Source organism: Triturus cristatus, chromosome 12, assembly GCF_964204655.1.
Source record: "Triturus cristatus chromosome 12, aTriCri1.1, whole genome shotgun sequence".
Lineage (NCBI taxonomy): Eukaryota > Metazoa > Chordata > Amphibia > Caudata > Salamandridae > Triturus > Triturus cristatus.
Window position 1 is genome coordinate 852,353,354 of NC_140595.1, and position 72,089 is coordinate 852,425,442.

A 72,089-nucleotide genomic window follows, 5' to 3' on the forward strand; every position below is an offset into this window, starting at 1 on the left:
GTTGTATGGGTTGTAGGACCACCCTTAAGGGTTAATAAACTTTGTCTTTGTATTTTGCAGCTTCCGTGCCAACTTCCTTCTAACTTTTGTTACAGGAGAGCGAACCCTTGTATTTCTGCGGGCCTAGCTGGGGCCTGTGTTCTTCAATCGAGTAAGCACATGGTGAAGATTTTGTGTTTGTCTTTTGGTCCAGTAGAGGGAAACACAGCTTCAATCTTGTCAATTTTTTTGCCGTCCAAAATGGAATTTCCTCATGATTAGTGGGCGGTTTGCCCATAACTGAATGAACAATTCCAGGAGCTATAGTGTGACAGTGGACTCCGCAGGGAATACACAACATAAGGAGTTTGCGAAGGATCAGAATTATATGCTGTGTGATAATCTTCTCTCACCCTTGCTGTTTTTTCCATATGGAATCCATTCAAGTATCTTTGCAAGCGGATGGGAAAAAGTCAAAACAAGCAGAATATAGTGTCTTAAAAATCGATTCTGTGTGCTATGCTTCATTTTTGTAAAAAAAAAAGTGTTTGAAACAGAAATCATGTTTAGTCATTTTATTTACCAGCAGCTACATAAGATGTAGTTCCTCTGCATCATCTGACCAGGATCTCTTTTACCAAAGTTTCACATGAGCAGGTTTTCTAGGAAATAATGAACACAGAGCAACGCTGCCTCATATGAAGTCATAACACCCCCTGTCATTTCATAACAAAATCCGGCAACAACAAATAGGGAAGAAAGGGGCAGAGGAGGGTGAAAACAAAGAGACACCAACAGGTACATAGGAAACAAATGAGTCACAAAAATGCATTCTTAAAATCATTGAATAAGGGTTGAGGCAAGGCGAGCACAAACAAAACTCAACTCTCATCACACTGTATTCAAGGCTCTCTTGATGGTCACACTGTGGACATGGGTGTTAAGATTGACCTCCTTATTTGAATTTGACGATTACATCATGGTCTGAAAGTCGCAGTGCGTTTTGGGCCACAAGGGGAAGACACTTCCCAAATTGGCGCATTAAGAGGAATAAGACAGGGCTGCATCTCAGCCCCTTTCTTTTTCCTACTCTATATAAATGGAACAAGCAGCCACTTACCAAGAGTAGGAAAGGATCTCCCCAAAAGAGGAACCCAACCATCACCGATCCTCCCTTAGGCACATGATGCTGTATTGACTCGCTGCACAAATATGCCAAGTCCCACGTAATGACCGGTGGGCCCATCACCGCCAACTCAAGGCCCTTCACAATGGGGGGTGTATCCTTAGAGAAGGCAGCATTTTAAAATGATCGAGGGTTAACGTTTAGCCCATCCCTCTCATGGAAATCCCTCCTCCTGGTGAAAACACAACAATTTGGCAGTGACATTGTAGCTATCTTTTATTTTGCCCAAAAACTAAAACATAAACTGATAGCCAAGATAATAACTCTTTACAAAACAAAATGTATCTCTGCAGCCATGTATGGCACAGGAATTTGGGGAAGCTACAATGTAGAGGAACTACAACCTTTGGAGAATGGTTTTACGCGCAGATCGTTAGTTACTCCCAAAAACACTGCACATTTCATGTGCCACGAGGAGTTGGGATCACCCTACACTGAGGATCCGATTGGCAGCCCCACTCCTCTTTCAGATAAAATGTTGGCTGAACACAGAGGTGGCATTAGTAAGGTCATGTATTACCAACTGCCTAGCCATAGACACAGCCATCAGGGTACCCTGGTTTGATTATTTGAAATGTACATTTTATCAATTTAGCCTAAGGGACATGTTCCTAAAACTCTAAAACCATGGTGCAAATAGTAAGGAACTCATAAAGCAACATTCTGCTGAGTCCTGTCTGAACTACAGATTATTGAGAGCACAGACCATGCAAACTGCTGACAATTATATACAGGTGTCAACAGCCGGAAATATTGAACATTATCTACTGTGGATCGATAATCCTACTTCTAGGTCGTATCTTATATTTTTCACATTAAACCTAATTCCTTTTGTAAGTTACTTTCCCATCCCCTTGTGTCTGGCAGTGAGCTTTGTGCCCATGTCACTGTGTGAATACAGAGGAACGGAGCGCCTGTCACTTTATTCTTTTGTGCCCTTTAGATTCAGCCCTCAGATCCCCCTTCCTAAAACCTATGTTGGGTAAGGCAAATATTAGACATTTCAGGTAAGGCCTGGGATTTTAACAAAAGCTGTCTTCCATAGATATATGCTTTGGTTCGCCTCAGAAAAACTTTGCAAGACACCCCTACATCTTAAATCGCACACTAATTGTTTATGTATGACACTTATTAAGTTGTTTTAGCTTTTTAACTTGTAAGCAATGTGTCTTCTTGGCTGCTAAATTTATTTACATATGCCCTGATGTACTCTCATTTTAATGAACTGTGCTTTTATGAATTAGCCACCTTTAAATCGAATAAAGCCTATATTGATTGATTGCTTTGCAGTATACAATTTTTTGAGAGTGCATTGGCTGTTAGGAAACACCATAAACTTTTATACTTACAATGATACTATTGTATGGAAGTTATGTATAATATTTGATAACAAGATATATGTTTTATTTTGCTTAAACCCTCAGGGAATATGCAAGTTGTGTGGAAGCTGCATGTTTTAAAAGGTTTTTATGATCCGTTGTATTTACTTCTCATGTTTTGTGATTGATGATTGGAATGGGTTTTAATCTTTTATCATGGCTATTGTAATTTTAAATGCTAATTCTTTTAAACTCCTTTTATGGCTCATACCAAATAAAGAGTGACTTGACATTTCAAAGTAAATAAAAACATGCTCCCAATAAATGATACGAGTATATTGAGATGTTACTTAATTCAACACCAATTATCTTGAGCGCGTACAGAGATCCTTCTGGATCACATTCTATATGAGCAACTTAAATAAATCGACAAAATGGAACAGCCGGGAGTCACTGTACTCCTAAATGAAAAACTACAAGCAAAACTAGATTAATTGAAAAAATCTGTATCCAGAAGTATGAGATCAGAGAAATGTTTATGTGTTTGCAAGGACTGTAGAGTAAGTTTGCGTAGAGATTTTAAATGTTGAGGAAGGATTAGTAAATGGTGGTATGTGTAAAGTGATTGAATCCATTAACTTTCCAAATAGGAATGAGGGTGAATACTTAGCAATAACATTTGATCAGATTAAAGGTTTGAAGCCGATTGAAAGGCGTACGGTAAGTTTTTTGCTTGTAAAAGACATGCATGTTCGACGGCAGCAGTTTCCAGTTACTTTACCATACGCTGTGACTATCCATAAATCTCAAGTGCAGATGCAGCTTTTATTGATATTGGTAGTAAAGTATTTGAAGAAGGAAGGCCATATGTAGTGTTATCTCAAGCTAGAAAATTGACTGGTTTGCATTTTATTGTTTTTATTATAATAATAATACAAATACATTTAGAAAGCACGCCGCTACACAAAATGGGGTGTCCTGGCGCTTACAAAGACAGCAACAAAGGTAGAGGTATGTACATATCTAGTCATTGCGACTAAAGAGCCAGGTCTTCAAGGCCTTTCTAAATTCCTGTTAGGAATGCATTGTGCGTAGTTGGGCAGGTAGGTTGTTCCAGCACTTGGTGGTAACCACCTCGAATGTCCTACCCCCAATTCTTGCCTTTGCAAAATGGGGGGTGGTGAGGTATCGTTTGTGGTTGGACCTTAGGGATCTGTCCTGCTGGTATGGGCGAAGTCTCTTCCTCAGGTAGTTGGGCCCTCTCCCTTGATACGCTCGGAAGGCAAACGTAAGGGCCTTACATTCAATACGTTTGGCTACAAGGAGCCAATGAAGTTATCTGAGATGAGGGGAGCTTCTTTGGCGGAGCGGGACATTGCAGACCAGTCTAGCTGCTGCGTTTCGAATAATCTGTAGTCTATGGATCCAGCCGATCGGCAGACACATGTAAAGACCATTAGCTTAATCGAGGTGAGAGGTGACTAATGCATGGACCACGGTTTTGCGCGCTGACTCTGGCAAGAACTCAATACATTTTCTGATGGTTTTCATTTTGCCAAAGCATGCTGCGGATACCAGTTGAACATGGGTAGCGAGGGACAGGTCTTTGTACCCTGAAAACCTACCAATCACAGGTGTGGTCCCTGACTAGTCCTAGCCAGCCTGCCACTACCAGACATGTTTCTGGACCCATGGAGTCAGAGCTAACACTCTCAGAATCCATCAACAATGCCTGCTCTGGGCAGAGGTGGTCACACCTTCCCTCCCAGCATGATCTGCCTCAAAGAAGCTAGAAGCTTCAAAGGACATGCCGCCTTTGAAACCTGCCCCTCGCCATCGCTGTTAGATGCAGATGGTGAACCCCAGTCCTCCTCCACTTTTGGTGGGAGGACTGGCAGGAATATTAGTTAGATTAGGAGGCTTGCCCACCGTCAGCTTGCACCACCCCTAAGGCGGTGCATGTGTTGTGTGTTTTCCTTTCAGGGCACACTGAATTTCCCTCATGTTAGCGTGGAGGCAGGTAACTAGCTGCTTTTTGTTTGCACACATTACACATTTTATTTCTTCACTTTGATGGTATTTAGTTCAGCTGCATGATACTCTGCTCAAATTGTACAAGGTCGAACAAACACCGTGCTTTCCTCTTCCCAGTGATCGGTTAGCTAAATAGCGCACTGGATAGACACAACTCTAGCATCCGGATGCTGTTTTTCTCAAACCACCTCTAATCATTTACACAGGAGATTCTGTTTGAAAGTCAGAGGAGGATTTCTTGTAGAGCATGAAGGTTGTGCATCATGCGCCTCTCCCTTGTGCACTCTGACATGCAGAAATCCTAAGCATTAAAAGGAACGGGACCCAGTGGTAATTCCACAGATTTTTTAATAATTTATTGAGCTCACGTATTATTTATGAGTAGGGAGATAAGAGTTGAAAAGTATATCTCATACCATGGTAGAGTTTTCATTCTGTATGGCATGTATGCCCTGCCACGGATCTGGGAATATATTAATGGGAAATTTCATCCGTGCTTCTTCCATGATTCTGTCTAACATTTAGGGTGATCTGCAGCACTGGCAATACACCAAAGGCTCACTCTTGTCACGCAAGTGAACCCTGAATGTGAGCTACAGGAAACATCCATTACAACGCAGTCATTACATTGCATTGCTTTTACAACGCAGCTGTTACAATGCAACTGCCTTTACATCGCATGCCATTACAATGCATGCCACTACAAGGCATGCCATTACAATGCACACCATTACAACGCATGCCATTACAACTCATTATAAGGAAAGTAATAGAGATTTTTTAATTTTAGGGAGAGTTTGGTGTAGATGGGAATAGTAATTTTTACACCTACACTATCCAACAGTTACCCTACTTTTGCACTCACTGCAAGTATTATGTGTTGTAATGGTATGCGTTGTAATGGTATGCGTTGTAATGGAATACATTGTAATGGTAGTTTTTAAAAATGCGTTGTAATGGCATGCATTGTAAAATCATGCAGTGTTTTTGTAGTTGCGCAATAAAACAGTGTTGTAAAGGATGCGCTGTAATTGTTTGCATTGTCACTTCATATATTCGTGAACTACATATTAATATTTGTGATGTGTATACATCCTTGGAACACAATATTTTGGGAATCAAACCTACTAAACCAGCACTTAGCAAAGCTAGTACTGACAAGGAATCCAAACAAACCCTTGATTTTTTTATAAATATAAACAAACTTCCAAAGGAAAACCTTATTGAGGTTCTCCACCCCCAGAGTCCTCATAGACACATTGCGATTTGTGTGATCGCACTAAAATCAAGATTCCGTACAAGTGTCAGAGTTCTGTTGCACGTTTTTCTCATTCCTTACAGGACTCATCTGAGATGCAGTTCAAGAGAGGAAGATGATCCCAGGGCAGACCTGAACAGTATGCGACACCGAACAGGGACTCACAACACTCGTCTGATGTGAAGATTAAAAAGGAAGAGTCGGCTTCTGCATTTAAGCCCGAATTTCAGAAAATGAAAGTTGCAGCTATGACCCCTAGAAATGCAACAGACATTGAGGACTCACCTTCTGAACAGGACATGGGCGGTGACTCTCCTCGATATCACCATCTTTCTCGAGGCGTTTCTGGAAACAACACCAACTGACATTTTTGTTACAGTTAAAACCCCAGATAGGCATTTAGCGCCTCCTTACAGACTACACAATTTGAACATAAAAATTTAATGTGACATAGAGTGCACCAGTAAAGGAATATTCTGGGAAAATTTAAGAAAGTCTCATAACATCCTTTTAGCAGAGATCGATTGACCCCCACTTTTTGTACAAACATACCCGAAAGGTGAGGATGTAATACTTCACTCTTTTTCAGCTCTTATCCCTGATGAAGTCAAACACGCGTGCAGCAGAATGGGCTCTTACACAAGCTCCAGCACTTTACCTCAATCATATCAGCTGAGTTAAGAACTCTCCTTTTCACATCATACGCATACAGTCCAGCCCACAAGTGCAACCACAGAACCCTATTTCTGAACTATACAGTGCAACAGACCACCAATCTTGGATTTGCAAAAATTAAAGAATTAAATGCCCCTTGTATTCCTTCTTTTGCCCGATTTGACATATTACCAGCTCAATGGTATGGTACAAAATGGTAGATTCAATTCCACACCTTTAGATCCTAATGGGTGTTTATTGTGGCCAATAGACACAATCGTTTTTCATGTTTGTTTTCTAAATTCCACTATAGGGTTTAAGCCAACCTGACCCTTGTTTTTCTCACTACCTATTCAATAGGGAAATTGTGTCTGCAGTTAAACAACATCAGTGTCTCCTTTCTGAAGACATGGATTTGTCTGATTTCTTGTTGGGTCCTAGATCCTCTCATTCTAAAAGATATGCAGTATATAATGACATTTGGAAATTGTCACAAATGGAAGCTGTTTTAAGTTTACGACAAATTAATCAAGGTAATTTGAATAAAGTGCTTGCTGCTGTTGATATTAGTACAAACACGTTGTGTTCTCATATTAACAATATGAACAATATTGTGCCATCTGTAATTGATATTGTACATAGTGATGTGTCATCTTTATATCATGGTCAAAGTCACCTTAGATGGACACTTCAAACACTCAAAAGTGGGCGCATCCCCTCAGGTTATCTTTATGCTAGTTAGCAATTCTTGCTTTTTAATTTCACACACAAACAGTTGATGGCAAAAAAGGATGCAAAAAGAACTATTGATGGACAAAAAAGGATGCTACATTCTCGATAGCGGAAACATCCTCTGCTGTTTGGTTACTATATGGCATATTTTCCTTGCCAGTTTTAACATTTCAGTTTACAGCTTGCATGAAACATTTCTCTCTCAGCAGATATGAACCCCTAGGCAACAGCTTCATTCACAAATAACAGTCATTCCCATTTTCCTTTTGTTGTGAATGAGTCAAGAAAGAAGTCTTTCTTACTGGAAAAGAATGTGACTCTTCAGTTGGTCATTCACTTGTTTGCAAACACGTTATCATTTACGGCGCATGTAACTCATCGGTATCAAATTTGGCTTGTTTTTTAAGCGGTATACCAGCTTCCATTATTGTCCCTATAACTCAAACAGCTTCATTTAATATTGATGAATGATTAAAATTGTTGTCAATTGAAAGCTGGGTGCCCATATGTTGTATCAGTATCCCAGATAGTAAATTATTACAACAGCGTCCTTTTCCCTCCTACTTGAAGCAGGTCAGATAGCTCACTTATATATGCCTAATAATTGCTGCACACCAACTGCTTAGCAGAGCATGACAGAGTTGATCAATCCTATAAACTTTCCTTACATCTCTCTTTGTTTTGTTCTGGAAGATGCATGAGTAAAAAAACACAAATGAGACTGATCTATTTTCCGGTGGTTCCCTGAGGCCTGGAGTTATGTTCTGGGAAACCAATTCTCTTGTCTCAAAGGAAAGGTTAGGAGAGTAAGTGAGGTATTATGAGCAAATCTGGATTTGGTCTCACAGGGACTAATGTGGTTTGTTCACATAGTCCTCCCATTCTGAAGTCCTGTGGTCCCAGCACCATTCTGTTTCTCAGCAGAATCCCTGCAACACAGGGAAAGTGGAACCAACCGCTCACTTTACCCCATCTTGAAGATGGGGAAAAAAACCTATCAGGGTCAGGGATATTTCACTCCCCATGTGTGGCGATCATACAGAGGATGTAGGCACCCTAAAGGCAGATATCCAATTGGCTACTACGCGTCTCTGCCTCTAAATTTAGTAATTAGGTGTCTCCCCGAGACCTTGACCAGAGATTCCTATTGGCAAAAAGAAGAAACAGAAGAAGACGTAGTGCTGATCCAAGAACTGAGCCATGCTGCAGAGACGTAGGCACCAATGCTTGCCTGCTGCTACAGTACTGTTGTCTCAGCATTAACCCTGGGAGGTCTCTAAAAACCTCAGAGCCCCTCCAGCCTTTGCCTAATCGCCCAGAACCTCCATGTGGACTAGTGGTACTAGTCCCTGGCACACCGCTGTTGAAGACCACCATGTGCTGAGGACCGATATGGACTGAGCTGGCATGACTCACCACAACAACACAAATTGCAATCTGGTAACCAACCTCCTCAGTGCATTTGCCAGCCAGAGGGTTCCTGACATCACCAGCAACCAACGCTGGAAACAGCCCCGCTCCTGTGAGCCTGCTTCTTCGTGTTGGTGGCGTTGACTGCATGAAAGAAGCAACTTGGGCATGACCACTCCAACGCAAAGGCCTGCCCCACACTACACCTGTAGCTAACCACAGCCGGTGACAAACAATTTTGCATCCCTCAACCTCCGTTACCTAAAACTCAGCTAAACCTCGAACTGACTGCTGTAACTCAGCCCTGGGCCCTCCAAGACTCCCGCTCACCCTGAGTAGAATGTAACACGAACTCTGACTGGCCGTTGTCACCCAAAACTACACGGTAGAGTGCTGCTTCCGTCGACCACAATAGTAAATGTATTTGGTGGTTCTCTGCTATCTAACACTATGCCTTCCTTCCATTGACCGCGACAGTAAATATCTTGATGGTATTCCGCAGCAATTGTATTCTATGATAACCATTGCTTCTCTCTGAAGACCGTGACTTCCCTTGACCGACAGTCCCTATTTTGAAGGTGTTTACCGCTGTTTGCTAAAACACTGCAAATCCTTCATATCTTGAACTGTACTGTATTTTAAAAACCCACTCAGTTAACCTAATACCCACTCAAACAGCCACTCGCTCACCCATGCAGCTACTTACATGCACAATCACTTACAAATACAACCACACACACAGCCACTCAGTGACTAATACAGCCACCCACATATCCACTCACCCACCTAAATGGCACTCACAGAGAGCAGGCTTTTGATTGGGGGTAGATAAGCACTTCATGTTTGGTATCTAACAAATTGTAATTAAAAATCCTCTTTAATGTTGAAGTTGAATTTTAAATTATAATTTTGAAAATCCCACTTCTGAGAAAGTTCACATTTTCCATCCCTAGCCATTTGGAGCCTGCAGACTGTCCTAGGTAACACGACTGGGTGCAGTTGGCAGCTACACAATAGAGGGATTAATTTTGCTTGAATGGGCCATCTGCTGCCAGGATGGGGCAGAGCTGGGCTCCTAATGCAATGTACCCCTAAACCTGGCTGTTGCATGGAGAAGACTGAGCTCTACGTCCTCTTTGGGACACCTGTGGTTGCCTGGAGAGAGTGAATGTCCCTGCTGTCTTTATAACTCATTACATGTAAGCGGCCATCTTACTTTTACTCCTTGGTCTACTTTGCTTCACTTCAATTGGCAGTGCCCAACCTACTGTTTTGCTTCCCTGGATTGCAGAGCTTATACGGCGGACATCTTTAATTGGGTCCTCGGAGCTTGAGTTCTAGCTCTGTGTTTTCCTTTACATTGTGCTCTAGTCTGTTACAAGCGCAATGGCCAGTTTTTGAAAAGAGTTTGTTTATTTTTTATTTTATTTTTACCAAGCTAATCTGACGAAACTCCTGTTTTTGGTGGGTCATAATGGCAACTGTACAGGGGGCATTGCAACCACCACCTTTTATACAAAGGCCAGGTGGACCCAATGTCAAATGGTCAGAATAGTTGTGTACATTTGAAAACTATATTACCGCCATTGATGCTGTTGGGTATCATCTATTCAGAAAAGCTGTACTTTGTTTTATTCAATCATGTTGGAATTTATAGTTTTTGATACTTTGCTTGTTGTTCAAGCCCCACCTGGAGAAGATGTACCTTGGAATATGTATTTAGAAGCCAAAGAAAGACTGTGTAAACAGTATATTGATTAATCTAGTGTTCTCCTTGGAAGACATAACTTTTCTAAATGTAAAAAATGTATGGATGAAACTGTTGAAGAGTATATAGCCACCTAGTGTGTATTAACATCCAGGTGTGACTTTGAGAACCATGTAGACATCTATATAAGGATCAATTTGTCTTTACCTGTTATTCTAAAAAGATGCAGGAGAGGCTTCTAAAAACCTGACACTTAATGAGACAATTGATATTGCTAGATGTATTGAGAGATCCATCATATCAACTCAAATCAAGAATAGGCAGGCATCCGGTCATAATAACGGTCAATATGATATGTCTCTTGTTACGTTTCTGATGATTCTGTAATAGCTGCTGATAGTGAGGGTGCCAGGCCAAAAAAGGGAGCCTGATATAGATGTCGTAACAGGAATCATATGGGAAACCATCCCTCTTGTCCTGCATTAGGTAGGAGATGCAATCGCATTTCCAAGGGTTGTGCAGGAGTGTTTCCTCCAATCCAGATAGTGTGGATGTGTCAGATGATTCAGAAGATGTTAAAGACTGTGTTGACAGGTTCTCCAACAGCATGCCATCTGATTTTGCTATACAGAATGTTGAAGGACCATTTTGTCAAGCCATGGTAGATGGTAAAATTATCACCATGATGGCGGACTCCGGAGCTCCTGTCACCATTTTAGCTGATTCCACATTTAAGATGTATTGGCATGACCGTGTGAATTTGACATACCCTGATATTTTTCCCAAAGCTTTTGGTAAACATAATGTGGAACTTACAGGATATTTTGTGCCGTCTATTGAATGTTTTATTAGACAGACCCACGGTAAATTCTCAAAAGATAAAGGTGAGCTGTTCCTAAAGGATACAAAGGAAAAAGGGGAGTAGGTCAGAGAAAAGGAGCCACTTAGTTCCTTATTTGGAAATGGGGCCCTCACACACCCTTGTGGGTGTCATGCTTCATCGCCGGGCTTGCTCCTCATCAGGCCGGCGCTGCAAAAACTGACAGGCACCCTGAAGAGGGCTCTTTATTGGAGATGTTTTTCCAAATCTGCGATGTGGAATGCGTAGTTGCTTTGCTGAACGATGTAAAAGCATGTGGTAGTATAATCTTGGAGAGTGAATGGGAATCAGCCATTGCTGATGATGACATATTTCAAAAAGTGTTTAACATTGCATAGGTTGGTTGGCCATTTGAGTACATCTGCAACTTGCAAAAAATTTAGGCAATTTTTCTGGAATGGACAAAATGGTATCCACTCTTAATGAAAAATGTCCTCAGTGCATTGTCTCAGACAAACATTGGGCCACATTCACCACACCTCTTCATCCTGTTCATCTTCCTTTAGATCCCTGGATTAGGGTAGCATTAGATTTGTCTGACCCTTTCTATTTGTTACATGCAAACCAAAGATTCCTAATTATTTTGGTGGATTATTTTTCTAAGTGGATATATTACGCTTTTGTGGATTCTTCCAGTACCAAGTCAGCCATTGATTTTCTGAAAACAATCTTTTTGACTAAAGGTTATCCACAAATTATCGTTAGGGACAATGGCACACACTTTGTGTCAAGAGAGATGAAAACTTTCATGACAAGCATAGATATTACCCAGTTGCTAGCGACCCTTTATAGTCCCACCTCTAATGGCCTCGTTGAGAGAGCCAACCTCATTCTCAAGGAGGGCAAACAAACAGCACTCTCTGATCACTTGAATGATACACATTTTTTAGAGGATAACATTTTGAGTTACTTGACTGCCCCCCATTCTATCACTGGTGTCTCTCCTTTCAGTAGTCTGAGAGGTAAGGAAGCAAAAACTAATCTTATTCCAGGATGGTTGCAGCTTGCTTCAGGATTTAAGTATTCAGGTGGAGATAGTTCATTAGATCAAGCAGAGAGGGCTAGGGAGGGTATCAATGAAACAGAGCAAGCAGAAAGAATGGTCTGACTGAAAACACAATGGGTATATTCACAAGAACGTGTGATAACTACCGCATGAGTAGCGTAACGCAACTTTCAATACAGCAGCCCATCGCGGTAAAATAACCCCCTGACAACGTGAAATTCACAACAAGGCGGTAACATGCGATAGTCACCAGATAACGCGTCAAATGTCCGCGATACAACCACCCCAACGGAGATAAAACCACAGACCTCAACACCAGAAAACCTGCGAGGAGCCCTTCCCTGATGAGGAAACCAGGGATAAGCAGCACGAGGGCAGCAATACTCACTCGCAATGCAGGAACAAGCACAAGAACAGCATACGGAAAATGCCACTGGGCAAAATACAGCAACAGTGGAGTACCACAGATGCACCCTGGCCAACTGCAGAGGACAACATGCACACCACAACATCCAAGCACCGTGGAAGGACAGAACCAACAGGCACACCGCATGAAAGAGACCAGTGGCAGACAAATCAGATCCGCTGGAGTGACACACCCACTGTGCAGCATACGCACAGAAGCAGAAGTGCCCCTCGACATTGCCAACATCCCGGTACAAACAGCAGCCCCTCCACAACTGAACACAGGACACACCTGTACCGGCAAATGTGCACAACCAGGCAAATCACATCTGCAACCCCAGGCATATGTAATATGACAATGCACAATTCCAAACGTCAACTTGCAATAATGTTTAATCCACACTTGCAGTGCAATTGGACATCTACTACAGTCCCATGATTGCCACGGACTGACACAATGTGATGTGCTCATGAGAAGTAGGTGTCAATGATGGAGTTCCTTCGGGCCATTCCTGCCGCAGCTGCAGTGGGATGTGGCCCACCTGCCCCATCACCATCATCATTGTTCGGTACCTCTGGTACTGGGATCCCTGGTGCCCTGGTGCGAACACAGATGTTGTGCAACACACAATATGCAATGATCATCTTGCACACGATGTCCGGGCTGTACAGGAGCTTTCCACCTGTGCAATCCAGGCACCTGAAACGTGACCTCAACAAGCCAAGTGTGTGTTCAACGATGCCCCTGGTGCGTATGTGGGCCGCATTGTACTGCCTCTGGGTGGGTGTGTTCGGGTCTCGGAGGGGTGTCATCATCCAAGGGCAGAGTGCATATCCATGATCACCTGTGACAGTACAGGGAGAAAAGAGTCAATACTTGGTTTGGCAGGATGTGATGGCAGGCCCACCAACTCAGTGACGCCTGTGCTGGCTGTGTGTGGGGTGAGCGTAAGCCAGCCCTCAGGGAGTAGCCCCAGATGACCATGGAGTGGTGTAGTCATGTATGGTAGGTGGTCGTGTAGTCTGACATGTCGAATGTGGCTTGGTCACGTGTGCATACCCACTGATGTGCTTTGTGCGTTGATGGCTGTGGGATGCGTGGTGTGTTGATTTGGCACTTACCAATGAGTAGTCCCATTCCATATGTGCCATCCTGGAAGTGCTGGTTGATGATGGACTGTCGGAAGATGAAGGAATCGTGCACACTGCCTGGGTAGTTTGCGACGACATTGGTGAAGAGTCCCCGGTGGTCCACTATTGCCTGCACATTGATGGAATGCGTGTGCTTTCTGTTGCGGTAGTGGTGTGCAGTAGCTGCAGGGGGCACAAGTGGGACATGTGTGCAGTTAATTGCCCCCAACACAGCTGGGAATCCAGCTATGGCGTAGAAGCCTTGCTTAGTCTCCAGCTGTTCCTGCGCAGTGTTGGGGAAGTCAAGGTATTGGGGTATGAAGCTGAGGATGTCGTCCAGGACAGGTGTGATGAACTTTTATAGGGCTGCCTGTGAGACCCCTCCGACTCTGGCAGTTGTTGGTTGGAAGGTACCAGAGGCCAACAGGTGCAGCACAGCCAGCAGCTTTGTCTGCAGAGGGAGCTGGTTCTCCGCTGTGTTGGGACCATCAGCCTGTGGGCGATGTGGGTCATGATGTGGAGGATGGTTGACCATTTGAGCCTGTAGTGGGCAATGACTTCCGCAGGCGTTAGGTCTGTGAGAGTGGTGCGTTTTCAGTAGGTCCGCTGTCTTACTCTACGCTGCCTCTGTGGTGGTCCGGGGAGAGGTGGGTCCGGGTCCTGGGGGTGGTGACGGTCCAGGGGGTAGTGGTGGTGGTTGTTGCGGCCCTGTCGGTGCTCGAGCTGCTTAATGAGTAGCTCCATGGCGTTGTTTGTCCTTCGTTCATTGCCTGTCGCGGGTACTTGGGCCTCCCACACAAGTGAGGCACCATTTTTAACAGGAGACCCAGGGGAACGCTGGGAGGTGGGAAATTTGAGTGAGCCCGGTGATGCCACAACTTTCCCACACAAAAATGTGTGAAAAAAGTGATTTTTTCAGCTAAAATTGAGGTTTGCAGGGGATTCTGGGTAAGGAAACGTTGGGGGATCCACGCAAGCATACCTCCCTGGAAGCCCCCGGGTGTCTAGTTTTCATAAATGTATGGGTTTGGTAGGTTTCCCTAGATGGCCGCCGAGCACGGGCCAAAAAGACAGTTGACTCCCTTACAGAACCAGATCGTTTTGACATTGTTTCTACAGCGTGAGAATTTCGGCACAATATTGCAAGGAAAATGTGACAGACATTTAGAGGTTTGCAGGACATTGTGGATAAAATAACTTTTTTCTTACCAAAACAATGCAACTACACAAAACTGCAGAACAAGCACTGTCGAAACCGGAAACAAAAGCTTTAGACTAGAATAAAAAGGAGAAAAAAACATTACTGTCAAGAAGGAAAGATCGATGGCCCAATCCTTAACAAGCAACGCAGCGAGAATCTGGAACTCCGCCTCAGCTCCGGACCACCCCCTCCCTCTTCCCAGTCCTTCAAAACTGACCTCAAAGTTCTCCTCCTGCAAAGACACTTCCAAACTTAATTCACACCCTCTCTATTGTCTGAAGGAAGTCTTTACATTATAGGAAATTCTGTTCTCCATGCCCGTAGAAGTGCCTTCCCAGTGTGTTCCTGTGTTTTGAGTGTCTGCCATTTATTGCACTTTTATACCTCTACTTGTACTTTGTACTCTTTTGTAACTTGCACACATGTCACTTTTCCTCTTGTAACGTATTGTTTGCTACCTCTTGTATTTAGTTTGCTTTTGATACATGCACAATTACCACCATTGCCTCATGTAACATAACGTTTGCTCTTGTTTTCAGAGTGTCTGCCATTTATTGCAGTATTTTACCTCATGTGACATCCATCAGAGAGCTGCGTGAATAATTACCTGGTAATCCCCTCAGCACAATGCACACACCCACCCGAAATAGGTACCCAGTGAGGTCACACCGTTCGCATCGCCCTAACCTGCTCAAGGTTCATGTGACCTCAGTGACAGTCACAGCGACTGGATCACTGTTGCTCTAGGGTGTGCTGCTTCGTAGGCCTGCCCGCAACACTGGAGATGAACTTCAGTATGGATTGTGGTGGACAGGCCTTCAAGGTTAACCCACAATTGACACCACTACAGTACACCTGCTTGTGCTAAGACATCAAGCCTTCTAAGGTCTAGTGGGGCCTTCTACGGTCTAGCATGGGAATGTGCTCCCTCAGTACAGTGGTGTGGTGGGCTGGTCATGAATGCTGAACCCGGTTCCCCAGTTCCAAATTCGACAGCTCTGGCCATAGTGCCACATCCCCACTGAACGCCATACTAGCCCACTGAGAGAAACTCCCACTGCCTTCAGCTATAACCTAATTGTGCCCGCTATCAACACTTGGATGTGGCTCAATTCAAATTATGCACTTGATAAGAGTAATACGCTGCCTAAAAAATAAAAAAAAAGCAACCACTCATAGGGAATGCAAAGCATGTGAAATGTAAGCAGAAACAACATGGTTACCTAAACGATCTCTCACTAACTATTCAGAAATCAGCGAGTGGTTTCACCTGAAAAGTTATGGACATGACTAGAGGGCCCTGAAGGGAACCGTTTCACTGTCTATTGCTTACATCCTTACAAAACATAAGCAGTATGGTATAAAAAGACCACATCCATAAACACAGAGCCATGGTGCACATTGTGTTTTCCAATTCACCCATCAACCAGGTATTGCAGTACCTCCAGGAATGGTACACTCTCCCAACCTCGAAACAACAATGCTGTTCAAAGAAAGACGAGAAAACGAAAGTAGCACTTCACTGGCAAACTCTGTAAAGTGATGCTGGTGTATTTGGATGTAAAAAACCAATCTGGCCACTTTGCAACCCCTCTGTCTTGCTTTATTTAGTTGTGTATTTATTGCCCATATAATATCTTCTAACTCTCTCCATCCTGCTGCACTTTGTAATAGTAAAGATCAGAAGAAGGGCATTACTCGGCAGAGCGTTTTTTCTTTTTTGGATCCCTTTAGCAGGGAAGCAACAGACAAAAAACACGAACGAAGCCGAGCCTTGCAGCATGGCTTCGACCTCCCCCTACATAGTGCCCCAACCCGGAAAAATCAACTATAACAATAAAATCCCCCCTCCCTAGCCCCAAAACTCACCTGCACTCTCCGACGTGCAGGAAGCAAATGGCTTCCTGCGCCTCGGAGAACAAATGGGAAACCTCCGAGGGGGTGGGGGGCGGGGGGAGGCAGGGGAAGGTCTTCCCCTGCCTTCACAATAAAAAAAAAAAAGATCGGCTACTCACGGGGGGAGCGCCGGCGCTTCCTCTGTGGGTGGGTGTCATGACGAGCTGGACTCGTCATGGGCACAGCACGACTGTGCTCCATGACAAGTCCAGCTCGTCATAGGCACAGAAGGGGTTAAGGCAAAAATTCCTCCAACCCTGCTCTATGTGATCTAATCAATCCCTGTTAAGGACTGGAGTTTTTTGGATAGGATTGAAGGTCAGATACTTCGTAAAATATGTAATTTTAACACGTTAGTCCCAACGGCAGCAATTAGACTGGAATTTGGCTTGATAAGCTCCTATGTCCAAGGTTTATCCAGGGTTTTACACTGGGGATATCAGCTAAAAAATAGCGAGCCAGATTCACTAAGAGGTTTCATGTGTCATGAAATCTTCGATATTAAGGCAGGTAATCACTTTTTTGACCGCGATTTCTCATTGGCACTGAAAACCTTTGGTATACAAGAAGAATCAGCGCTCACACTCCCACCATCAGGATTAAAATCTCTCCTGAAAACTTCAAGCGTCAAAATTCTTTTTAATAGAGGCACTAAATTTTGCAATTCTAATAAAGATGAAAACTAATAGCCAGGACAAACTCACAGAGAATTGCACAAAAATACTTATTTTGGAATTTAAAACACGGAATTCGTCATTTGTTCCTTTCCTGTTCTCTTACCTCTAAATTATTTAATAGCAAACTGGTCCCCGAATTTGAATAATGGAAATACTTGTAAGTTGTGTAAGCTGAGCATGCAGACCCTGGACCATTGTTTTGTTTGTTTGTCCAGTAGTGGCCTCAAGTCGCTATCGTTGGCTTCGGCCAATGTTTTTACAAAATTGTGTTAAAAATGTAGCATCAGCCCGAGGCTTTATCTTTTGTCCAAAAAATGAAGCAGCGTGTGTAAAACTTTTAATTTATTTTAAGGAGTTTATGAATATATTTTAAATTAACCCCCTTGTTTGTCATCCTCTTGTGAAGTATTAGTATTTTGTCCTTTATCAATTTGTCAGTCAGTCAGTCAAATAGCTTTATTTCAATAACAGGTATCATAAAAGCAAGATCATTCATACAAAACAAGATTAAAAGATACTAGTTACCGTAAAAACAGTAATAAAAATAAGCATGTGCATTCCGTCCGATTATTTTGTATATGGGATTAATAATTTATCGTAGGATTATTAACAGTAGCACACTATCCTTGAGTCGGACAGAAGATTCATTGGTACATTTTGGGAATGTTAAAAAGTAACTCAATGGTTAAAACTAGTTAAGAAAATAAAAACATGCCTCTCTTTCAGGTGTATAATGACAGTCAGAGAAACTATATTTTTTAAAACAAATACATTCATATTATGGTTTCATACCTCCCTACGCAAGAATTTGGACCTGACAAGCCAGACACAGCCAAGATACTTTGCCACACCACAGGCAAAAAGAACTCTTGAATCAGATTTCAAGATCCGCAAAGCAGCACGGTGATCCAAGATACCCAGCTGTCTACCCTGGACCATGTTTTGTTTGTCCAGTAGTGGCCTCAAGTCGCTATCGTTGGCTTCGGCCAATGTTTTTACAAAATTGTGTAATAAATGTAGCATCAGCCCGAGGCCTTATCTTTTGTCCAAAAAATGAAGCAGCGTGTGTAAAACTTTTAATTTATTTTAATGAGTTTATGAATATATTTTAAATTAACCCCTTTGTTTGTCATCCTCTTGCGAAGCATTAGTATTTTGTCCTTTATCAATTTGTATTTTGCACACTGATTGGCTGCTTTTTACTGCTATTTTGCACAATAGGGATATATTGCGTTTGTTTCCCACCATGTTCTTGTTGTGAACTTCAAAACTTAACTGAAGTCATTCCTTTTTTTGCTGCTAATTGCAAATTTGGACTTTGTTCTGCATATGAACTGGATGATACTTACTGCCCTTTGCACATTTTCAGAGATGCTCTGTTATTCCCTTCTTATTGCTGCTAATTATAAATTGATCTTTTAGTTGAAACTGCACTTTGGATTTTATTCTGTATACGATTTTAATGTTCAAAACCTACGTACTGGGATATCTGATAATATTGACTGCTCTGGTTCGTGGAATGTGCTCTGTTATGCTTTATTACTTGTAATAATATGTATGTACTTTTTTGTGGATCTCCTAGGAGTTCTAAATATTTAATAAATATTGAATTGAATTTAAAATATATGAGTTTATAAGAAGTTTATTAAGGTGGCAAAAGTTATGGTTAGCTCGTTGAACAATAACCAGAGAATGTCAGTGTTTTTTCTTGTTTCAAAGGTTATGTTGTCATAACATAATAGTCATAACTTATGACTGGCGTTGTCACCTAACAGCAATGTCCCTTTAACCTTGTCAGTGAATTTCTGGAGTTTTTTTGTATCTAAGTTAATGTTTTTTTTTTCATACCTAGCCATAATGTCAATCTAGCCATAAAGGTGTCGATTCCGATCCGTTAAAAATATTCCCCGTCCGAATCGTATCCGGATTTTTTTCCGTACGAATCGTACAAGTCCCGTACAAACTGGCAAGTACGATTTGTATGTTAAAAAATCCATACGAATCGCATTGGGAAAATTCCCCGACACGTCCTCGGGTCTGAAAAAGTGTCCGACGCGTCCCGGGACAGTTTTACGTAGGAATCGGTAAACTGAAGTCCGAGCGCGCAAGTACGATCCGTCCCGTCCGTCCGAATGCACAACCGTATGGAAAAAACACCGTACGTAGCGAACTCCCATAGCAACCATGGAGACATCCAAACATGTGCCCGCATACGTGCCGAACGCGTGTAGCGCTGGGGGTCCGCACTGTACCTACGGGGGTGGGGGTACGCTCCGTACCTACAGGGGTGGGGGTATGCTCCGTACCTACGGGGGTGGGGGTACGCTCTGTACCTACGGGGGTGGGGGTACGCACCGTACCTACGGGGTAGGGGTACGCTCCGTACCTACGGGGTGGGGGTACGCTCCGTACCTACGGGGTGGGGGTACGCTCCGTACCTACATGGGGTGGGGGTATGCTCCGTACCTACATGGGGTGGGGGTACGCTCCGTACCTACACGGGGTGGGGGTACGCACCATACCTACACGGGGTGGGGGTACGCTCCGTACCTATGGGGTGGGGGTACGCTCCGTACCTACGGGGTGGGGGTATGCTCCGTACCAACACGGGGTGGGGGTACGCTCTGTACCTACACGAGGTGGGGGTACACTCCGTACCTACACGGGGTGGGGGTACGCACCATACCTACACGGGTGGGGGTATGCTCCGTACCTACGGGGGTGGGGGTACGCACCGTACCTACAGGGGGCTGGGGGTACAGCACGTACATACGGAGGGCTGGGGGTACGGCGCGTACATACGGGGGGCTGGGGGTACGGCGCGTACAGGTGCTCCTTCTGCACGTCATCCTGATTTCCTGGCAGTTTTTGGCTGCCGTAAAATATAATCCGTGCGGACTGCCTGACTCCGTCTGGACGTCACGTCCGCGGTGTCCCGGATCGGAATTGTGGGTATGTGTTTTGTCGGTCGGTGGTTTTTGCGATTCGTACGGAAATGGTGTTTCCGTATGAATCGTACTTGCATGTTTGTAAGGTATTTTTCCCGGGTACGAGTCGGACGGAGAAAACGCTCCGTCCGACGATTCGTACCCGGTTTTTCCAGGATCGGAATCGGCCCCAATGTATTTAAGTGAAATACTTTTTTTAACGTAAATTCATATCCAATTATCCTACCTAACTGTAACATAATTTTAACCTTTGATTTCCTCCGGCAATTTTTGTTTTTTTTATGTAAAGTAAAATCTTTTTAGCATAAATACATATGTTAATGTATTTTTCTAATGAATGTTCATAATTGTGCTTTCATTTTTAGACCTAATGTCTTATTTAAATTTTTTTTATGTTTATTTTTACACAGCCCGCTTTACTTGCGTGACCACTAGAAAAATAGGGGTCTGTGTGAGCTTTTCTTCCTGTTATGGGTCCCACTGGAGTACCGTGGGATCTGTGAAATGTTTTTTAGAGTTCTTTTTGGTATGAAAGACTTCCAGAGAAACCTGAGTGTTTTTTTGTATGCAGGGATGATCGGCCCACAGGGACCGCTGCATTGCAGTACAAAAGCGAAAGTAATGCGAGCCAATGGGCTGAATCACATCTCAGCCCGCCAAGCACTGATTCGTTTATCAGTGATAAAGGGGCCCAGTGGATCCCTGTTTGGGGATCGTCTCAGTAGAACAATCCCCAACCAGGGATACACCTACTAGACACCAGGGATAGCGGGAGCGGTCCCATAGTCAAGGGCTTGTGATCCCCTGGAAAAATATAACATTTCGGTCTTATGAGGACAAATACCTCCAATCTGCCCCTGTGGTGGCAGAAAGCCAATAGGCACCAGAGATTTATTTTCTTAAATAAAAATATTGGGGTGGGCCATGACCCACCCCTAGCAGATAGAGAAAAAAATATGCCTGCCCTCCAACACCCACACAAAGCAGACGGAGCACCTTACCAGGGCAGAGTAACGCAATGCAGCAATTTGAACTGTGTTGTGTTGCTCCAGATTATTGAAGCAGCTCATATTCATGCAAAGTGGCTATGTGGGGCTTCAGAAATGAAAAATCTGTCTTGTGGTTACATGGTGCAAGAGCGACACAAAAAGCCTCATAAATAGACCCGAAGTGTTTAGCATAAAGTGTCACACTTGCAAGAATACGGTAACCAGAGAGGTCTGTACCTCTCAAAGTCTAAAGGGAATCTGCTCTGCTTCTAACTGTGAGAATCAAGTGGATCTGCAAAATCCCTTCAATTTTACATTGCATAGAAGAGGGATCTGTCCTAATACATGATGAACGGAATGACTCTTGTGACCATTACTTCTCCATGTTCTCTGCCAAGTTATTTCTGTCAGGCCTCTCTATCAGCAGTCTAATACATACAGTAACCCTTTCTCAAGCTGACAATATTCATTAAAATGCACCTGCAAAGAAAAAGAGAACATGTTGGCAAAGTAACATGCAATTCAGTTGAAGCCTGTAGTCAGGCTCATTTTAACCAAGCATTTAATATACACTTCAAATACACGATTGTACCTGCACTTTTGTGACTTGAAGAATAAATATAATTTGAAGTATAAGTGTAGAAGTGTGAATAGAGAATACATGCTTACATGTTTAAATTGAATGTTAGTGCACACATGTATAAATCTCTAATCCCTACAATGATATACGTCTAATATTACATTTAAATTTACAGCCAGGATTGTTTTTGTGAGGGAAGGGATACCTTCCTGCACTAAAGTAATCCTCTGAGTCTTTTTCCTCTTTCTATGTGAGCTGCAAAATGCAGCATGTATAGAAAGAGGAAAAACGAGGCGAAAATAACATAGTTCACATTGTTACTCCTCGCTTGGGACTTAGCATTTTGACAGGGTCTCGGGTTTACCAGTCTCAATATAGCTAGGAATGCACCTCGCATAAGAAGGTGTAGTAATTTGATGCGTTCCCAGGTTAACTAATCTTAGTAGGTCTAGGAATGTGCCAAAATCAATGGGAGGATGCGTTGAAACACCCAAGCACCACACATGGAATGACTTCCCAGGGCAAATGAAAGCAAGGCAGCGAATTGCACTGCCTTATGTTACTTCGGATCTACAATGCCATGCGGAGCCACACATGGTGGCTTTGAGTGGCTTAGTATAGCTCACTAAATCCCTTACAATCTCTTTTTTGATGCAATTGCAATACAAGAGCTACATAAATTTAAGCCCCATTTGCTCGATTGCCTTATTATATGAAGCATAATCAGAGTGGAGGATGACAGCATTCAGGTGGGCCTGATCTTTACATGACAGCCGTGAAGATCCTAGAAGCTGTGGGTGAGAAAATGAAAACTATAAATAGGAGAAAGTAGGAAGTTAACAGCTAAAAGTTGGATGATACAATTTCAATTTTACTGAAATTAAGAGATTATCCAGCTGATGAATTGTATGCATAATTATGGATTCACCATTCATGCCACATAATCCATCTACTGCCTAATAAAGGCATATTAATAGATGTACCATTACTGGTAGATCTGGGAATGCTCCAAAATGCTACGCCTTCCTAGGAGAGGAGTAACGAGGAGAAATGTCTTTATTCCACCTCGTTTGTTCCTCCTTCTATGTGTGCTGCTTTCCACAGCACACACAGAAAGAGCAGAATGCCTCAGGGGATTGTTTTTGTGCAGGAAGTTGCTCTTGGTGCAGGAGTGCTTGTGTTGGCGCTAGGCAGCGTATTGTGCACCAGTGCTCGGAAAATGCAGGAATGCGCCGTATTGGGACTTGCTGTGCTGCTTTTTGATAAATATGACTCCAAATGCTTGAGCCTGGAGTGGCAGGTTTAGAGATGAGCTTTGAGATGTAGTTGTTGAAATCAGCTATCGATCTGTAATATGGAAGAATATTGATTTGTCTCCATGGTACGGTAGGGCTAAAGATGAAAATCAAAATGCTGAATTGATTGGCGAGTCACCTATTAGGCAAACCCAAATGATTCAGGCTATCTCTCATTGTTTTTTCACCATGGAAGATTGCCAGGTCTAGAGTTGCTAATATCTCAATTACCAGACTTGCAGTGTTTACTCTCAAATTTCTACTCCACATTTTGTGAAATATTGGTGTTATGAACCAAAGAGATAATCGGGTAATTCAGGGAGTTCTGGAAGAACAGGAGAAACGAGTGGTGAACTTTAGAAATATCTTTTGGGTGGAGTATTTCTGAACAAAATGTAAGTTAGAAAGGTATGTCTCAGCTAAGATAAATGCAGAATGTAATTATGCAAAATGAAACTTTAAACACTTATGAATTTTTAATAACATCAACCTAACACGATTTTAAAAAACTAGTGGAGGTTTCTTACACAAACACAGTCAGCCCTGCACAGCCTTTGAGTAGCTGCCCTTCTTGCGGATTGATTTCCTGAGGACCTGTTTCACATCTTCATTCCTTAGACTGTAAATAATTGGATTCAGCATTGGGGCAAAAACTGTATAAAACAGAGATGCCAGCTTATCTGGCTGCTCTTTGCTTCTAGGAGGAGTCAAGTAGGTTGCAGCCCCTGTCCCGTAGAACAGGAAAATCACTATGAGGTGAGCAGAGCAGGTGGAGAAGACCTTCCTCTTGCCCTCTGTGGAAGGGATGTCCAGGATCACCCTAATAATGTGTATGTAGGAGGTGAGTATGATCACGAAGGTCGCCAATGCTGCACCTCCAGCCAGTACGAAGAACACAATCTCACTGGTCAAGGTGTCCCCACAGGCCAGCTTCTGCATAGCTGGAAATTCACAAAGGAAATTGTCAATCCTGTTGTCTCCACAAAACGGTAATTGGGAAACAAGAAAGGCATTTACAAAGGAGATCAGCGAAGCACACATCAAGGAAAGAGATACCATATTGATACATAGCTGCCTGCTCATGAGAGTTGTGTAATTTAATGGGTGGCAGATGGCGGTATAACGATCATAGCACATAACAGTCAGGAGAAAAGCATCCGAAAATGACAGCCAAAGGATAACAAATACTTGGGTAAAGCACTCATGAAAAGCAATTTTCTTCTGCTGGGTCCATAGATCCTTTAGCATTCTGGGGATTGTCACCGTGACAGAGATAATGTCAAGGAAGGAGAGGACAGACAGGAAGAAATACATAGGGGCATGGAGCTTCTTCGTGGTCGTGATGACTGTGATAACGATGAGGTTTCCAGAGATTGCCACAAAGTAGAGAAACAGAAAAACAGCAAACAGGGAGAATCGAGCATCTGAGCAGAGGGAAAACCCTATGAGGATGAATTCTTCGTCAGTGGTGCGATTCCACATTGTCCGTCTTTGACGCATGTACCTGCATCAGAAATCAACAGAGGAAGTATATAATGATCGCTGAATGTTCAATGAATACATCAACAGAGAGAATCCAAATGGTACCACCATGGATGCTTCAGGTCATTTACATCCAGCAAAACAGAGCACAGAGGAACAATCAGAGTGAACGAAATATAAATGATGAGATATCCTGTCTAAAGATCTGCATGTGTCATTTATCTCCTTTTCTGCCTCCATATCTCTAGCCGTGGTGTTGCAATACTGTGCTCAAGTACCATATGGAGTCTTCACATCAGTTTGCTGAACACTCTCCCCCATATTTCACTCACCTCAACAAATTATAACAGGGAACATCTTTAAAACCCCATTTACACTTTAAATTGTGCTGCACCACAAGGCTCACTCCTCTCACCTGAGCATTTCAACATCTGCAGGGAATTTATCAGACAAATGACCCAAGATTAAGACGTTTCTTTACACCAATACACATATTACACTCATCTATACTTGAAAGTCTCCAGCCCATTGAACTTAATAAGTCTCAAAAATGTCCTATACAAACTAATAAATAGGGTGTGTCCTCTCTAGTTACAATTGAAGCCAAGAAAGATGGAACCCCAGCTTTTGTGCTAAAAAATTCCCTTGTGCGGAGAATTCTTTACATCTGGCATTTCACCAATACTTGTGACATTTACAAAATCTCTAGTCTTCATCTTTCATCAAAATCTCTTTCTGAAGCAACACCTGGATAAACTGGCAAACATTGGAGTCATTGAAAGGGGAATTTTGATTTCACCTATGAAGGAACATCAAACCTTCCATCTCTCCTGCAGACTTTAGGACAGCAGTCTAAGCACCAGTGTGTTCCTTTCTGGACAGAGGTAAACTCCTGGTAGGCCTGCCGAAATCCATAACCTGCCCCTCTCAAGGTCACTCTGCAAGCAGCAGCATACCTACCTCCAATGCAGGAAATATCACCACCAAAATAGCCTACATCATCCACAAGACTCAGCTATATTGTTCTCTTCATTATTATTAAGACAAACTGCATATCATCTAAGCAAACCAAGTCCTTGACATCTCCCAATCAGGCTTCAGAAGCAACCACTGTACCAACACCACACTTCTCACTGATGCAACCGCTCCCTCCTCAACTGGGGCGTAACCGCAGCCCTCATCCTTCTGGACCACTCGGCCACCTTTAACACCATCTCCCCCATGATGCCGGCATCCATGACAAGGTCCTGGACTGGATCCACTCCTTCCTCATGGGTCGAACATTGCAAGTCAGACTACCTCTGTTATTCTCTAAACCCTTGGAGATCAGTTGTGGAGTCCCCCAGGGCTCCTCCCTGATCCCACCGTCTTCAATGTATACATGGCCCCTCTCGTGGCCATAATCAGGGACTACAGAGCCAGCATTCTCTCCTATGCTGATGACACACAACTGATCTTCTCACTCACCAATGAACCCACAACCACCAGAAACACCTTCCACAGTGGGATGAAGGCCGTTGCCACCTGGATGAAAACCAGTTGCCACAAACTCAGCTTGACAAGATCAAAGTCCTAATCCTAGGATCCACCCCTTCAGCTTAGGACTACTCCTGGTGTCCCTCCGCATTGGTAACAGCTCCCCCCCCATGGACCATGCACGAAACCTCAGCATCATACTGGACTCCTTGCTCACAATGAACTGCCAGATCAGAGCCATGTCCTCATCATGCTTCCACATTCTTTGCCTCCTTCGAAAGACTTTCCGATGGATCCCAAACGAATCCAAGCAAACGATCACGCACACACTCATAAGCAGCAGACTAGGCTATGGCAACTATGCCGGCGTCACCAAGAAACTCCTCAGGAAACCACAGAACACCTAAAATGCCACAGCCAGACTGGTCCTTGCCATCCTCTTCCGCAGCCATATCACTGAACACCTCCGAGAACTCCACTAATTCCCACTCCGCAAAAGAAGCACCTTCAAGCTCCTCATGCATGCCTACAAAGCCACCATGATGCAGGACAAGCACACCTGAACTATTGCCTCTCATTCCACTTACCCACCAGACACCTCCTCTGCACCCAGCTTGTTCTTGCCACTCTCTCTCGGATCCACAAAATGGAGGAAGATCCTTTTCCCACCTCACCATCAAGACCAGGAACACCCTGCCTCTCCACCTCAATCAATCCGAGTTGCTGACCTAATTCACGAAGTATCTCAAGACCTGGCTCTTCGACTGAACCCCAGTGCTCAGACGGGTCAGCAGCCCCCCCCCCTTGTGCCTTGAGACCCTCACTGGTGAGTTGGAAGAATGACAAAAGGCAAATGTTACTCAACCCAAAAGCACCTCGATACCAACTGGACCTCTTCCTCTACTCTGCCATCGTACTGGACTCTGAGAACAAAACCCAACCCCAACACACCTTCACGGCCAACTAGATGTAAAGCTCTCCTATCTGATAGTACCTCTCACCCTCGGAAAGTGGACAGTAAGTAAACTATCTAGGTACTCATGACCAACCATCCAGGAGTTCTATCCCACATCCATAGAGCTGTCAACACTCATAACCTCAGACGAATTAACCTATCACATTCTAACCCAGCACTCCACAAAACACAACTAAAATGCATGCTAATCCACTGTAGATCTGCCTCAAAACATGCTGGAGATATTGCCGACTTGATCCTTGCACATGACCTTGACCTCCTAATCTTAACAGAAACCTGGCTAAATTATTCTTATGCAGCTGCCATGGACATTCTAGTCCCCCCTACCATGGTATTACCAGAATGGATAGACCACATAGACCAGGGGGAGGCATCGCGAGCATACACAGCCTAAACTTATCAGTCATGCGCTTACAAACTCCTATCTTACCTTCCTGTGAACACCTTTGCCTTGATATCTCATGCAACAAAAGACCCCTATGCAAGTTGCACTTGATATACAGTCCTGCAGGCAACATCCTAGATTTTATTGAACAAATCATGGAAACCATTGGAACAAATGCTGATCAACACTGCCCTCAAGTCTTCCTCAGAGACTTCAATCTTCATTGGAATGACCTGAATGACACTGCAGTCAACAGCATTAAAACCTTTGTTGCAGACCTAAACCTGACTTGATTCTGCGACAAGCCCACTCAAAATAAAGTATCAACTTTAGATCTTATCATTGCAAACCACAACTCAATTCAAATTGAATCCGTCCTACCCTGTGATTGGACCGACCACCCCGCATCACTTTCCTCAGCACAGTCGTAATAAAAAACTTAACACAATGATCCAAGCCCAAAATCTGGAAACGGAACATGCACAACATCCACGGGAATACTCTGGCTTTGCTCAGTCATAACATCTTGACTTCCCCTGAAGAGTTCTCAGATGCCTTTGATCTTACAAATTGTGGGATTCGGGCCAGTATGTGAAGTTAGCATAACGTATCTTGGGTTGTATCTCTTTCTGATGTACATCGAGAACTGCTTTATAAGATGGCCTATTCCTTTCCGTGTCTTGTATGATAGAAAGGGCCGAAAAGCCATACTGCGGCCATCTTGGAATATGACTAGTTGTGCCCAGGTCACGTGGTTCTCTCTGAACACCATCTGTATAATTTAGCTCATACCAGCCTAAAGACAGGGTGAATTGTATTTACGACTGAGGCCCAAGGTCACATCTGCAGTAGGGAGTATCAAGAGAAATTCCTCTAAGCCCGAGACGAAAGGGAGTCACCCCACCGACCTTCTCTGCAGAGATAGTAACCTTATGTGTGCAGATGGTATGAGCTCATTTAGGAGCTCTAGGGCTAACTGGTGTTTTTCCACTTGCAATGCTTTGTATGCTGAATCTGTTATGTATATAAGTGTGGTTCTGTCAAGGAGCCAGCAGTCTTCCTCGGCGCACCTGATGGGTGAGGTTCGATGAGGCTCCTCTATGTAGAGTTCTGTTGTGGCCAATAAACGCTTGAACCTTCTACGTTGCCAACTGCTTATTATTGACTTGATATTGCGGGCCACTGGTAAGTGTGGGCCTTGGGATTACTATTAGATTACTTCAGTTGGCGACCACGAAGGGACCCCGTGATAGGGTCTTTTCCCTCCCCGTAAACGGGTGAGAGGATCGAGGGCGTCTTGGCCGGGTGAGCAGAGGAAAGTCTACGTCCGCTCCGCGCTCCCGATCGGGATACCCTCTGCTGCTAGTGACCCTTCACCGGGGTCCTACGGGCTTAACCCAGGAGCTGACCGTGTTGGTTGTAGGAAGTTGGCAGCGGAGAACGAACATTCGTACCTGGGTGCACCCGGTGAGTAATTTGTTTGTTTGAAGCACGCGCTGTTGAGCGGCGCATTTGTTTGAAGCACGCGCTGTTAGGCGGTGCATTTGGAACAGTTAACTGTATTTGATTTGAGGGGTCATGAGTACCCCAGGAGAATTACGGAGGTCTTGCAGGGTGGTCCGGTAGGGACTGACTGTAGAGACTCAGCGGATCTTTTGTGATATTGTGAAATACTGATCAGATGCCTAGTTGTTACCTGTGAGTAATACACGGCCGGATTGCACTCGGAAAAGTCTGTGGCTGAAACTGGGTAGCCATGAGAGATATCTGAAGTACGGCTCAGACTACATCAGAACAGTCTCAGTGGTGAACCAGGGAGGTCATGGTATGGTCCGTAGTCCAGTTCGTGGTTACCCCTGTCTGACAGCCTCCTGCCAGTCTGTTGAACGACGGCCTGTTGTGATTCTGTTGATCCTTTTGAATAATTCTCCACGAACGGGAGTCGACGGGCTCGGTTCGTTTGTTTGGATGCATCAAGCTTGGATAAGTTGAACTGCAGGGAATAATGTCGACATATATGTTATCTGTGATATAAAGTCTGTTATATGTTGTTTGTGTCTAACTACTAACCAACATGTCGTGTTTTAGCAAATTGAATTGTTTTGGTTGTTGTTGCCGAATTAGCGACTCTCGTTTGGCTGAGAGTCAGCCTGCCCCACCAGAGGGCAGCCCTAACCATTTCATGTATGTGAAGCATGGAATTGCCCCCCTATTGTTCAACACCCTGTGGCATAAGTATACTAAAGGTAATGAAGAGTTGCAGTGGCCGAAGACTGGTTCATTTGATGAAAAGAAAGTTGCCTTTCTACAGGAACAACTATTCCCCAGACGCAGTAGGCAATCTATGTTTGATGCCTTAAACGCCTGGCAGAAAGAAGCCAAATAAAGACGGATGAGGGGGGAGAAGCTGGCGAGAGCTAAGGCTGGACAGACCGTAACTCAGAAAGCTGTAGCCTATGACAGGGCGAGAGTAGAGAAAGGAATCGACTGTATGAATCGGGAGTTTAGATTGAAGGTTAATAAAAGTTATGCGGCTCGACCCAATGCAGAGGATGAAATAGAAGACTTGCTGGACATGCGGCCACCGCCCCCTTATATCCCGCAACGGTTATACCCGGAGGTAACAGCAGCTATTGTATCGGCTGGAGCAGAGACAGTCGGCCCCATGCCGGCTCCAGTTGCCTCTACAGCAACTTCAGTCGCATCGGCGCCTCAGCCCCCCTCCCTCGTGCCTGTCATTGATCATTCTCGGTTGTCCTCCTCTGTCTCGGAAATTATGGCCTTATTGCCCAATTTGCTGTCGGCCTCAACAGCTGAAGCTCCCCAGCTGCCACCAGGGGCCATGTATTCTCCTTGGTTGTATGACATAATTTCGACAGATAGAAAATCGACCTACAAATATATCGCAACAAAAATATCGACGTCAAGAATATCGACATCCTATCTACAACATGGTAAGTACAAAAATATCAAAAATTAAATATCGATGTCAAAAATATCGTTATTAAAAATATCGTTTTTCTTTTACTTTAAAAATATATGTAAAATAAACCAAATTATACTTAGAAATTAAATAAACATAATTAAATATATTGTATAATATTTAAAATGTATAATTAATATATATAATGTAATAAAACTTTAATTAAACATATACATATAATATATAATATATATACTTACTTAATATTTAATTTTAATAATAATTTCTGTAACGTCTAAATTATTAAATGTTTTTAAAAATTACCAATACATCTATACACATAAAACAATAACATTAATAAATATTTAATATTTACATATAGCAAATAATAATCAATATTTTTAAGGTGAATAATTTTTATTATTAATGATATATTACAATAGATAAAATAATACAAAACATATTAAATATCAGACACAATAAAACTACTAGTCCAACTCCAACAAAAACAACAGTAAGGAAAATGTTGGATAGCGTAGGGGTAAAAATTACTATTCCAACTCCAAAGAGTGCAACAGTAGAGAAAGCGTTGGATAGCGTAGGGGTAAAAATTACTATTCCAACTCCAGAGAGTGCAATAGTAGGGAAAGGGTTGGATAGCGTAGGGGTAAAAATTACTATTCCCACTCCAGAGAGTGCAACAGCGTAGGGTTAAAATTACTATTCCAACTCCAGAGAGTTCAATAGTAGGGAAAGTGTTGGATAGCGTAAGGGTAAAAATTACTATTCCCACTCCAGAGAGTGCAACAGTAGGGAAAACGTTGGATAGCGTAGGGGTAAAAATTACTATTCCAACTCCAAAGAGTGCAACAGTAGGGAAAGCGTTGGATAGCGTAGGGGTAAAAATTACTATTCCAACTCCAGAGAGTGCAATAGTAGGGAAAGCGTTGGATAGCGTAAGGGTAAAAATTACTATTCCAACTCCAGAGAGTGCAATAGTAGGGAAAGCGTTGGATAGCGTAGGGGTAAATATTACTATTCCAACTCCAGAGAGTGCAACAGTAGGGAAAGTGTTGGATAGCGTAGGGAAAAAAATTACTATTCCAACTACAGAGAATGCAACAGTAGGGAAACCACTGGATAGCATAGTGGTAAAAATTACTATTCCCACTCCAGTGAGTCCAACAGTAGGGAAAGCGTTGGATAGCGTAGGGGTACAAATTACTATTCCAACTCCAGAGAGTGCAACACTAGTGAAAACGCTGGATAGCGTAGGGGTACAAATTACTATTCCCACTCCAGTAAGTGAAACAGTAGGGAAAGCGCTGGATAGCGTAGGGGTAAAAATTACTATTCCAACTCCAGAGAGTGCAACAGTAGGAAAAGCGCTGGATAGCGTAGGGGTAAATATTACTATTCCCACTCCAGATAGTAAAACAGTTGGGAAAGCACTGGATAGCATAGGGATTCTATAAACATAATAACCAATTAAATAATTAGTTATAAAGAAATAGCATATTAATAATTAATTTACAAAATAATTATTATTAAATACCAATTATTTAAAATAAATATTTATATAAATAACTTTAAATTACATCCCACACTAGTCCCCCTTTAACACACAACACAGTACACATACAAAATACACAATACATTTAAATATCAGTTTATCTATTATTTACAATTAATAATACATTCTTTATAATTAATATACTTATTATTTACTAATTTATACATATTAACTACCAAATGACAATTATTCACAAATTAATTCTTAATTAACAATACATTAATTAGCAATAACAACAAATAACATGAAATAATAAATTATTTATATTTACTATATTTAACGTACTAATAACAATTAATTACCAATGAACAATTAATTAACAATTAATTATTATTAATTACAAATAAATAAAAATTATCAGTAATTATTTGAATTTAATTACATCCCACCCTATTCCCCTATAAACCCACAACCCACTACACATAATCAATCAAACAATCAATCAAACGCATTTATAAAGCGCGCTACTCACCCATCAAGGGTCTCAAGGCGCTGGGAGGGGGGGGTCAGTGCTCGAAGAGCCAGGTCTTGAGCTGCCTTCTGAAGGAGAGGTGGTCAGGTATGGTGCGAAGGTGGCTGGGCAGAGAGTTCCAGGTCTTCGCTGCTAGAAAAGAGAAGGATCTTCCTCTGGCGGTGGCTTTGCGGATGCGGGGTACGGCTGCCAGGGCCTGTCCGGTGGAGCGCAGAGTGCGCGGGGGAGTGTAGAAGGAGACGCGGTTGTTGATGAGTTTGGGTCCGAGGTTGTGAAGGGCTTTGTGTGCGTGGGTGTGTAGTCGGAAGGTGATCCGCTTGTTGACGGGTAGCTAATGGAGTTTTTTCAGGTGTCAAGAGATGTGGTGGTGACGAGGGATGTCCAGGATGAGTCTTGCGGCAGCGTTCTGGATCCGTTGGAGTTTCCTCTGCAGCTTGGTGGTGATGCCGGCGTACAGGGTGTTCCCGTAGTCCAAGCGGCTGGTGACGAGGGCGTGGGTGACGGTCTTCCTGGTGTCGGTGGGGATCCAGCGGAAGATCTTGCGGAGCATGCGGAGGGTGTTGAAACATGCCGAGGTCACCGAGTTCACCTGTCTGGTCATGGTGAGGGAAGAGTCCAGGATGAAGCCGAGGTTGCGCGCGTGGTCGGTGGGTTGGGGAGTGCTGCCAAGGGCGGGGGGCCACCAGGAGTCATCCCATGCGGTGGGAGTGGGGCCGAGGTTTAGGACCTCCGTTTTGTCTGTGTTCAGTTTCAGACGGCTGTCTGTCATCCAGTTCGCCACTTCCTTCATTCCTTCATGTAGTCTGGTCCTAGCTGATGTGGGGTTGTTAGTGAGGGATAAGATGAGCTGGGTGTCGTCGGCGTATGATATAAGGTCGAGTCCGTGTTTGCGTGCGATGTTCGCCAGGGGGGTCATGTAGACGTTGAAGAGAGTGGGGCTGAGGGAGGATCCTTGAGGTACGCCGCAGATGATCTCCGTGGCTGTGGATCTGAAGGGGGAAAGGCGGACTCTCTGAGTCCTTCCGGAGAGGAAGGAGACGATCCATTCCAGGGCCTTGCTTCTGATGCCGGCGTTGCTGAGGCGGCGTATCAGGGTGCGGTGGCAGACCGTGTCGAAGGCTGCAGAGAGGTCCAGGAGTATGAGGGCCACGGTCTCTCCCTTGTCGGTCAGGGCTCTGATGTCGTCCGTTGCTGCGATCAGGGCGGTTTCGGTGCTGTGGTTGGCCCTGAAACCGAACTGTGTGGGGTCGAGGGAGTCTTTGGTTTCCAGGGCGTTGGTGAGTTGAGCGTTGACGATTTTCTCAATCACTTTGGCGGGGAACGGCAGGAGAGAGATGGGCCGGAAGTTTTTGAGTTCGGTGGGGTCTGCTGTAGGTTTCTTTAAGAGGGTGTTGAGCTCTGCGTGTTTCCAGCTCTCCGGGAAGGTGGCGGTGAGGGAGGCGTTGATGACGTCTCGGAGGTGCGGTGCGATGATGTTGTCGGCCTTGTTGTAGATGTGGTGCGGGCAGGGGTCCGATGGGGATCCGGAGTGGATCGACTTCATTATGCGGGTGGTCAGGTGAGGATGGTGGTGGTGTCAGTGGCGGGTTCCGGAGGGGGGCTCGTGTCGGCGGTCGGGAAGCTGTTGTATATGTCGGTGATCTTGTGGTGGAAGAAGGTTGCGAGGGAGTCGCAGAGGTCCTGTGAGGGAGGGATGGAGTTGTTTTCTGCTTCCGGGTTGGAGAGCTCTTTGACGATGCCAAATAGTTCATTGCTGTTGTGGGCGCTGTTGTCAAGTCTGTTCTGGTAGGCTGTTTTTCGTGCGGCGCGGAGGTGTTGGTGGTGTTGGCGGGTGGCGTCCTTGAGAGCTGACATGTTCTCTTCGGTCTGGTTAAGGCGCCACGTCTTCTCGCGGGCGCGGCATTCTTTCTTGGAGTTCTTGAGGTCGGGGGTGAACCAGGAGTTTTTCTTGTGGTTGTTGGTGCTGGCTTGAGTCTTCAGGGGGGCCAGGAGGTTGGCGCAGTTAGAGATCCAGTTTGTGAGGTTGTTGGTGGCTATGTTGGGGTCGGTGGTGCTGGTGGGTTGGTTCTGGGAGAGGGTTGATGCGAGCTGTTCCGTGGTGATATGATTCCAGTGTCTTCTTGGTGGTTGCTGGGTGTGGTGGGGCACGGTGGTCTTCTTGAAGATGAAGTGGACGCAGCTGTGGTCCGACCAGGTGAGTTCGGTGGTGTGGCTGAAGGTGATGTGTTTGCTGGAGGAGAAGATGGGGTCGAGCGTGTGTCCGGCATCGTGGGTGGGGGTGTTGACTAGCTGATTCAGTCCCAGGTTGGCGAGGTTGTCCGGTAAGGCGGTGGTCTTGTTGTCGGTGAGGTTCTCCAGGTGAAAGTTGAGGTCTCCTAGAAGGATGTAGTCGGTGGATGAGAGTGCGTGAGGGTTGGCGAAGTCTGCGATGTCTTCGTTGAACTTGGTGCGAGGTCCTGGTGGTCTGTACATGAGGGTGCCTCTGAGGGTGGTTTTGGGGTCGCTGTGGATCATGAAGTGGAGGTGTTCGGCGTCGGGGAGTGAGTTGTCGGTGTCGGTCGAGATGCGGATGGAGTTTTTGTGTGCGATGGCGATGCCTCCTCCGATGCGGTTGGTGCGGTCTTTCCGGGTGATTTTGTAGCCGTCGGGGATGGCTATGGCGATGTCGGGTGCCGAGGAGGGGTTCATCCAGGTCTCGGCGAGGAAGGCGATGTCCGGGTTCGTAGAGTTGATGAGGTTCCACAGTTCGATGGCGTGCCTGTGGATGGATCGGGTGTTGACCAGGATGCAGTGGAGGTTGTTTCCGGGGGAGTAGTTCTTGGCGGGAGCGGAGTGGGTTCGGAGGCAGGTGAAGCGGCAGTTGCTGCAGGTGAAGGGTCCGTGGGTACGTTTCGGGGTGGCGCAGTAGCAGCCCGGCGTGCGGCCGGGGTTGAGGTTGGCGAGGAAGGCGGAGTCGTAGGTCAGGTGGGGGGCGCGGGGGCCAGAGGTACGGGTGCTGGGCGCGGTCCAGTCCTAAGGCTTGCCTTAGGCGCACCTGCGGCGCGCCCGCTGCGCGCGTCCGCTGCGTGGCCTCGCAGCGGCCGCCATATAAGGGGTAGCCGGGGAGGCGGGGACAGCTGGGAGGCGGGAGGAGGGTGGGTAGGGGGAAAAGGAGCGGGAAAAGCGGCGAAGGGCCTCGGGGAGGCAAGGAGGCCCGAAAAAGCGGAAAAGTAGCTAGAAGGGGTACAAAAGCCGGAAAAGCGAGAAAAAAACGACAAAAAGCGGCGGAAGGACGGAGGGGGCCGGCGGGGGCACGAGGGGCAGCAGGCACTCAGGGATACAAAAAGCAAGGGGAGCGCGATCACAACGGGGAAAGCAGGCACTCAGGGGTACAGAAGGCAAGGGGAGCGCGATCACACGGGGAAAGCAGGCACTCTGGGATACAAAAAAGCAAAAGGGGATGCGATCATACACAGGGGAAAAAGGCAGACACTCTGGGGGACAGTCGGCACAACAACAGAGCAGAAGGCAGGCACAGAGGATCTGGTGGCGCCGCGAGGGCAGGGGAGCGACCTACCCTGGGGTCAAAGGTCGCTACCACTGCCTCGCAGCGGCCGCCAGATAAGGGGTAGCCGGGGAGGCGGGGACAACTGGGAGGCGGGAGGAGGGCGGGTAGGGGGGAAAAAGAGCGGGAAAAGCGGTGAAGGGCCTCGGGGAGGCGAGGAGGCCCGAAAAAGCGGAAAATTACCTAGAAGGGGTACAAAAGCCGGAAAAGCAAGAAAAAAACGACAAAAAGCGGCGGAAGGCCGGAGGGGGACGGCGGGGGCACGAGGGGCAGCAGGCACTCAGGGATACAAAAAGCAAGGGGAGCGCGATCACAACGGGGAAAGCAGGCACTCAGGGGTACAGAAGGCAAGGGGAGCGCGATCACACGGGGAAAGCAGGCACTCTGGGATACAAAAAAGCAAAAGGGGATGCGATCATACACAGGGGAAAAAGGCAGACACTCTGGGGGACAGTCGGCACAACAACAGAGCAGAAGGCAGGCACAGAGGATCTGGTGGCGCCGCGAGGGCAGGGGAGCGACCTACCCTGGGGTCAAAGGTCGCTCACATAATTGATTTAATCATCAATTAATCACTTAATAAAATTAAATCACCAATTAATTAGTAATTAACAATTAATTATTTAACAATACCAATAAATAAATATTAATATTAAACTAATTATAACTTATATAATTAACCAATTAATAAAATTAATATACAATTAGTAATTAATTAACAATTAATTAATCATAAATACTAATTAAACAATACATATTAATTAATTAATTATAATTAAATTACTTCCCACCCTATTCCCCTATAAACCCACAACCCGCTCTGATACTAAAACGCTAAATTATATTTTAAATAATTATTAATCTCTAAACATTTATTTTTAAATGTATTAAAATACATTACAATAATCTTTAACATACAAATAAAATGCATATTAAAATACATTACACTAATAAAATATCGATATTATTGACATCGAAATTTTTGATTACGATATTACTTACATCTATATTAATGACTTCGATATTATTAACTTCGATAATACTTACCTTGGGGTCGATATTCTGTCCATCGATATTCTTGACTTCGATATTCTTTACCTACGATATTAACAACTCAATATACTTGTAGGTCGAAATTTAAAACTCGATATTTAGACTAACCACCATTCTCCTTCTGCCTTGACATCCTCTTCCGCGAGTGCAACATCCTTTTACAGCTGTTTCAACTCCAGTACATCATTAGATGGCAGGAAGTTGTTCACTCGATCAGCTTTAGGAACCGAGGAATAGGGGGCCATTGCAGTCCAGGCATCCCAGTGGATGCGGCAATCTATTTATACCCTGACTGACATATGGAACACCATTCAAGATTATGAACCGGTGATGCAGCAGCGCGCGTTGGCCCATATGGCCGAACGCCTCATTTCATTGTGGGAACAAGCTTGTAAAGGGGAAAGAGCTCCGACCATACTGTATGATATTCACACCCAGGCACATAAATCTCAGCTCAGTCCAGAATCGGTGTACAGGAATGTGAAAACTCTGGTCAGTTACAGAATGTGCCTGCACGCAGCTAGCCCTGCAGGGGTACAGCAGTTCCCAATGCGTGAGGTGCACCCTATTTATCACCCCGAAGTAACCGAGATAGTAGACGCACGTGACGAGATAGTAGACGCACATGGGGCGGTTACCCGCCCGAGAGTAGACGCCCGTTTTCAGGAACAATGGGTGTATACCCCATGGAAACGTAGTGAGGTACTTTCATTGAAAACCCAGTTGCCTGACCCCAGAAAGAATCCTACCGCATACTATAAGGAACTTACAGAAGCCGCCTCCTCGGCGGTGATGACACTGGCTGACATCGAGCTATTTTTTGCTCTATTGGTGCCGGTGGACATATGGCGGCAGGTGCATGACCAGGATCACGTAGCGGAGTTTGGGGGAACTTGGGAGCAATTAAGAGACTGGGTCAGGGATCGTAAGCCAGGAGATGAGCCCAGAACTGAGATATTGACTTTGCCGGAGAAAATAATCACTTACATGCATTCCCTAATCCCTCCCAGGAAAGTAGACTGGGACAAATTGACTGCGTGCAAACAGAAGAAGGACGAGAATGTGTCCGACTTCTTCACGAGGTTCGAGGGTGTTTTCATTGATTTTAGCGGGCAAGATCTGTCTAAGGAGGGTGGCATACGCTTGTTTGTTAATAGGTTTGTAACTAACCTATTGCCCGAGATATCAGCCCGACTTCAGGCTGCGGAGAGTACCTGGACTACATCTATCCCCTCGACTATTCTAAGTATGGCTCAATACTATGAGCATTGGGAGAACGAGAGTAAGGAAAAGACAGAAAAGAGATCGAAGGATTTAAAAACTCGGGTCTTGTTACAGCAAGTTGAAAGAGGCCGCGGTAGGGGTCGGGGAACACAGAACTTCGCCCCGCGGGGGGCGGGGCCCGGACAGGGTGTAGGACAAACAGATTTAGGAATAAATCAGTGTGCATTCTGTAAGCAGGAGGGGCACTGGCGAGCTCAGTGTCCATTGTTGCAGACGCAAACCGGCGTTCCGAGGGGCCAAGGGAGAGGCCGTGCTGGTGGTCATCGAGGGGGACATACGAGACAGGAAGGTGTTGGGCAAGGTGAGAATAGCCAGAATTATTTCGACTATGGTCAGTGGAAGCAGTATTATAATGAAGGATGTGTGAGCAACGACTCGGCAGGCTATTCTGAGGCATAGGAGAGCCAAGGACAGAGTGGGGGACACGTGTCAATTCCGATAGATCAAAACGGACCTTATGTACATGCCCGTTTAATGCACGCATCGGGTACGTTTCTAGTTGACACGGGGGCAATGAATAGTTCTGTTTCACACGCCCTTGTCCCTGGGGCTGCTCTGTCTGGCCAGAATAATGTGCCTGTAGGTTCTCCGGAACTCCAGTGGTAAGCCCCATCTCCCAACCTCTTTCTCTTAACTTGGGGCCGATTTCAATTGACTCACCCTTCCTTCTGACTTCACAATGTGGTGAGAATCTCTTGGGGATGGATATACTGAAGAGGCTGTATGCCCGCATCTATTGCTCTCCAGACGGTGTTTATTTGACTATTAGGAAACCCTTCCCTCCCTCCGCACAATGTTTCTCTAAAACGGAACCTCTTCCCCCTGAGCTTGCAAAGATTCCCCAGAGTCTCTGGGCTACCGGAGATACTGACGTAGGGTTGTTGAGCATACCACCCATTTCGATCACCCTGAAACAAAATGCTCGGTTACCCAGAGTTCCGCAGTATAAGATTGCTCCCGCGGGAGCGGGCATTACTGTCCATTGTTCACGATTTGATCCGCACGGGTGTGGTGGAAGAGACGGCTTCTAACACGTGCAACAGCCCTATTCTTCCTATTCTTAAACGAGCCCCGATAGATCAGAGTCCTGATTATGCTGATACTTATCATTTTGTGATTGACCTGCGTGAAATAAATAAAATTGTCGTACCCCAATACCCCGTGGTACCTGACATCACTACTATTTTGACGATGATTCCCCCGACGGCTAGATTTTTCTCTGTCATTGATTTGAAAAATGCTTTTTTCAGTATTCCCATACATCAAGATAGCCGTTATCTTTTCGGCTTCTCCTTAGGAGGCCGCAGCTTCAGATTTTGTCGCGCCCCACAGGGCTATACAGAGAGCCCTAGTATTTACAGCCAAGCGCTTAAAACGTTATTGGATACATTAACCTTGCCAACCGGTAACGTTCTAGTGCAGTATGTGGACGATCTCCTCGTGGCCTCTGATACTGAGCATGGTTGTCAAATGGCGACGACTGCGTTGTTACAGCACTTGGCAGACCACGGTAATAAAGTCTCGTTGTCGAAATTTTAATATTGTCGACTGGAGGTGACCTATCTAGGTCATCTCCTGTCGAAGGAGGGACGACGACTGACTCCTGATCGTATCATAACTATATCTAGCATGCCTGTTCCTTGCACGCAACGTGATGTCCGCGCTTTGCTTGGCATAACTTCTTACTGTCGCCAATGGATTCCTAACTATTCCTTACTGACTAAACCTTTCTTGCATCTAACGACTAAAGATGTGCATGAACCTTTACCTTGGACAGCTGAATGTCAGAATGCTTTTGTTTCTCTGAAATCTGCTCTTTGTTCTGCCCCCGTGCTTGGCACCCCTGATTACCGGAAGCCTTTTGTACTCTACATGCATGAGGTGGACGGTTGCTCGCTTTCAGTGTTAACACAAGGATTTGGTGGTAAGCAAAGACCTTGTGCGTACTTTTCGGCGGTATTGGATAATGTTGCCAGGGCACTTCCCAGTTGCCTGAGAGCCACGGATGCGGTTGCAGTGGCGATCCGACAATCGGAAGGGCTTGTCCTGAATACGGACCTGACAGTGATGGTGCCCCATGCTGTGGACGTATTGTTGAACAGGACACAGACTCAGCACTTAACTAGTGCGCGTCTTACAGGGTACGAATTGACCCTGTTTGCACCACACATCACTATCAAACGATGTGTCACTCTGAACCCTGCTACGTTACTACCTCTCCCTCTGGAAGATCACAGTCAAGATATACATGATTGCATATTTCGGACAGAGGAAGAAACGAAGGGGCGGATAGACTTGACAGATATTCCCTTATCTGACCCTCAAGGGGAATTGTATGTCGATGGCTCATGTTTTAGGTTACCCAATGGCACTACGATCGCTGCTTATGCGATCACCACATTGCAAACAGTAGTTGAGACGGCCAAGGTACCTTATCGATCGGCCCAGGCTGCCGAGTTAGTCGCACTACTGAGGGCTTGTGAGTTGGGTGAAGGGTTGAGGATAAATGTCTACACCGATAGCCAGTATGCTTTTGGCGTAGCACATAGCTTTGGGAGATTGTGGGCAGAGAGAGGTTTCCTTACATCCATTGGTCAGAAAATAAAGAATGGTCAGTTGGTTTTGAGGTTGTTAGCAGCCCTGACCCTGCCCCAAGCTATAGCTGTTGTTAAATGCAGTGCTCATAAAGCAGTAGTTGATGATGTAGGTAAGGGTAATTCCTTTGCGGACAGAATCGCTAAAGAAACTGCCCAATCCAATACCACCTCCATGTTCATAACAAGTTCACATAAAGGGATGATAGAAGCAGAGGCATTCAGTAACACTATAGACAGCGTAAGAGAATTGCAATTAGAAGCAGCCCCTGAAGAACTAAAGTACTGGCAAGAGCAGATAGGGAAGCTGGATGACAATGGATGCTGGATTGATCTATCGGAAAGATGTAGGTGGCTGCTGCCGAATGCATTTGTGAATGCAGTCGTGTCCATGGCACACGGTCCCGCACATGTGGGGATTCAAGGTATTTGCGCAATACTGGATCCTGTGTGGTATATTACCAACATCCATAAGACTGCGAAGCAACTAGTTCAGAATTGCATGATTTGTCTACAGCATAATCCAGGGGGTAGCATCCCTGTTTTGACTGGTAGCTTCGCTCCCCCCACCCTACCTTTTGAGGTATTGCAAATGGATTTTATTCAGTTTGAACGGGTTAACAATCTCAAATACGTCTTGGTGGTGGTTTGTACGTTCAGCAAGTGGGTGGAGGCGTACCCTACCAAGGAAAATACTGCCCTAGCCACCGCAAAGGCCCTAGTAAAAGAGTTCTTTCCCCGCTATGGGTTACCCCGGGTGATCTGGAGTGACAATGGGAAACATTTCAATGCTGACCTTGTTGAACATGTTTGCAAGGGTATGGCAATACAGCAGAAGTTCCATGCGGCTCGCCATCCCCAATCAGCAGGATTGGTGGAAAAATATAATGGGATCTTGAAATTGAAATTAGCAAAGCTACAGGATACCACAGGTCTAAAATGGCCCGGTCTCTTACCCCTGGCTTTACTGTCTGTAAGAACCACTCCCCACTCCCACAGTGGAATATCGCCATATGAGGTGATATTTGGTAGGCCCGCTAATGTATGGGGTGTGCCACGACCAAAATCCCTTAGAGACATCGAGTATCCTATGTTGGCAGACTACCTTTATGCACTAACTAAAGATCTTCGTTCCATTCACCAACAGATAGCAGCAGTGCTGCAGCCTCTGCCGGAGGGTCCCGGACACGGTGTGGAGCCTGGACAGTGGGTCCTGGTTCGGAACTACCAGCGGAAATCGAGTCTAGACCCACGCTGGACCAAGCCTTTTCAAGTGCTTTTGGCCACGAGGACGGCTGTGAAGGTTGAAGGGAAACGGCATTGGATCCACGTATCCCATCTGAAAAGGGTTCCGCTTCCTTTGCCGGATGACCAACAGGACCAGAACGAGGTATTAAGACACGAAAGCGATAAACCGACCGAAGAGTCACCTTTCCCAGAAGCCCAAGGAGAAGCGGATGGGCGAGTGGAGGGTGTCGTGAGTTCGGCGACATCTGCAAAAGGCAATCAGGCACCTGGGGTTGCAATACGTGACAGGGAAAGTCACACACCCAATCCTTTACCTGACCCCACTGTGCCTGTTCTTTTCATTAATCCCGAAACACCGGGTCATGTTCGCTACAACCTGCGGCCCCGGCAGAAAGCAAAGATCCCAGGCTCAGCCTAGAGAATGAGAGTGAAAGGTCTTAGTAATCCCTGGGAATAGGTAAAAACACTGGACTGAACCCGTTGAGAGCCTGGAACTTTTGATATTGCTCTGTTCAGAAAGAAGATAGAGACATGGGTTGGTTAGTGGGGGGCCCAGGTAGAGTTTTCCTTTCAGCAAGAGTTGTGTCAAGTACAACTCCGACGCCAGAAGTTTTTGTGTCTTTTTCTTTTTGTGTTACATGGAACAATAGGGGTCTGCCTGTGAGGCTCTATAACGGACACAGGAAAGAAGCACCCTCCGGCAGGTTGGACTGCTTATAGATGTCCCGTTTTTCCGAGATTATATCTGGACTTTTAGTGAGAATGTACCCTTTTGCTCGTTTTGTCCCTGAAGAGGAGCGTCCCATAGTACATCGCCCTTTGTATTCACATTTGCCAATGTTTTCTACTTGGAGCTTGCGTGCCAAGATTGTTTTTATTGTCATAATAGTTGTTGCATTAATGCTATGCCTAGGAATGTTTATTTATCTAGAATTCCGCTATCCTGTGCACACCCTGATAGCTACCACCCCCGCTCCCGAGGAGCACCGTTTTCAGACTTTTGCCCCACATAAAGAGAGGCACCGTCAGACCTATGTGAATAATGCTTTCATTGAAATGTTACATCAAACCCATAGTTCAACGAATACCACAAACTGCTGGGTATGTGGGCTCCTCCCCTCAGTAATGCACAAACATGATCTGTTCATCTCAATGCCGTTGTCATATTTAGGCAGTTGTGAAGCCTGGTTTAGATTATTGTCGATGATGTATGAACATTATGCAGTTGATGGGCACCGATTTTCAGAGAAGGATTATGATTTGATTCTGGCCTATATAGAAAGACACCAGGGATTCTCTCCAAATGCCGAAGGTACGGACGGTACCCTAGATCCTACCGCTTGTATGAATGTATATTCGGAACATGAAAATGACACCTGGTTAAGGGATGACGTATCAGATTTTGTGTCCTTCAACTTTACTGAGTATTTCAGATATTTCCAGGAGCGAAATGTGTCAAATGAAAGAATCATCCCGGTCCCCGTATTGAATAGCTCATCCTCCTTTTGCATATATGGTACTGGCCATTTATTTGTTGGTTATAGTAAATGTAACTATACTTATAAATTACAAACCTTTAGCAGCCCACCTATTCTCACTCCTCCGAATGTATATTTTGTGTGTGGAGAAAATGCTTACACCTGGCTTCCCAGAGGCTGGTCAGGTAAATGCTACTTATCCTTCTTATACCCTCCTGTTTATATAGCGCCTTCTGATTATCATAGATCCCACTCGCTGAATCGACGAAGTTTCGACCCAGTAAACACTGATGGAGATGCCACCGACCAGACTGATACCCCAGCCCAACATTTTGTCGATATAATAAAGGGAGTCCTGCCCATGTGGGGACCCATTTTGACCAGTAAAGAAATTAGAAGATTGTCCAGGGTAGTAGAGGGAGTAGTAAATACCACTGCTGGGATACTGACTAATATCACAGTTGAGCTTCAAGCGACCAGACTTGTGACACTCCAAAACCGCCTTGTTTTAGACGTTATCCTAGCTGATCGCGGAGGAGCATGAAGAGTGATTGGCAGCTCCTGCTATATATATACCTGACTCCGCCCCATCAGTTCATTTGGCTATACAGAAGTTGCATCGATTGGCATCTGAGATTCATACGGAGACCGGTACCTGGTCTATTTCGGGTTGGTTCTGGGATCTCCTTACCACCTGGGGTTGGAAAATATTCATGGTCCTCCTAGGAATAGGGGGTTTCCTTTTCACTTGTTGTGTTTGCATTCAATGTGGGCCCGCTTGTTGTTCCTAGTGTGCCACCCAAGTTCGCCTTGCTTTACCTACTCCTAAAGAAAATCCTGGTAAGGTAAATGCTCAGTTAGTTCAGAAAGAGATACATGACATAATGCAAATAGACGAGGGTATTTTCGAAGAGTAGTTCCATGGATAGTTACATTATGCTAAAAAGGGCCGTTCTGTGGGATTCGGGCCAGTATGTGAAGTTAGCATAACGTATCTTGGGTTGTATCTCTTTCTGATGTACATCGAGAACTGCTTTATAAGATGGCCTATCCCTTTCCGTGTCTTGTATGATAGAAAGGGCCGAAAAGCCATACTACGGCCTTCTTGGATTATGACTAGTTGTGCCCAGGTCACGTGGTTCTCTCTGAACACCATCTGTATAATTTAGCTCGTACCAGCCTAAAGACAGGGTGAATTGTATTTGCGACTGAGGCCCAAGGTCACATCTGCAGTAGGGAGTATCAAGAGAAATTCCTCTAAGCCCGAGACGAAAGGGAGTCACCCCGCCGACCTCCTCTGCAGAGATAGTAACCTTATGTGTGCAGATGGTATGAGCTCATTCAGGAGCCCATGGACTAACTGGTGTTTTTCCACTTGCAGTGCTTTGTATGCTGAACCTGTAATGTATATAAGTGTGAGTTTGTCAAGGAGCCAGCAGGCTTCCTCGGTGCACCTGATGGGTGAGGTTCGATGAGGCTCCTCTATGTAGAGTTCTGTTGTGGCCAATAAACGCTTGAACCTTCTACGTTGCCAACTGCTTATTATTGACTTGATATTGCGGGCCACTGGTAAGTGTAGCCCTTGGGATTACTATTAGATTACTTCAAAATCACTACACTCACTCAATGGAATCTGCACTTGACTCAGTCGCCCCACTCCAACTAATACAAATGACCCTCTTCCCGCAAACCTTTTCAAGGTAATCATACCCACATTACTGCCAATCTGGACCAAGATTGTGAATGATTCCCTCCTCAAGGCTCCATCCCTGACTGTCTGAAATCAGGGCAAGTTACTCCCATTCTGAAAAAAAAAATAGCAGACCAAACTAACCGCAACAACTTCCAACCTATTTCCAATATCTCTACCGTGGCCCAACCCCTGGAAAAATGGGTTCACATTCAACTCTGTAACCATATCGATTATTTCCATTTACAAGACCGATTCCAATCGGGCTTCCATGCTGGGCACAGCACTGAATCTGCTATGACACACTTTGTAGACGATATACACAAAAAATGCATCGACCAGAACCAAGCCCGTCTATTAGTCTTCCTGGACCTCTCAGGAAGCACGCAAGTCTACTAGATCTGTTGTAACACCGTATGGGCATTTCAGGTCCAGTCAGTCAGTTAGTCAGAAATAACTTTATTTTGCCAACACGATGATGGCATAAAAAGTATTCTACTAACACATGTACATCAATTTCCAGTGTTATTAATATATAAACTAGATGTATTAAAACAGGTTTGATAAAAAGAGTAAAAATGAGTTTAAAATGAGTTTAAAAAGTATATCAATTAAGAGGAGACATTAGTTCATAAAAGTACACACAATTATTGCACAATCCAATGGCTTAATTCGCACCTTAAGTATCAAAATGACAATATAGTCTCCTTTTTCTCGAAGCACATAAAAATAATGAGGCCAAAGAGAAGCATGTAAAGAGTCAGACAGTAACTGGAGATTAAAAAAAAGGACACACAACATTGTTTGAAGTTCATCCGTCGAATAAGGGAGACAATGAATCATTTTCCTTTCATCACCATATAATTTGCAGAACAAAAAATGGAGATCATTCTGATTAGATCACTTGGCACAAGGTCAGAGTGGAAGGTCAGATATCACATAGGTTTTAGATGGAAGAGCTAACATCAAGGGGATATAATTTAAGCAAAATCTCATTAAAATATATCTATGTTAAAGATTTGTAACAAATGATAGATAGGTGCTTTGATCATATTTATTCTCAGAATAGCGTGATATGATCTGATATGACACTCCAAAACCGCCTTGTTTTAGACGTTATCCTAGCTGATCGCGGAGGAGCATGTAGAGTGATCGGCAGCTCCTGCTGTATATATATACCTGACTCCGCCCCCTCAGTTCATTTGGCTATACAGAAGTTGCATCGATTGGCATCTGAGATTCATACGGAGACCGGTACCTGGTCTATTTCGGGTTGGTTCTGGGATCTCCTTACCACCTGGGGTTGGAAAATATTCATGGTCCTCCTAGGAATAGGGGGTTTCCTTTTCACTTGTTGTGTTTGCATTCAATGTGGGCCCGCTTGTTGCTCCTACTGTGCCACCCAAGTTCGCCTTGCTTTACCTACTCCTAAACCAAACCCTGGTAAGGTAAATGCTCAGTTAGTTCAGAAAGAGATACATGACATAATGCAAATAGACGAGGGTATTTTCGAAGAGTAGTTCCATGGATAGTTACATTATGCTAAAAAGGGCCGTTCTGTGGGATTCGGGCCAGTATGTGAAGTTAGCATAACGTATCTTGGGTTGTATCTCTATCTGATGTACATCGAGAACTGCTTTATAAGATGGCCTATCCCTTTCCGTGTCTTGTATGATAGAAAGGGCCGAAAAGCCATACTACGGCCATCTTGGATTATGACTAGTTGTGCCCAGGTCACGTGGTTCTCTCTGAACACCATCTGTTTAATTTAGCTCGTACCAGCCTAAAGACAGGGTGAATTGTATTTACGACTGAGGCCCATGGTCACATCTGCAGTAGGGAGTATCAAGAGAAATTCCTCTAAGCCCGAGACGAAAGGGAGTCACCCCGCCGACCTTCTCTGCAGAGATAGTAACCTTATGTGTGCAGATGGTCGCACGCTCCGGCTGTGTTGGAATCGCTGCCAAAGGAAGGCTGATATTATCCGACCTTATGCCCTGGAGATTCCCCTAGGTATGTGCACGGCTCTGCCGCACGGGGGTGATTGGTCAGGGTTAGCCATCTGGGAAGACCTCGGCATCCAATTGGTGGGTGATCTATACATGGAGGGGGTGCTGCTGCCCTTCCAGGGGCTGCAGGACGCCTATGGGTTCCCGATGGGGGATTATTTGCTTCATGCCGCTCTTGTGGCGGGCCTCCAAAAGCATGGAATGCGGGGCTATCGGAACCACCGGTCGCCTCGGGCTGCCAATATGTAGTCATGGCAGCGGGTACGGTCAAAGCTATCACCTGCTTATACCGACAGCTGTCGACAGAACGTTTGCAGCCACCCTCTTCAACATATTTACTTATGTTCAAGGCCCTCCTCCACCCAAAGCTCCTGCCTGTGCCTCATCCCTGATGGTCCAGTTGGAGATCATTCTGCTCTTCTGCTGTTCCACCTCTCTTGGCTTTTTTCTCTGTGCTCTCTTTTCCCTCTTCTTTATCTCTATTTTCTATCTTGCGCTTTCTCCCCCCCGCTGCTGCCCCCAAGACCCCTCCAGTGTTTCCTTCCGGCTCCCACATCCAGCCTAACTGTCCTGCTCCCAACCCCTACTTAATTGCGCCCACTGCATGACAAGAAGAGCTAGACCACTGACCTAGTCAGAGTGACTGGTCTCCCCCTGAACAGCTCCACCACTAAGTGCTATCCTCTGACCCCCTGTGCTTGGTGTTCCGGGCCCTCCTCCACATGCAGCCTCCTGCCTGCACATCATCCCTAGTGGTCCAGTGGGAGAGCACTCTGCTTTTCTGCTGTTCTGCATCCTTGGATTATTTCTCTGTGCCTTCTTTTCTCTTTTATCTCTTTGCTCACTTTTTTTCTCACTTCTCTCTCTTTTCTATCTCGTGGTTTCTCTGTTCCGCTGCTGCCCCCACGGCATTTCCCTCCTCCAATGTGTCCATTCTGCTCCTGACCCCAAGCTGTCTGCCCCCCACACCATTTTTAAATGTGGACACTGTATGGCTGCACAGCTGACACCATCAGGAGGAGTGCCGCTGGTGCATCAAAGGCACTCCGAATAACACCAGGGACCCTGGTCCTCCAACCCACTTCGGCTATGACTCCAGCACTCTCCAGGCTCTCAACCACGGATGCAGCAATAGCTGCCAGCTTTCAACGCCAATCAACACCCAAGCCCTGTTCTCCTGTAGACACTGCCGCTGCACCTTCACACACCTTTGGACCCCAGAAGCAGCCCCCAGCCTATCGAACATCACTGCTCCCAACCACTCAACTGCATCCTCCTCAACGTGCGCTCCCTACAAAAGCACACCATAGAAATCTGGGACCTCCTCCATACCCATTCGCCCAATGTCTCCTTCCTCACCAAAATATAGACCAACGCCAACCACCATTCCCGACAAATACAAGATCCTGTGGAAAGACTGCACCTACCCGCCCTGGAGGAGGCATCGCCGTCGTTCACAAAAGCACCCTCCGCATGACAACCACTGGCCTGGACGACTCTTCAACCTTCATTGAACATCTCCACTTCCAGATCCAGACCAACTATAAAACGACTCTTCGCAGAACCCTCATCTGCAGGTCACCTGGCCCCATGCTCCTTTTACCGACAACATCGCCGACCTCATCGCACCCCATGCCATCGCCTCCACTGACTACATCCTATTCTGAGATCTAAACTTCCAGCTGGACAATAACGATGACCCAAACACTACCACACTCCTAGAGAACCTCACCAACATAGGACTGATGCAACTGGTCACCACCTCCATTCACACAGCGGGACACACACTCGACCCCATCTTCGTAGAAGGAAACAGCGTCTCCTAGGGCCACACCATGGAACTCCTCTGGCCAGACAACCACTGCATACACTTCTCCTTCATAACCCACCAGACACAAGCACGCCCACCACCTCCCCCGTAGAATCTAGAACAAAGTCACACCCGCCCTCATCAGCACCCCCGTACCATTGAGACCAGAGGCTAACACCTCCACATGCAACCTCCACAGCAGGATCATGAACTGCACAGACACACTCATACCCCTCAAGAAAGCCACAGACACATCAAGAAAGCAAGCTGGTTCACTCCTGCACTCCAAGAATCCAAGCGCTCCTGCCGACGACTCAAAAAGACGTGGAGAAAAAACAGAACCCCAGAAACACACACCACCTACAGTGCAGACACCACAGCACACCACCAACTCATTACATCCACAAAGACATTATTCCTCCAAGAAAGAACCCTCACCAACACCCACAACACCAAAGAACTATTCTCCATCATCAAGAAATTTGCCAACCCAACAGCGAAACAACTGACGTCCCACCCTCCCAAGACCTCCGCAACAGACTCAGAAGTTTTTTTCACCTCAAGATTAAGATGATCTATGACAACTTCGACAACCAAGATCTCTGCAGCTCCCACTCCAAGCAATGCCACCCAACAGACCCTGCCCACTTGGACCCTGTTAATGATAGAAGACACCCTAAAGATCATGAAGGGCATCACCTCTGGAGCACCCTCAGACCCCTGTCCACCCCACATCTTCCAGATAGCCTCCACGGCCATCATACCCAAACTACACCGGATGATCAACTGCTCCCTCAAAACTGCCACATTCTATGATGACTGAATACACGCAGAAGTCAACCCCACTCCTGAAGAAACCCTCAGCAGACCCAATGAACCTCAAGAATTTCAGGCCCATCTCCTTGCTTCCATTCGCAGCCAAGGTCATCAAAAAGGCCTTCAACACCCATCTAGCAAACATCACCGAAGCCAACAAAGTCCTGGATATCTCCCAATTTGTATCCTGCAGAAACCACAGCACAGAGTTCGCTCTACTCGCTGCCACCAACGACATCCACTCCCTCCTCGACCAGGGCCAAACAGTCGCGCTCATCTCACTGGACCTCTCAGCTGCCTTCAACACCATCTCCCACCACATACTAGCCACCATACTCAACGACGCCGGTATCTACGGAGAGGCCCTTGACTGGATATGCTAATTTCTCACAGGCAGATCACATAGAGACAGACTCCCTCCCTACCTCTTGCAAACAACAGAGACCATATGTGGAGTGCCCCAGGGATCCACCCTCAGCCCCACCCTCTTCAACATCTACATAGACCCCCTCAAAACCATTGTCAGAAACCATGAGCTTAACAGTGTCTCCTACTCCAACGACACCCAGCTCATCTTCTCCCTCACCAAAGAACCCAACATCACCAGGCACAACTTCCAAGAAGGGATGAAAGCCATTGTCACCTTGATGAAGAAGAGCTGCCTGGAACTCAGCTCCGAGATAACAGACGTCCTCATTCTTGGCTCCACCATCTCCACATAGGATGACACCTGGAGGCCTTACCTTGATGGAACACGCACAAAACCTCAGCATTATACTTGACTCATCACTCACAATGAACCACCAGATCAACGCCGTATCCTTGGCCTACTTCATCACCCTAAGCACACTCTAAAAACATTTGGATGGATCCCATATGATTCCAGAAAAATGGTCACGCACGCACTCACTAGAAGCAGACTGGAATACGGCAACACCCTCTATGGCAGAATCAACAAGAAACTACTTTGCAAAGTCCAGACTGTCGAGAAAGCTGCAGCCAGACTGATCCTATACATCCCCTGTTATAACTACATCACCCAATACCTCTACAATCACCACTGGCTTCCCATTGAAAGAAGAATAACCTTCAAGCTCCTCACTCACGCATACAAGGCCCTCCACAACATCGGACCAACATACCTAAACAACCGCCTCTCTTTCGGCGCACCCAAGAGACACCTCCAATCAGCTGGTCCCTATCTAACAACCATCCCATGCATATGCAAGACCAGAACGGTAGGAAAGTCCTTCTTCTATCTTGCAGTCAAGGCCTGGAACAACCTCCTCCTCCACTTCTGGCAAGTCCCTACACTGCTCCAGTTCAGGAAGGACCTCAAGACCTGGCTCTTTGGATGACCCAAGCACTCAACTGAGCTGCCCCCCCAGTGCCTTAAGACCCTGTGGGTCAGAAAACTGCATTTTACCAACCCTGATTGATTGATTGATTGGTTGATACCCAGCTATACCTCAAAGTCTCCTCCACAGAAGACATCATTTCGCTGAACACAACATTAATGGAAACTCAAAATTGGCTGGGAACTAATCAGCTCAAAGTAAATACTCAGAAAACTAAGTTCCTTCTTATAGCCCCACCCAACCAGACACTGGTTATCGAAGAATGGTTGAAACAGCTTTCCAGCCTTCAACAGCACCCCATTAATCATTGGCTCTGCAAAATCACTGGGCGTTACTCTTGAGAGAAATCTCAACATGTAGAAACACATTGGTTCCTCCACCAAGGCAGCAAATCATCAAATTAGTATTATAAGAAAATTAAAACGTTTCCTCCCCCAGCGACTTCTAAATGCTGTACAAGCTTTAGTGATTACTAAGCTGGACTACATTAGTACAACCCATATCCAAACTTGCTCCTCTAAAGGCCTCACTCATCTCTGCCACTAGACTCATCATGGGCTCAAAAAGATGCGCCACATCACCCCGGATCTCAAAACCCTAAACTGGCTCACATATGAAGCTAGAATCCAGCTCGAAATTGCCTGCATGATGCACAGAACCCTTCACCATAATACCCCTAACTATCTCGTCCAGAAGCACAAACTCTCCAGAGATTCCATAGCAACCAGAAGCTCAAACCCCTTTCTTCTGAAACCTCAGAGACCTACAACTGGGCCTTCTCTGGAACACTTTACCTCCAGAAATCAGAACGAATCCCTTGACCGTTTCATTCAAGAAAGAAGCCAAATAATACCTCATGAACACATTTCTCCCCTGAATTACATGACTCCACTCTCCTCAGTCGCTTACATGAATATCTACCTCTGGCTTTCTAATATGTTCCTCCATGCAATACCAACATCACCCCCCTGCTTCTCAACTCTGCCCGGTTTTGCTGTGGATTAACTGGAACATTATTTTTTATTAATGATGTAACCTTGTTATCCGCTGTTAGTGAGCTTGTAGTGAATATGTTACCTTTGCTTTTACCACTCGGCACGTTGCAATTCTGTAAAGCAAACTGATACCAGCAAGGGTCATGTTCGTGCTATGAAAAAGCTATTAGAATTAAAATTAGAAATGACTCTGTCAACTCCTTCCGCTGCAAGCCCTCAAGCTCTTCTGTACCCCAATCTACCTCTGTTGAAATTCTATCACAGTTCCTCCATTGAGAAGAAAGGTGGTTTCTCTGCTGTGAGAAGGTTCACTTTGGAGAGGTGTGGGTCATTTGGTGCAATGTTACCAAACAAAGGGGCAAATCAACAAGGGCTTTATCTCTGCTTTTTTGGCTTTAAAAGCCAAAAAAGCAGAGATAAAACGAGCGCCCTATCAACAACAGGATGCTAACATGCAAATTTGCATGTTAGCACCCTTTTACTCCACGCTTCCCCTTGCATCTCTAATGAGATGCAAAGGGGGCGTTCCAGAGTAAAATAATAGGAGAAATGTCGCTAAGCGACATTTCTCCTATTATCAAGAATGTCGCTAACCCTGCTAGAGACAAAAAAAGCAGCGCTAACCGCGGTTAACGCTGCTTTTTTACGTCTGGTATTTTTCTGACTTAGCCATGATATCCTATGGAAGGAGGATATCATGGCTAAGTTTGCCTGTCCCTATCAACAAGGTAACGTGAGATTATCGCTGGGTTTCCAGCGATAATCTCACGTTAGCCTATTAGCGTGAGGATTTTTATCGCTATTGAGATAAGCGTTGTTAATATCACGCTATCTCAGCGATAAAAATTCACGCTAGCCAGCGATAATTATCCGAGCGCTAAGTGCGCTTAGAGATAATTATCGCCGGTTGTTGTTGATATGCCCCCTAGTTGTCTAGAACCAAACAGTGAGGATACCGGGCTCTGAGTGAAATCACAAGTTCATCGCAAATAATTTGTTCTCAGCCACTGTATTTGTTCTATAAAAAACACTTGTTTGGATACAAAAACTGTTGTCGCATTTCTGACGTCCCTGAGATCTCCGTTGTGCTGACGTCTTTAAAGTGATTTTTGGTGTTCTCCTCGTGACTCATAACACTAGAACGCTGTAAAAAAATAATTAAAAAAAACACTTTTTATTGACTTGGCATTCAACAATCCACTATAATCACAGAATTCTATACTCTTTCGCTCTGAATTGCCTTTCTTGTTCACGCTATTTTAGCTGAACAGCAGATTCATTTTTCACTGTTCTGAAGCACTTCTAACACCTGAATTAGACACAACAAATAGGTCCACTATGATAAATAACTGCTATGTGACTATACCCGGATGGTAAAAGAAGACCACTTACCTCTATCTTTCGCGGGGGCTTCCAGTGGCGGCTGGTGACATTTGAAAGTGGTGGGCGTAAACTTTCTGTCAGAGTGCACCATGGCAAGCGAGTGAGCCTGAACCTCTTATGAGTGTTCGGGAGGATTCTCCCCCGAGAACATTTTGAAAAAAGAGTGGGTAAATAGTGCATTTTCAAGCAAAGTTGAGAAGCACAGAGACTAGAGCTGCAAACACACATAGAGCCCGCTTTAGCACTGTGACTAGGACTGGTGCCACACACAGAGACAGCTGCAGCACAGAGACTAGAGCAGTAGATAAGTGGGAGAACTAGAAACAAATAGAAGTGCCATACATACACTAAACAGAACACGCTTTCAAATAACAGACACCCCAAACATAGGATGCTCCATGCCCAGATGAACGCAATGGGCAATTGAAAATCATAAAATAAAGGACACACGGAGTATACACATGGAAACAGAAATACCCGAAATACCACACACACACTCAGCAGCAAGCAGAACATGGACATCAAATACAAACAAAAGGCAGGCCCAAATACGGAAATTGTCACAGACACTCCGAAACGCTAAATGTCACCTACATATTAAATGCCATAAAGAACAACTGGCACAAACATACACACACGTACCGTCTGTAATATAAAGATAAGCAGCTACCAAACACAATAAATGGTATACGTACAAACGAAACGGAACACATCCACCAAAATGACAACAACACCCACGCACCAAAAACTCAAACTTACATAATACCAAAGAAGAGACAGAAACTAGTTAACAGATGTACAAGTAAATTAAATAAACTCCAAATAGCACAAAACAAGTGAAGTACATACAAACCAAAAGTCACACAAGATTAATCTAAACCCACATGTGCAAAATCTGCACGAGACACTGTCAGAAGATTTGGGCTGAGTGAGGAGGCTGTGGGCATTCAGTCGCTCTGACACTGTGACAGACTATACCCAACACAGACCCGCAAGCATGAACAACGAGAATTATACAACGCTATTAGCTTTAAAAAGAAAGTCACAACGCTAAAACCTAACACAGCAACTGGCAACACACAAGCTTAGTGCCATTTTGAATGAAAATATGTTTAGAAACAAAGTGTTGCAGCATTTAAGTGATTTCTTTCCTGTAGCCCGTTTACTAAGTTTAAAGTAACTATTCAGAAAGAAGTCTGAGCTGAGCTAGGCGAAAAATGTTAAACTCTTTATACCCATGACTTCGCCTTTTTGCAAACCAAAATACAGTGTTTAAGTTTACTCGATCTACAGAGCTGGATTCAAAGCACAGACTAAGCATATAGCATGAATAATGCATCCAGCACAGCGTAGGAGTGTAAACGTACAAGTTTAAAAAACACAAACAAACTCTGGCCTGAAGATGAAAATGGTGAGTGCCAGGCAGGCAGTCACAAAGCAAACCTTCTGATTTACAGGACATGTTTATACCACACATCACCTGACTCGGAGGGTGGGACTGGGTGAGTCTGGGAGTAACAAAACACGAGTACCATTTCCAGGGCATAGGTGCTGTTTTGTAAAAGCACGGCACTGCTCAAACGGCACAGCTTCTCTCCAGCCCCACGCATACCACTTTAATCAGGAAAGTAAACACGCCTGTCTATGTACATGTTTGCCCCTCCGCCTCCGGTAGAGTTTTCCGCTGCCCGGGTCCCGTCCCGGACATAGTCCATAGGGGGCACGGGTGGGCTCCTCACTGCAGACCCACAGGGGGCCCCCAGCCCCAGGCAGACCCCGTGTACAGACTCAGCATGGCAGGCCCTGTCAGCATCTCGCACTGCTGATTAGCAAGAGAGCTGTACTATCGGAGGAGGGTGAGGGGGGGTTGGGGGCCAGGAACGTTTAAAAATAAATTATAAGAAAAGAAACTTACCGGTCTGCTTGACTGCTCCTCCTGGGCCGGGGTCCCGTTCGCGCTCCTCAAAGAACAGGAACAGCCGCGACATCACTGCCAACGAGGAGGTCGCCGGGGGTGGGGGAGGTGGGGGGGGGTTCCCGTTGGCGCCTCTTCTAATGATTGAACAGCACTGGTTGGCAACCCCTCTAAGCCAATACTGACGCAGCGCTGCTCCAGCAGCGCCAGCATTGGCTTAGAGCAGGGTGACTCACCGCCCGCCTGCCCATTAGGAGACCGAGGTTTGAGCCTTTGCTCAACCCTCGCTCTCCTAAGGGGCATGCGCCAGCCACAGCAGACAGTAGTGCGCATGACTGGGCACGGAGCGAAAATTCGCCTCCTTCACCCAGCATGCGCACTGCTGCCTGCTGTGCACTCTGCGCCACCCCTGGTCTGCTGCATGTCAGTCACTCAGCAGCATGACGTCGGACCGCCCTCCCACTTCAGAATCTGAAGGGGGTGGGCAGTCCGAGTTCATGCTGACTGTGACTGACATTGATTGCGCCACAGTGATACGGCCCCTACACACGCGTGTACGGCCGTATCACCATGGCGTACGCGTACGGCAACACAACCATAGTGATACGGACCCTACACACACGTGTACAGACCGTATCACCATGGCGTACGTGTACGGCGACACAACCATAGTGATACGGACTCTACACACGCGTGTACGGACCGTATCACCATGGCGTACGCGTACGGCGACACAACCATAGTGATACGGCCCCTACACATGCGTGTACAGACCGTATCACCATGGTGTACGCGTACGGCGACACAACCATAGTGATACGGCCCCTACACACGCGTGTACGGACCGTATCACCATGCCGTACACGTACGGCGACACAGCCATAGTGATACGGACCCTACACACATGTGTACGGACCGTATCACCATGGCGTACGCATACGGCGACACAACCATAGTGATACGGCCCCTACACACGCGTGTACGGACCGTATCACTATGGCGTACGCCTACGGTGACACAACCATAGTGATAAGGACCCTACACATGCCCTCAGAGCGTGTGTACAGTGCGTTTCACACCTTACACTGGTGACAGGCGGCACACAGGAAGGACTTGAGCTGTCATACTTGGCCGAAGCTGGACATCAAGTCATTGTCAGTGCAATCCTACATGTCTGGGGCCTAGGTGTGTCAGGCTGTGATGTGGCACAAATCTCCTCATGTTTGAACCCAGTAGATGTGTGATGAGCTGTGTACACATGTCATGTGTCAAGCTGCACTATGTGCCTCGCATCCCCTTCACACCTTTGACATGTGTGCATGTAGTACAGACTTGTTGAGCACTGCGTCACTGGCATGGCACACTCGCCAACACCCGCAACTGTCCCCTGATGCCAGGTACACGGATAATGACACCTGACATGTGACTACCGGCTTTGCACGATGTGAGTATGTCATGTGTGTGTCATGTGTTCCCATAAGCTTGCTGTTGGTGTACCGTCCAATGCATCTGCAGTTGCTGCATCCAACATGTGCATGTGTGTGGATGGGCATGGCACACTATTATGCACACCAGGACACATGTGGAATCAGACGTAACGTGTGTATGTATGCATCGAACATGGACTTGCGAGACAAGGACATATCTGCGTAGTATCAATGTATGTGTGATCAGTTTTGACATGTACCCCTTCATGGCAAGGTGTGTGGTCTGTGCTTTTTTCAGGGACATGTGACCTGTGACTCTAGTGTTCCGCAACCTGTCTGATATACATCCTTCTCCTGCACACATGTGGATGTCTGTCACTCCTGTAATGCGTCTGCCTGTTCACTTACACTGGCCCACAGCTAGTCTCATGCCGTGCCATGTTGAGCATGTGAATCCACGTTTGTAGATGGCCCTTGGTAGGAGTGTCACCTGCCTGGCATACGTGTCCAGGATATATTGCACAGACCTGACTCTGCATGTAGCACATGTGTATTGGCTGTTCAACATGTGCTCAGTACATTGACAGTGTTGTTGTACTGTACTCACTCTTCGTTGTCCCTTCCAAATTACTGCAGGGCTCCGCCTCTTCCCCGACCAATCCCAGACTAGGCTGCCCTGAGGGAACGTGACTGTATACGCCGCTACCGCTTCACCCAATGGTTGATTCTGGACTTGACAGCAAGGCTGGCACCACACCTCCAACCGCTACACAGGTATCCTACTGCACTGACACCCAAGATGAAGGTGATGGCAGCTCTACATTTCTTTGCCACGGGTACGTTCCAACATACCATTGCTCATGTTGGTGGCATGTCCCAGACCATGTTCAGCCGTGTCCTGCATGATTTTTTAGAGGCCATGTTGGTTCACCTGGATGAGTTTATACATTTCCCAACTCCTGAGCAGTTGACAGGTGTCAAGGGCGAGTTCTATGCCCTGGGAGGGATGCTCCATGTCATTGGGCCTATTGATGGGACACATGTGGCTTTGGTACCACCACAGGCACAGGAGGTAGCCTATAGGAACAGGAAACATTACCACTCCATTAATGCCCTTGTGGTGTGTCTTGCTAACATGGTGATTTCCCATGTCTGTGCTCGTTTTCCAGGAACAGCACACAATGCCTACATCATGAGGCGTAGCAGGGTGCTTGAAATTATGCTGCGCAACGAACGAGCATGTCTTGTTGGTGGGTATACTCTGTTACTCCTGTATTTAGCGTTATCTTTCTGTCTTACTGCCTCTACTGACCCACTACTGTCCATGATGTTAGCATGTAGGGGACTCTGGCTATCCCAACATGCCATGGCTGATCACACCTCTCCGCAACCCCAGAACGGCTGCCGATCACCGGTACAACAACACCCATGGGCAGACCAGGCGAGTGATAGAGAGGACCTTTGGCCTCCTGAAGAGCCGCTTCCGGTGCCTCGTCAAGACCGGCGGCGCACTACCATATGCACCGCTGAAGGTCTGCAAAATCTTCCTCATGTGCTGCATGCTGCACAACATGGCAGTGAAGAAAGCCGTGCCACTCATCCTGGATCCGGATGAGCAGGAACATCCACCCGTGGAGGACGAGGGGCTTGGTGACGAGGCAAGTGATGTAGTGGAGGAGGAGGAAGAGGACATCCGGAGTCGGCTCATACGCAACTTCTTTGCTTAGTGGTGAGTTGCAGTGTCTGAGTGTGCATGCATTGAGCCTTGTGTGGCATGTGTTGCAATGTGTGGGTCCATCTGCATGTCTGGCAAGTGAGTCAGAGGTGTGTATGGAAGTGTCACTCGAGTGATGGTGTAATAACAGTATGTCTTACCTGAGACACTATTTTCACCTAGCATGTTGGCAACCTTATACGTGTCGAGTACATGCCCATGCATGCGGATGTGCTCCTTTTGGCTCACTTCTTGTGTGTCTCTCATCCCCAGGTATTTGCGCATGCTGTCAGCTGGTGGCATTGTTGTGCTCCTGCTATTCCTCATGAATACAGCAACGTGTGCTGGATCAGCTTAATATGCACGGACATGTGGAAAAATCACCTTAGGGTAAGGGATGCACCACGGCTTTTTGGGTGTGCTATGTGTTTGGAATGTGTGTGCACTGGTCCTGTTCATGTTTGGTTACTTTGCATACATGTAGTATCACCATGGGTCACAGGACATGGAGCTGTATTCACCTTAATTGATAGTCACACTTGGTGACAGTCATCTGTAATGTGATTGTGGATTGTGATGAAGGCATCAATGTGTGTAACGCTGCCCTCGGAAACATACGGGATGCACCGGGTTGACATAGTGTGGGACATCCCCATTAGTGGTTCAATGGTGAATTGCAGCCTCTCCGTGAGCAGCACGGGGTGTTTGCCTCAAACCTGTCACTTGTGTGCCAGTTCTATGGGTTTCCTGCATCTGTGGTGCAAAGGAGGGTGCCAGTGTAGGTTCCACATGTTCATCCACATGACCTGTGCATCTGTTAATATAGATGCATTTGCCTTCTGGGAAACATGACTAATAAAGGTGTCCCTCAGCCTCCAAGTTGCCTCATCTCTGTCAATGCAGGTCTCTTGCCACTGTGCATGCGGCATGTCTGGCATAGTTGTCACAGATTGTGCATATGAGTCTATGTGTAGAGTAGCAAGATGCAAACTGTTTGTCAGGGATTATGATATGTACTGTGCACGATGTACATGGCTGTGTAGGTATTTTGACATCTCAGTCCCCACAGCGGCCACTTTGCTGCATGTGCATGCATCCTTTGTCTGTGTGTGTGCCATGTTGAACCAGACACTCCTCCCTTCTCATACACCTTTTGCAGTAGTCCTTTCTAACATGCTTGTGTTAGTGTGCAACTTGTGGCATGGTTTCCAGGACATGTCGCCTGTTGCTGCAGGCCCTGCAGCAAGGGCACACAGAATTTATAGATTTGGCCTCACACACACGCCTCTAAGACGCACCCCCCTTCCTCCCTCCACCCATTCATTTTGGTGTAATCTGCTTGTGTGTGACACAGTTGCGGTGGCAAAGGCTGGACCGTCTGCACATGCTACGTGCACATTGCACATGCCTCATGTCCTTGCATGTGCCACATCACGCTACACCCTGATGTTGAGCCCACCCACCAAGCAATGTCCATCCAATACATCTGTTGCATGCACTCAGGCATGCACTCATCGCCCACACAACACCTTTGCATAATGAGTGTGCAACTCCAGCTGCCTACACAGTGCTGGCACGCCTTCCAGGCCCTGTCACACCATCCCGGTCATGTCCCTCCTACTCCCCAACGGCTCTGTACCCCAACATGGCCATGTGAGTGGTACTCCAGGCCTCTGCATGTAGTATGGTGTCGTTGTGGGACACATGGCACAGGTATCATGTCCCAGCGTGTCAGTGTACAATGTGTCCAGGATACCCCTCTACACCATGACATGCGCACTGCCTCTCATCATCATCTGGTGTCCCATTGACAGGCAGGTGCTCCTCAACCTCTCCAAAGATGCATTCCTTGCCAGTTCCCATATTGAATAATGCATGGTATCCATTGGCAGATGGCTGCACGTTGGCCACCTGATGCTGGACTTGTACACGACTGAGGTGTTCATCTGCGGATTGTCCCCTTACAGCTGGGTCAACTGCTTGTGTCCCACCTGCAAGGGCCCTGCACAGGAACACAGTGTCCACGCACACGAGCTGGTGTGCATCATGGAATGCTTGCTCACATGTGCTATGCTGATCACCAGCATCTGTACCTCAGGCCTCAGAACACTCTGCATTATGGACACGGTCCACTGTTCGATCCACCTCAAGGCAAGACAGACCATCCCCCAGGTCAACTTCGACATCCATGTCCAATCCTACCCTGTACTCTTGGGAGAAGTACCTTACAACTCCCATGACACTTGTCCACATCCAGGGTGCATCTGCACAGCTCTGCTTCAACATCCGGCAACCCAGCCACATCACCGTCCAACAGGGATAGGGGCAATGGATCACTGTCATCTGCAGGATGACCTTCACAATCCACGGCCACACTCAGGATGCAGCCCACGACCACGACCACGCCCCCAACACAACCATGTGGCACTGTCATCCAAGACCCCATTGTGCCATCTCCATGCATCCAACCTTGGCCTGGCCACCATTCTCCACATCCACCTGTAGGAACCTGGGGTCACCAGGACCTATAGGCGGTAGCGTGGCGCGAGCCGGTCGGGCAACCAGAGGGCGATGGGTTAAGCAACCATACACCACACGCTTCTCATGGACTAGGGACACACACAATAAGGGACGCCACACCGTTCAAATTATGCAAATACTTCAAGTTTATCCAAGTATAGCTGGTCAGGTGCAGTTCAGGAAATAACAAGGCAATACATAACTTATAATACCATCATAACATTACATTCGACACTCTGGGTGATATTCATGCAGTGCCTAACCTTGTTCTAGCGCTGTGCGCGCTTACGTGAAGTCTTTCCCTGAACGAGCCGTCTAACTAAGCATGATACTTGAACGGGGACACATTGGGCTCACTAACATGGCGCCTGTGGAACTGAGCGCTCCTCGTAATCGATGGCCCCTGATCCTATGAAGTAAAGCATATAAAACAAAGCGCTACGCGCAACCATTTGCAGGTAATTACAGTCGAGCAGAGCATATGATACAATACGTTACTCGTGATCCTGGTATGGCATTACCTTCGTGCAGAACATATAATACAATGCGCTACGCGCATCCCTTGGCATGTAATTACTGTCGAGCAGAGCATATAACACAAGGCGCTACTCGCATCTCCTGGCAAACAATTACTTTCGAGTAGAGCATATAACACAAGGCGCTACTCGCATTTCCTGGCAAACAATTACTCTCGAGTAGAGCATGTAACACAAGGCGCTACTCGCATTTCCTTGTAATGTAATTACTGCCGAGTAGAGCATATAACACAAGGCGCTACTCGCATTTCCTGGCAAACAATTACTCTCGAGTAGAGCATGTAACACAAGGCGCTACTCGCATTTCCTTGTAATGTAATTACTGCTGAGTAGAGCATATAACACAAGGCGCTACTCGCGTTTCTTGTCGCTCCGGCTGGGGAAGCAGGGTCGGTGGCGGGAAGCGCCACACGAGGGTCAAGTTAGTCAGTTCTTGAGGCGGCTTCCAGCGGGGAGACTGACCGGACTTGCGGAGCGGGTCCCTATGCTCCGGGGCAGTTCACTTAGCACCGCTCTCAGTCTTACAGAAGGGGGGACACGGACAGGATCCCTCGGCGGGGTCTCTCCGTCGCGCAGGCAGGGGAGGGGATTCCCACGGAGGGGACAACCCGGGCCAAGTGCGGTGGGGTTTCCGGACCAGCAGGGGGCGCACCAGGGGGGATCTCGGCCTCCGGGCTTACCTCCGTCTCGGCGTCAGCAGGCGTCCGTCCTCACGACGTTGGGGGAACTCGGCCCCGACCTTGCGCACCTCCTCACTCGGCTGCGACGGCAGCGACGGGGCCCCGGGCTTCTCCTGGGCCTCGCGACACAGCAGGGCACTCCTCCAGGCCTCCAGGCCGCAGCGGTGAGTGCGCTGGCTTCGTCGTCGCAGGGGGGGGCTCAAATTAAGGATGGGGTAAAGTGCTCAGCGGAGCACGCTGCCGGGGGTCCCAGACCAGGGTAGGAAGCGCAGGGGTCACAGCGCTGGTACCTGGTCGATCCCCGTTGTCTTGGCAATCGGCTTAGTATTTTGTTCACTAGGGTAGCTTGGACACGCAGTCTCAGCTCTGGCATTCAAGGCTTACAGCTCGCTCTTGTCATGCAGTCTCAGTTCGTAAAGTTAGATTTCAGTTCTCAGTTGACAGATGAAGTCTTTTGGCGCAGATGTATCTGGCGCCCTTAAGGGGTTCTGTTACAGGGATAGGGATGGAGAGGGCGACTAGATCCTTCCTAGTCAGGTTGGCAGAGAGTCTCTGGGTCCTCCTACTACTGGGCAAGATCAGTGGGATTCACAGGGCACCTCACTCACTTAAGAGGCAGTACCTAAATCCTGTCACTCTCAGAGGCATAAGTCCCTGGCTAGGCCCTACCGCCTACACTCCTGGTGGATTCTTCCAGCTCTGCTTCACCCCAATGGCCAACTCACCACACCAGTTTCCCTCCCACTCTTAAGTAGCCCTAGGTAAGGTGACCTCTAGCCAAGGCGGCAAAAGTAAAACCCCACCTCCCTTCTAGAAGGTTCCAGCTTCTTCCAGGAGCTTCCCCACTCTAACTATGGGACAAAAAGGCGGGCTGGTATCGCAACATTGTTGTGGGTCCCAGCCAGCTCCTGGCAGCTAGGGTGCTACTATGAAAAACGACCACCCTGCAGTAGCAGGGGTCTGTGGCAGCCATCTTGGGCGAAGTAAGCACCTGCACCTTAACATTGCAAAAACGAAAAAAATTAGGGAAAAAGGGCCAAGTCCAACATAACCCCCTTCCAGCCGAAAGCCAGGGTAGACCGATCAATGCCTTGATGGTCTTCCCTGCTTGGGGCGAGAAAAGGTGGACGCAGGCCCGCAACGGCAGGAGCACCCGCAGGTTCTCCGCCGCTCTGGAACCCAATGGTTCCCTAACAAACCTCCCTTGACCAACGAAACCACCCCACTGGGGCTCCCTAGCTAGTTGTGGCCAGGACCGGCCCCTGGGCCGTCCAGATGTCTCTGGCCCGGGTGATCTCGCGGAGTGGGGGGCAGTAGCCCCAGGCCTGTAGTGCCTGTTGACCACTCCGGTCCTCCTCCTTGCAGTCCTAAACTGCCTCTGGTCCTTCCACCTGGGGTTCACACCCTTAGGCTGACCAGCCTTCAGGGGCGAGGCTCTCCTCCCCCTAACTCTCCTTCTGGGGTTCCTCACCCTTCCCTGCGAGGCACCCTCAGACCACCACTTCCTACTCAGTACAGGGCCTTGACCCTTCAACTGATTCCTCAACCTAGGGTCTAAACCCTTAGGCTGAGTCGGTGCCCGAGGCGAGACCTTCCTCCCTCTGCACCCCCTTCCAGATTTCAGCACCCTCCTAACGGGAAAAGTACCCCTGGAAGTCAATTTCGGGGGGACCCTGTTAGCAGAGGCCCCACCCGCCAGGTCAGGCAACCCCTGAACCTGGCACCCCAGCCCAGGATCTAAACCCTGTGGCTGAGCCAACCCCAGATCCTCAGGAGCGCTGGTTACAGTCGCCCTGGGTCCTCCTGACACTAGGGGCTCCCCTGCACTGGATGGCCCATCGGGACAGCCTAGGCTCCCAACCTGGGGCTCCCTTACAGAACTCTCCAGGCCCTGAGACTGCGGTTGGGGCACCTCGGGACACCTCCCCGTCTCACGCCTTCCTACAGATAGGTCGTGAGGCCCTACAACCCTCTCTCCCTGGGACCTAGCTGGGCTATCTGCCACTCCTCCCACCTCGCTGGGTTGGGAGATCCCTGCACCACCCCCTCCAGGTTCACACCCCAATGCCTCCTCAGACACCCTAGTGATGTCATCCTGGGGTAAATAAAATCCTAGCTCCTGTGGAGCTTCCGGTATGCTGCCACCAGTGTCCTCACTGGACACACTCATCTGGAGGGCACGCAGCTCCAACTCCTTCATCCGAAGCTCGTGCGCCATCCTCTTCTCCTCCATTGCCCATTCCAATTTTGCTAATTCCTTTTCCTGTTCCAATCTGGCCATTTCTCTTTCTTTCTCCTGCGCTAATTTGGCAAGTTCCTTTTCTTTCTCCTGTTCTAATTTGGCCAGCTCCCATTTTAGTCGCCTCTCTTCCCTCCTGTCCTCGTACTCTTCTGGAGACGCGCTCCTCCTGGACCCTGTCCTACTACTGGCCCCAGAACGTCTTCCTGGGGGCACATTCTCAGACATGTCTACGTTCACGATGTCCAGGACTTCCTGGGCGCTCTCCTCCTGAGGTGCCTCTGGCGCTTCCTGTCCCTCATCCCCTCTCCCTTCTGGGTGGGCTTCTACCCATGCCCTAATGGCGGTACGGAGTTCCGGCGCTTTGGCCCTCCGCATCCCAGGCACCCCCAACTCCTGCGCGAACTCCCTCTGTTGCCTCACGGTGTACCCCTCGAGGTCCGCTAGCCGAGATTCCATTCTGGCAGGTGGGGACCTAGACTCTAAGGAGAAAATTCCTAGGGTGTAGGCAACAGTCAATAGCTAACCAGGCTTCTCGCACTCTCTACCTGGACAGTGGAACTAATGATCCAGCAACAATGGTTTCTGAGCTGTGGAACAAAAAAAAAATGTAGGATAGGCGTTTAATTGTGGCGCCCTTCGCCTCACGGAAGGGTGCTGTATGGTCACAAGTCCCAAGGATCCCACCGCTGGCCAACAATGTAGGAACCTGGGGTCACCAGGCCCTATAGGCGGTAGCGTGGCGCGAGCCGGTCGGGCAACCAGAGGGCGATGTGTTAAGCAACCATACACCACACGCTTCTCATGGACTAGGGACACACACAATAAGGGACGCCACACCGTTCAAATTATGCAAATACTTCAAGTTTATCCAAGTATAGCTGGTCAGGTGCAGTTCAGGAAATAACAAGGCAATACATGACTTATAATACCATCATAACATTACATTCGACACTCTGGGTGATATTCATGCAGTGCCTAACCTTGTTCTAGCGCTGTGCGCGCTTACGTGAAGTCTTTCCCTGAACGAGCCGTCTAACTAAGCATGATACTTGAACGGGGACACATTGGGCTCACTAACATGGCGCCTGTGGAACTGAGCGCTCCTCGTAATCGATGGCCCCTGATCCTATGAAGTAAAGCATATAAAACAAAGCGCTACGCGCAACCATTTGCAGGTAATTACAGTCGAGCAGAGCATATAATACAATACGTTACTCGTGATCCTGGTATGGCATTACCTTCGTGCAGAACATATAATACAATGCGCTACGCGCATCTCTTGGCATGTAATTACTGTCGAGCAGAGCATATAACACAAGGCGCTACTCGCATCTCCTGGCAAACAATTACTTTCGAGTAGAGCATATACCACAAGGCGCTACTCGCATTTCCTGGCAAACAATTACTCTCGAGTAGAGCATGTAACACAAGGCGCTACTCGCATTTCCTTGTAATGTAATTACTGCCGAGTAGAGCATATAACACAAGGCGCTACTCGCGTTTCTTGACGCTCCGGCTGGGGAAGCAGGGTCGGTGGCGGGAAGCGCCACACGAGGGTCAAGTTAGTCAGTTCTTGAGGCAGCTTCCAGCGGGGAGACTGACCGGACTTGCGGAGCGGGTCCCTATGCTCCGGGGCAGTTCACTTAGCACCGCTCTCAGTCTTACAGAAGGGGGGACACGGACAGGATCCCTCGGCGGGGTCTCTCCGTCGCGCAGGCAGGGGAGGGGATTCCCACGGAGGGGACGACCCGGGCCAAGTGCGGTGCGGTTTCCGGACCAGCAGGGGGCGCACCAGGGGGGATCTCGGCCTCCGGGCTTACCTCCGTCTCGGCGTCAGCAGGCGTCCGTCCTCACGACGTTGGGGGACTCGGCCCCGACCTTGCGCACCTCCTCACTCGGCTGCGACGGCAGCGACGGGGCCCCGGGCTTCTCCTGGGCCTCGCGACACAGCAGGGCACTCCTCCAGGCCTCCAGGCCGCAGCGGTGAGCGCGCTGGCTTCGTCGTCGCAGGGGGGGGCTCAAATTAAGGATGGGGTAAAGTGCTCAGCGGAGCACGCTGCCGGGGGTCCCAGACCAGGGTAGGAAGCGCGGGGGTCACAGCGCTGGTACCTGGTCGATCCCCGGTGTCTTGGCAATCGGCTTAGTATTTTGTTCACTAGGGTAGCTTGGACACGCAGTCTCAGCTCTGGCATTCAAGGCTTACAGCTCGCTCTTGTCATGCAGTCTCAGTTCGTAAAGTTAGATTTCAGTTCTCAGTTGACAGATGAAGTCTTTTGGCGCAGATGTATCTGGCGCCCTTAAGGGGTTCTGTTACAGGGGTAGGGATGGAGAGGGCGACTAGATCCTTCCTAGTCAGGTTGGCAGAGAGTCTCTGGGTCCTCCTACTACTGGGCAAGATCAGTGGGATTCACAGGGCACCTCACTCACTTAAGAGGCAGTACCTAAATCCTGCCACTCTCAGAGGCATAAGTCCCTGGCTAGGCCCTACCGCCTACACTCCTGGTGGATTCTTCCAGCTCTGCTTCACCCCAATGGCCAACTCACCACACAAGTTTCCCTCCCACTCTTAAGTAGCCCTAGGTCAGGTGACCTCTAGCCATGGCGGCAAAAGTAAAACCCCACCTCCCTTCTAGAAGGTTCCAGCTTCTTCCAGGAGCTTCCCCACTCTAACTATGGGACAAAAAGGCGGGCTGGTATCGCAACATTGTTGTGGGTCCCAGCCAGCTCCTGGCAGCTAGGGTGCTACTATGAAAAACGACCACCCTGCAGTAGCAGGGGTCTGTGGCAGCCATCTTGGGCGAAGTAAGCACCTGCACCTTAACATTGCAAAAACGAAAAAAATGAGGGAAAAAGGGCCAAGTCCAACATAACCCCCTTCCAGCCGAAAGCCAGGGTAGACCGATCAATGCCTTGATGGTCTTCCCTGCTTGGGGCGAGAAAAGGTGGACGCAGGCCCGCAACGGCAGGAGCACCCGCAGGTTCTCCGCCGCTCTGGAACCCAATGGTTCCCTAACAAACCTCCCTGGACCAACGAAACCACCCCACTGGGGCTCCCTAGCTAGTTGTGGCCAGGACCGGCCCCTGGGCCGTCCAGATGTCTCTGGCCCGGGTGATCTCGCGGAGTGGGGGGCAGTAGCCCCAGGCCTGTAGTGCCTGTTGACCACTCCGGTCCTCCTCCTTGCAGTCCTAAACTGCCTCTGGTCCTTCCACCTGGGGTTCACACCCTTAGGCTGACCAGCCTTCAGGGGCGAGGCTCTCCTCCCCCTAACTCTCCTTCTGGGGTTCCTCACCCTTCCCTGCGAGGCACCCTCAGACCACCACTTCCTCCTCAGTACAGGGCCTTGACCCTTCAACTGATTCCTCAACCTAGGGTCTAAACCCTTAGGCTGAGTCGGTGCCCGAGGCGAGACCTTCCTCCCTCTGCACCCCCTTCCAGATTTCAGCACCCTCCTAACGGGAAAAGTACCCCTGGAAGTCAATTTCGGGGGGACCCTGTTAGCAGAGGCCCCACCCGCCAGGTCAGGCAACCCCTGAACCTGGCACCCCAGCCCAGGATCTAAACCCTGTGGCTGAGCCAACCCCAGAACCTCAGGAGCGCTGGTTACAGTCGCCCTGGGTCCTCCTGACACTAGGGGCTCCCCTGCACTGGATGGCCCATCGGGACAGCCTAGGCTCCCAACCTGGGGCTCCCTTACAGAACTCTCCAGGCCCTGAGACTGCGGTTGGGGCACCTCGGGACACCTCCCCGTCTCACGCCTTCCTACAGATAGGTCGTGAGGCCCTACAACCCTCTCTCCCTGGGACCTAGCTGGGCTATCTGCCACTCCTCCCACCTCGCTGGGTTGGGAGATCCCTGCACCACCCCCTCCAGGTTCACACCCCAATGCCTCCTCAGACACCCTAGTGATGTCATCCTGGGGTAAATAAAATCCTAGCTCCTGTGGAGCTTCCGGTATGCTGCCACCAGTGTCCTCACTGGACACACTCATCTGGAGGGCACGCAGCTCCAACTCCTTCATCCGAAGCTCGTGCGCCATCCTCTTCTCCTCCATTGCCCATTCCAATTTTGCTAATTCCTTTTCCTGTTCCAATCTGGCCATTTCTCTTTCTTTCTCCTGCGCTAATTTGGCAAGTTCCTTTTCTTTCTCCTGTTCTAATTTGGCCAGCTCCCATTTTAGTCGCCTCTCTTCCCTCCTGTCCTCGTACTCTTCTGGAGACGCGCTCCTCCTGGACCCTGTCCTACTACTGGCCCCAGAACGTCTTCCTGGGGGCACATTCTCAGACATGTCTACGTTCACGATGTCCAGGACTTCCTGGGCGCTCTCCTCCTGAGGTGCCTCTGGCGCTTCCTGTCCCTCATCCCCTCTCCCTTCTGGGTGGGCTTCTACCCATGCCCTAATGGCGGTACCGAGTTCCGGCGCTTTGGCCCTCCGCATCCCAGGCACCCCCAACTCCTGCGCGAACTCCCTCAGTTGCCTCACGGTGTACCCCTCGAGGTCCGCTAGCCGAGATTCCATTCTGGCAGGTGGGGACCTAGACTCTAAGGAGAAAATTCCTAGGGTGTAGGCAACAGTCAATAGCTAACCAAGCTTCTCGCACTACCTGAACAGTGGAACTAATGATCCAGCAACAATGGTTTCTGAGCTGTGGAACAAAAAAAAAATGTAGGATAGGCGTTTAATTGTGGCGCCCTTCGCCTCACGGAAGGGTGCTGTATGGTCACAAGTCCCAAGGATCCCACCGCTGGCCAACAATGTAGGAACCTGGGGTCACCAGGCCCTATAGGCGGTAGCGTGGCGCGAGCCGGTCGGGCAACCAGAGGGCGATGTGTTAAGCAACCATACAGCACACGCTTCTCATGGACTAGGGACACACACAATAAGGGACGCCACACAGTTCAAATTATGCAAATACTTCAAGTTTATCCAAGTATAGCTGGTCAGGTGCAGTTCAGGAAATAACAAGGCAATACATGACTTATAATACCATCATAACATTACATTCGACACTCTGGGTGATATTCATGCAGTGCCTAACCTTGTTCTAGCGCTGTGCGCGCTTACGTGAAGTCTTTCCCTGAACGAGCCGTCTAACTAAGCATGATACTTGAACGGGGACACATTGGGCTCACTAACATGGCGCCTGTGGAACTGAGCGCTCCTCGTAATCGATGGCCCCTGATCCTATGAAGTAAAGCATATAAAACAAAGCGCTACGCGCAACCATTTGCAGGTAATTACAGTCGAGCAGAGCATATAATACAATACGTTACTCGTGATCCTGGTATGGCATTACCTTCGTGCAGAACATATAATACAATGCGCTACGCGCATCCCTTGGCATGTAATTACTGTCGAGCAGAGCATATAACACAAGGCGCTACTCGCATCTCCTGGCAAACAATTACTTTCGAGTAGAGCATATAACACAAGGCGCTACTCGCATTTCCTGGCAAACAATTACTCTCGAGTAGAGCATGTAACACAAGGCGCTACTCGCATTTCCTTGTAATGTAATTACTGCCGAGTAGAGCATATAACACAAGGCGCTACTCGCATTTCCTGGCAAACAATTACTCTCGAGTAGAGCATGTAACACAAGGCGCTATTTGCATTTCCTTGTAATGTAATTACTGCCGAGTAGAGCATATAACACAAGGCGCTACTCGCGTTTCTTGTCGCTCCGGCTGGGGAAGCAGGGTCGGTGGCGGGAAGCGCCACACGAGGGTCAAGTTAGTCAGTTCTTGAGGCGGCTTCCAGCGGGGAGACTGACCGGACTTGCGGAGCGGGTCCCTTTGCTCCGGGGCAGTTCACTTAGCGCCGCTCTCAGTCTTACAGAAGGGGGGACACGGACAGGATCCCTCGGCGGGGTCTCTCCGTCGCGCAGGCAGGGGAGGGGATTCCCACGGAGGGGACAACCCGGGCCAAGTGCGGTGCGGTTTCCGGACCAGCAGGGGGCGCACCAGGGGGGATCTCGGCCTCCGGGCTTACCTACGTCTCGGCGTCAGCAGGCGTCCGTCCTCACGACGTTGGGGGAACTCGGCCCCGACCTTGCGCACCTCCTCACTCGGCTGCGACGGCAGCGACGGGGCCCCGGGCTTCTCCTGGGCCTCGCGACACAGCAGGGCACTCCTCCAGGCCTCCAGGCCGCAGCGGTGAGCGCGCTGGCTTCGTCGTCGCAGGGGGGGGCTCAAATTAAGGATGGGGTAAAGTGCTCAGCGGAGCACGCTGCCGGGGGTCCCAGACCAGGGTAGGAAGCGCGGGGGTCACAGCGCTGGTACCTGGTCGATCCCCGGTGTCTTGGCAATCGGCTTAGTATTTTGTTCACTAGGGTAGCTTGGACACGCAGTCTCAGCTCTGGCATTCAAGGCTTACAGCTCGCTCTTGTCATGCAGTCTCAGTTCGTAAAGTTAGATTTCAGTTCTCAGTTGACAGATGAAGTCTTTTGGCGCAGATGTATCTGGCGCCCTTAAGGGGTTCTGTTACAGGGGTAGGGATGGAGAGGGCGACTAGATCCTTCCTAGTCAGGTTGGCAGAGAGTCTCTGGGTCCTCCTACTACTGGGCAAGATCAGTGGGATTCACAGGGCACCTCACTCACTTAAGAGGCAGTACCTAAATCCTGTCACTCTCAGAGGCATAAGTCCCTGGCTAGGCCCTACCGCCTACACTCCTGGTGGATTCTTCCAGCTCTGCTTCACCCCAATGGCCAACTCACCACACAAGTTTCCCTCCCACTCTTAAGTAGCCCTAGGTCAGGTGACCTCTAGCCAAGGCGGCAAAAGTAAAACCCCACCTCCCTTCTAGAAGGTTCCAGCTTCTTCCAGGAGCTTCCCCACTCTAACTATGGGACAAAAAGGCGGGCTGGTATCGCAACATTGTTGTGGGTCCCAGCCAGCTCCTGGCAGCTAGGGTGCTACTATGAAAAACGACCACCCTGCAGTAGCAGGGGTCTGTGGCAGCCATCTTGGGCGAAGTAAGCACCTGCACCTTAACATTGCAAAAACGAAAAAAATGAGGGAAAAAGGGCCAAGTCCAACATAACCCCCTTCCAGCCGAAAGCCAGGGTAGACCGATCAATGCCTTGATGGTCTTCCCTGCTTGGGGCGAGAAAAGGTGGACGCAGGCCCGCAACGGCAGGAGCACCCGCCGGTTCTCCGCCGCTCTGGAACCCAATGGTTCCCTAACAAACCTCCCTGGACCAACGAAACCACCCCACTG

At 47.4% G+C, this 72,089-nt stretch overlaps 1 protein-coding gene across 1 annotated transcript; it reads right to left on the reverse strand.

Moving 5' to 3' along the window:
* Positions 1-23,825: 23,825 nt before the first annotated feature.
* On the reverse strand, positions 23,826-24,770 carry LOC146783082 (olfactory receptor 1G1-like). The gene has a single exon (XM_085637279.1). It carries the CDS (start codon positions 24,768-24,770, stop codon positions 23,826-23,828), a length of 945 nt encoding a protein of 314 aa, XP_085493405.1.
* Positions 24,771-72,089: the final 47,319 nt, after the last annotated feature.

Bases quoted from the DNA above. Each gene is read 5' to 3' on its own strand.
- LOC146783082 (XM_085637279.1), bottom strand. From the start codon at position 24,770: ATGTGGAATCGCACCACTGACGAAGAATTCATCCTCATAGGGTTTTCC.